This window comes from Sorex fumeus, unplaced genomic scaffold (genome assembly GCF_029834395.1).
Source record: "Sorex fumeus unplaced genomic scaffold, SorFum_2.1 ptg000007l, whole genome shotgun sequence".
NCBI classification, from domain to species: Eukaryota; Metazoa; Chordata; class Mammalia; order Eulipotyphla; family Soricidae; genus Sorex; species Sorex fumeus.
In genome coordinates, this window is record NW_026606064.1 from 5,472,167 (window position 1) to 5,544,255 (window position 72,089).

The following is a 72,089-nucleotide window of genomic DNA, read 5'->3' on the forward strand; positions in this document are numbered from 1 at the left end:
TTCATCTGTACCTTGAAAGGATCCCAATAAGCATGTGCTATGCTGATTTTATGCACTCTACAGTTATTCATTTTAATTTCTTTCCAATGATTGGAATATTTATTGCAAAATATAATCCAGTGGTAACAAAGGAATTTAATTTAATTCATTTTATTGAATAGTTAGTAACTCTAGTTAAGAACTTAAGGGCTAAAATATTTTTGTGATTGCAGTGAACTTAGTCTCCAATTGCTGCTTAGTCAGATTATTACTATTGAGAATAAATATAGGAGTACTACTTAGAATTCACTATTAATTTCTGCAACTATTACTATCTGTAATAAAGTAGTTCATGATAAATTTCTCCAGTAACAACAACCTTCTGTATTCATAGACAACGGCCATGCTAAAATAGAGCAGTTTCCTTTGTCATGGTAAGTCTGCACCAAGCTACATTATGAAAAAATTTAATACGTGATGGAAACAATCAATTAACTACTAAATATTATGTTTATGGGTATTTAGCTTAAGCCAAAGCATGCATTATTTTTATTCAGAACTATTAAAGAAATGAATTGACAAAATTTTACAGTAAAAACCAATCAGTCCTGTTATTAGTATTTAGAACTGCATTAAGGTAATCTATCACCAAACTAACAAATTTTTCACTGCTAGATTGCTGAAATTGAATTTATCTTATTGCAAGTATAAATCTATTATATTAATGTTATTGTCTTTTCAATTTTCCATCGGACAGAAATGTATTGTGTATGACAGTGTTTGAAGTTAAATCTGACATTCAAATAGAAAGATCATCAGAAGAGTGTGACAGTTATTCAATGGTGAAATTTCATATAATTTATCTATTTTTATTCTTAAACATATATATTATTTTAAACTATATAATTTCTAAATTATATTATATTCTTAAATAAGTTGAAGTGAAATTGAGACATTAGGTGATTAAGCAATTAGTTTAAGCAACAAGTTGGTCAGTATATTTAATAGTAGCTAGATGGTTTAATTTTTTCTCTGCTGCCCCTGTTCTTCATACAGATCTTGTCAGTCCGTTATTTACAAATAATATTTTAACAAAGTCATTTTGTGTTTTAGCAATAGGAATTCTGGCTTCACATTTAATTGTCATTTCAAAATCGGATTGAGGTAAACAGGACAGTAGATTTTGCAAGCACAATGGCCAGGTATAATTTCTCATTGGTGGGTGAAATGACATGTGGATGCTAATTCTCTTCCTACACATATGGGTAAATATTACTTTAAGCATCCTGCTGTTGTGCTTCAAAGCATTTACATTTTTAGTGATTATTTCCTAGACAATCTAGATATTTATACATAATAATTTTATGTATGATAAAATATTAGGGATAAAACACTCAAATGCCTGAATTTTGTTTTTATTCATTGCAGTAATTAACACCAATGCATACTAATTACTACAAAATTGTTCTTTTTTCCGGTAATTTATGTTCAGATTAATTCTTTGGATAGTAGCAAAACATAAATTTTTGACAAATGATGTGTTATATGAACACAGCACTTGTGAAATTTTGTGATCTCACAGTTCCCTAACTATTTCAACATAAATTTCATAGTATTGTTATTTTAACTTGTTCAGTCTTGAAGTGTAAATATGAATATTGAATATACTTTGCAAATCACTTTTAACAACTTTAGCTATTTGCTATAGAGTTGCCAAACAACCTTTTCTTTTCAACATAATAGCAATTAAATTAATTTAGTGTGGGCAATGATGATGTTTGATCCAGAAGTGCAAAATAATATGAAAATTATGTTTATACAAAGTTAATTAATTACTTCCTGTTGGGCTGCATCAAAAATTTGCAATTTTGGGGGGTTTGGTCATGCCCTCCCTGCTATACTACAGTTCTAGACAACAAATTAGCATTTCTTAGTAAATAATTCTAGATAATCAGTACTTATAAATGATATTTTCAAAAAGGAAAATTACCTTATTTAAAGGGCATAATAGGGGCTGGAGGGATAGCACAGCAAGTAAGGCGTTTGCCTTGCACGCAACCAACATGGCCAAAACAGGTTCGATTCCCAGCATCCCATATGGTCCCCCAAGCAACGCCAGGAGCAATTCCTGAGTGCATGAGCCAGGAGTAACCCCCGAGCATCGCCGGGTGTGACCCAAAAAGCAAAAAAAAAAAGGCATAGTAATTGAAAAATAAGAAACAAAAATTTTTCTTAAATTTGGTGTTTTATATTTGACAATATAATTTTAAAGATAAAATGTTTTAGCAATTAAATTTTAAAAATCTTTTGAGTTTTATTTAGTAAACAATTATAGTTTCTTTTTTCAATTATAGCTTCTTTTAACATTACTTAACTCTTATATATAGTTTATTATATATAATTAAATGAGATATGGTCATACTTATAGTAAATTAACTATAATTAACTATTATTTATAGTTAATTTAAAGTAGCATTGAATTAGTTAATATGTAAATTAAATTAACTATACTTTAAGTTAACTATGCATATAGTTGAATTTTAATTTATTCTGCAAGCACTGTGTAAATTCATTCACAGAACATAATAGAAAACTTAAATAAGTCAAGCTGATTAGCACTATTTAAGCAATTGTATTTAATGAAAGCTTTTCATATTATTGTGCATACTATTAAGGGTATATCTAATAAATGTTCTATTTTTTTCAGATATATACCTCATGTATACATAATATAAGTCAATTCAAATGGAAAGCCATAGAAACATCTCAGAATTCATTCTTCTAGGACTTTCTTATGGACACAAAACGCAAATATTTTGCTTTGTGTTCTTCCTGTTCTGCTATGTTGCCTTGCTGGGAGGAAACCTTCTGATCATTATCTCCGTCAAATGCAGCCCGCTTTTAAACCAACCAATGTACTATTTTCTTGTCCATTTATCCTCAGTAGACATCTGCTATACATCGACTATGACACCCAAATTAATTGCTGATTTGCTCGTGGAAAGAAAGACCATTTCCTATGAGATCTGCATGTTACAGGTCTTTTCCTCACACTTCTTAGGAGGTATTGAGATCTTCATTCTTACTGCCATGGCTTTTGATCGCTATGTTGCCATCTGCAAACCCCTCCACTACATGATTATCATGAGCAGGACCAGGTGCAATGCCCTTGTATTGGCTTCCTGGCTCGGTGGGGCTGCTCATGCCATTCCTCTTTTCGCTATAGCAATCAATTTGCCCTTCTGTGGTTCTAATGAAATTGATCACTATGTTTGCGATGTCTTCCCTTTGCTTAAAGTTGCTTGTACTGATAACTACATCAGTGGTATACTCATAGTTGCTTTTTCGGGTATGGTGATCTTAGGTGTCTTTATTGCCTTACTGATTTCTTATGGGGTTATCTTATTCACCTTAAGAAATCAGTCAGCTGAGGGAAAACAAAAAGCTCTCTCTACCTGTGGGTCTCATATTGCTGTGGTCTTTTTGTGGTTTGTTCCTGCCATTTTTATCTACCTTAGACCTCCGACTACTTTCCCAGGAGATGCGATTTTTACACTCTTTTACACTATAATTGCTGCTATGTTCAATCCCTTAATTTACTCTCTGAGAAATCGAGAGATGAAAAACACAATGAGAAAAGTTTGGTGTCAAACATTACTTTCAAAAGAACCACTCAATTAATTTAAAGAGCTTATTGAATATTAAATTTTTAAGAATAAAAATATTTGTGAGTAAAATAGCCAGGAAATGTAATTCTATATAACTGCAGTTGTTTAATACTGGTAATAGCTACAAAAACTGCCAATTCACCAAAAATAATTTGAAGTAGATTAATTTTGTGTGGCATTATTGTTTATATATCTATGTTTACCTGCATGATAAAATTTATGTATACTCTTGTACAAAAATTAATTTTATTAATATAACAATATAAATGCAAAGCTCTATTGATCTCTTATTTGTAAATGATCTCTACTTTAAGAGTTGTTTTAAAATTCTAGACTTAATGGCAGAGCAAACAGAAACATATATTTCTTGATTGTAAAGAAGTTACTATCTAAAACAAAAACAGTACAATAACTTCTGATGGTATGTCTATGCACATAGATCGGGTGTGAGTTAAGAAACAGTGTGTGTAATCAAAATATATAAATTTGAAGTAGTTCTGTGGATTTCCCATCTTGATTTGTAATAATCATAATAATTTCTCTCAAATTTAATAATAATTAGACATCGAAGCCAATATTTTAATTTGATATTCAGAATTTTATTCCAATTTAAAAATAAATCCAATTGATTTGTGTGAAAAAATTGAATAGCATCTTCCATCAAACTTATGGAGCTACATAATAAAATATTAGAGTTAACCCACAATATTTACCTAAAACTGATAAGTAAAATTGTAGCTATTAGTTATATTAGCAAAACCCTTTTCTACCCAATTTACTGGGGAGAAGTAAAAAACTAACTTAAATAAAGTACTGTAGCACTGTTGTCCCATTGTTCATTGATTTTCTCGAGATGGCACCAATAATGTCTCCTGTGAGACTTTTTGTTACTGTTTTGGCATATGAAATACACCACGGGGAACTTGCCAGGCTCTGCCATGTGGGTGGCATACTCTCAGTAGCTTGCTGGGCTGTCCAAGAGAAACAGAGGAATTGAACCTGGGACGGCTATGTACAAGGCAAATGCCTTACCCACTGTGCTATCCCTCCAGCCCTAACTTAAATAACCAAAATAATAAAAAGAGTAATAGCACAGCAGGTAGGGTATCTGCCTTACATGCGGCAGACCCGGGTTTGATTTCTCCGCCCCTCCAGAGAGTCCAGCAAACTACGAATAATATCTCGTTTGCATGGCAAAGCCTGGCAAGCTACCCATCATGTATTCATTATGCCAAAAATAGTAACAAGTGTCACAATTTGTTGTGAGGTGTTACTGGTACCCACTCGAGCAAAACAATGAACAATGGGAGGACAGTGACAACGAAAAGACAAATTTATTGCAATGTTTAGAAAATTTGTAACAGCTTTCCTCACAGTTGTCAAATATTGGAATAAATAAGCATATTCTTCAGTTGGCTAAGAAAATAGTACTTTCTATAGATTAAAACAATTGCATTCTATTCTGTGATAAAAGGCAAGAGATATAAACTTAAGAAAAATAATAGCATACTGTAAAGTAAAAGATACAAATCTGAAATGTCACCCTACTGGACTATTTCAAGCAGAATATTCTGTAAAGATTCAAAACATGAAAATAACAAAATCAGTAGATGTTAGGGCTGAGTACATGGAGAACACGGAATTTGTGGAACAGTGATACTGTTTTGGTTTGGGGGAAAATTTTGGATACTGTCATTATAAATTCAAAAATATCAATTGTAAAAGTATGGACCTTCATATCAAGAATGCGGTTTTATTAGAAGACACATCAACATCTATTACTTTAGATTTTAACTAATATTTAACTCTATAGATGCATTTGTTTTCTTTCTTTCTGTGTTTTCATGAAGATCAATGAGTAGGTGGGGATTGTTTTACATCCCATATAATTTTACTGTGTGTTAAAAACAGTCCTCAAATAAAGTCTCTTAATGTAAAGAACACTGTGGTACATTTAACAAAGTTTTTGTAATATTAATGAGGAAAAGACACCTGAGATTTTTTTGAAAACCAGAATAAAATTTTAGAAATAGAATTTCACTCATTTACAACAGGATTCGGGTCAGCCATGTTGGCTGCATGCAAGGCAAACGCCCTTGCCACATGCATATACTAAAGTGATATGTCTGTTATCTGAGGCTAACTAACTACTTGCTCCTAAAAAATTTTTTTTTGGCTGGGTGGTCATATTTTTGGTGGTACTCAGGGATTACTCCTGGTGGTGCTCAGAGACAATACAGGATGCTGAAAATCAAACCTGGGTTGGTGACATTCAAGGCAAGCACTCAATCTGCTTTACTATCACTCCAACAAAGATCCCATTAAAGAATTTAAGAAACAGAATTTTAATAATATAGATGTAGATCTATCTATTGCCATCTGAGCTGTGTGCGATTTGCTTTCTTAAAATGTGGGATTAAAACAATAAATATTTCATTTATGTCCATAACATGAAATCTTTGATAATATATAATTTTATGCAAGCATCGATGTATTTTTTAATCATTGTTATTATCTCCACTTTATTATAAAAGTGCCTGTCATGGAGGCAGCCTGGCAAGAGGCATGGCAGGAGGGATATAGGGGGGTGTTGGTGGTGTAAAATGTACACTCGTGGATGAGTGGGTTGGAACATTGTATGACTTAAACTCAATAGGAAAGGTCTGTAACTGTATATCATGGCGATTCAATTTACAAAAAGTTAAATATGCTATCATCGATAGGATATTCATAAGGTATCATCAGAAATTGAAATGAACATAGAAATCACAGTAAAGCTTAGATGAACCTTGTGAGGATCCATCAGGATCAGGTGCCATGAACTAAGGCCCACAATTTATTTAACCAGAATTTATATATTTTCCTTTTAGATTTCTCTCTCTCTTCCTCTTTCTCTTCCTCTTTCTCTTTCTCTCTCTCGGCATTGTGGTTTTCAATACAGAAACTGAACAGTTATAGTGTATATCCCTTTAACGTCCTTCAACACTCAGTTTTTGTCCAACTGTAATAGTCATACTAGCATCACTGTATCACTGTCTGTCATCCCATTATTCATTGATTTGCTTGAGCAGTCACCTCCCAGCCCTGAGATTTGAGCAGCTGCTCCTTACTCGTCCTTCCCAACAGTGCCACATTGAAGGCTCTTTCATAATAGCATACTGGTCCCTTTTCTAACCTTTTCTATCCTATCTACCCTTGACTGCACAAACACTTGTGGTAGATTCCAATGATTGACCATTTTTTCTTTTATAGTTTTTAATTGTTCCCCCAATTTTATTTTAGTTAAGCACTGTAATTTACAAAGATGCTCAATTGCTGGATTTTAGGCAATAAAATATTCCACCAGGGTCAGCTTCCCTCTACCAGAGTTCCCAGACTTCATATCCTACCCCTCCCCAGTTTGTCACCTCAACAGACATCTTCTAAAGTTTGGCTATTAAAGCTTGGGTAGCATGATTTCAATGTTGATGAGTCTGTTATTTTGATATTTAGTTCCATCGTTTATTAACACCACTGATGTACTTTGACCCTTTCACCTGTTACTTCTTATCTGTCATTCTTCTCTCCACTATATATGTATATTTTAAAAGTAAATACATTTGGAACTCCATATTCACACTTTTCACGTTCATGTGTTCAATGAAATCCATATGTGTGTTGGTTGAAGGAGCATATGTGTAACCCATTTAATCAATGGGATAACTCACAGAATCACAGGGAAGTGAGCATAGAAGAATTTTGGTATTAGTGAGTATACTTAAGTTAAACCTTCATGTAGCACTGTAGCACTGTCCTCCTGTTCTTCATCGATTTGCTCGAGGGGCACCAGTAATGTCTCCATTGTGAGACTTGTTGTTACTTTTTGTGGCATATCGAATACATCACAGGTAGCTTGCCAGGCTTTGCTGTGTGAGTGGGATACTCTCGGTAGCTTGTCAGGTTCTCCAAGAGGGACAGAGGAATCGAACTCTGGTTGACCACATGCAAGGTAAACGCCCTACCCGCTGTGCTATCACTGTAGCCCCAGAATGTCAAGTAAGTTTTAAAAGAGTAGATCTACTAAATTCATTTTATAATTCACACAAAATCAGCACTTACATTCAAAATTTAGAATCCAGCATCCATTGAGAATCCCAAGCATATATTTCAGAGTTCTTTGAACTGTGTCACCAGGAACAGTGACATGTGTTACTGTACTATCAAACCTTGACAGAAACTTTTATGAATACAAAGAAATTGTTGACACTAATATTTCTAGAGTAATGCATTTTACATAAATTTTAAACTTTGTGAGGACAACCAGAATAATCTTTGGATGTCTTGTCACTCTATGTACATGTCTGTTATATATACGCGTATGTATATTCATGTGAACTCTGGAAAACAAAATGAGTTATGTATAAATGAATATCTATTTTTAGAATATTCAATGAAATAATTGTAGAAAACATGAACATAACTTTTTCAATTAAATGAAAATATGAACTATGTCTGTATCGTTCCAATTTTAGTATATGTGCTGCCGAAGCAAGCACCTATACTAAAATTGGAACGATACAGACATGATACAGGCTGGAGCGATAGCACAGCGGGTAGGGCGTTTGCCTTACACGCAGCCAACATGGCTGACCCGAGTTCGATTCCTCCGCCCCTCTCGGAGAGCCCGGCAAGCTACCGAGAGTATTCGATATGCCAGACACAGTAACAACAAAGTCTCCAATGGAGACGTTACTGGGCCCACTCCAGCAAATTGATGATCAACGGGAGGGCCTTTACCTTTACCTTTACCTTATGAAGTATGTCAAATATGAGGCAAAATTTTATGGCAGAGCCTGGCAAGGTACCCGTGTCATATTCCATATGCCAAAAACAGTAACAGTAACAAGTCTTATTCACCTGACCCTAAAAGAACCTCCAATATGGCAGCATTGGGAAAGACAAGTAAAGAGAGGCTGCTAAAATCTCAAGACTGGAACGAATGGAGACGTTACTGGCGCCCGCTCCAGTCAATCAATGAACAATGTAATGATAGTGATACGGTGACACAGAGCTGAGACAAAATGAGTAAGGAGAAATAAAGACATAAAGTATGCAGACCTCAATTCACCACACAGTTTTTAATCATTGTAGATAAAGGGCCAATACACATACACACACACACATACAGACACACAAAGTATATTAAAAAAACTTGAGAAAATATTGAAGAATATCAGAGTAGTATTATAAAGGTCTGGGCAAGCTTACAGCTCTGCAGTAGTCCCCATGCCTTGTGTTTCTGAGATCATACATTCTGTCTCTGGTTTCATAGAGCAAATCAAATCAAACTCATTGTATTTTGTTGCTTACTGCCTATTTTAGCTAGTTGGCTAGGAGTGCTTTCTGCATTTTTCTCTGAATCATTAACCCAAAAATGCCTACACCAACGTGCTTTATGATAAGTACACTAAAACTGTAATAAACAATGATATCTTAATGATTTCATTAGATACAATAATCAGACAAAATTTTTGACTTCCAATGTTTTGATATTATAAAACCTGAGTTACTAATCCATTCAGTGCTTAAGAAAACTTGCTATGGATTTGAAAATGATAGAGAGAGAAATTGAACTTTTACTGTGTATGACGTTGAATATAAACAGCCTGTGAATAGTCAGTGACAAGAAAGAACCAAATAGTAGGTCAAATAAAGACTCTGCTATACGTTAAGTTCCATTCACTGATTTTCTATATTCTATTCAATTTTTACCTGCCAAATTTCTAAATTAAAAAAGATATTTATTGGCTTGCTCCTGCTCCTTTCTTGGTCTCCTAATGCCAGATCCAATGACCTAGAAATGTTCATCTATAGCCTCAAATCACCTTGCACCACGAGTCAGTAACTCATATTATTGACCCATCTATTTTACACACCAAGAGTTTTGAATGTGGTATGCAGAATGTTATTATTAGTTCTCTTTATCCTATTTCATCTCACATTTTCTGAATGCTAAACTGAAAATACTATGCACTAAATCAATACTCTTCAAAATTACATTAGTTTCAAATTCAGAAAATTAGAAAAATGCAGCTGAGATTTCTTTGAATTCTGACTGACTAAACTTTTAAGGCTCCAAGGAAATAGTGCTTTAGGCATCATCATATAGAAGTGCAAAGTAACCAGGGACAATACCAAGGGCAATAGTTTAACAACAGTTGGCCTAGGTTTTAGAAATCCAATAGGGATATAATTACTGGAACTCCAAATTAGTGTTTGTATTATCATGTAAATTTATATTCTGTTTTTTGGACCCAAATTGTCTCAGACAAAGACATAAAAAGGTGACTTCTAGGACGCAAAATTTGTTTGTGCTACCTTTCAGGAGAGGTCCACAAATTCTTTTTTCATTATACTTTATGCAGAGTTAGTAGAAAGATGCTGATATACTTTAGAAAATTGTAGCTCACTTCCTGATATTGATGGAGATACATAGACATCTTTTAATAATTATAACTTTGATAGAATATTGAAGTTATTTTCTCTTTAAATTAGAGTAGTTTTAAGACAGATTGAGATTTCCAAAACATTTTAAGATGACTAATTTGAACATGCTTAGATGACTGTGTTTGAATCCTATTTTTATTTGACATACTGACACTGGAAGCAAATTAGCAGAATGAGTGTGTGAATGTCTAGGATAGAGAATGGCCTGGTGCAGCCGACAAAACTGATAGTGGATAAGATCTCACAGTTGGTAAGTGATTCAGATGATTTTGAGCTGGGATGTATCCCACTGACCATATTCTAGACTGGTAAAATGCATTCTATATTTACTCATTATAACTTCATTATAAAGATTACAATATTTCTTACAATGTATAGGTGGATTCCTGTAAAGTAACTTCTCATAATTCACTTTTCATTGTATTTTATCTAAGCAACTATAGTTAACTATAGTAGAGTTAAACTAATATTCATACTCGGCCCAAACTTAAATGCATTCTACCCTTTTAGTATCTGGAATAAATCATATCATGCATAAACATCTACCCTATGATTGACTTGCCTTTACTTCAAAACACAAGTCATCTTAATAGAGAAAATTCATCTAACAGCTAAAGGTAAGTTTACAGCATGCTCTTTTTGAGAAAAAAAAAATGTGTATGTGTGTTTGTGTGTGTCTGTGTGTCTGTATGTCTGTGTGTCTGTGTGTGTATGTGTTGGAAACATTTAATTAAGGATAAAACCCTTTATATGCACCCAGCATAAACCAGAATGTGCATTCTTTTTTTTTTTTTTTGCTTTTTTGGGTCACACCTGGTGATGCTCAGGGGTTACTCCTGGATTTGCATGCAGGAATTACTCCTGGCAGTGCTCAGGGGACCATATGTGATGCTGGGAATCAAACTTGGGTTGGCTGCATGCAAGGCAAACGCCCTACCCACTGTGCTATCACTCCGGCCCCAAAATGTGCATTCTTTTATTCATTAGTGTTAAAGAAAGTTCTGCAGTAAAAGGTAATGAGTTCATTGATTAGCATTTAGAAAGCTATAAGATCATTGGTCTATCATCAAACTAACAGGTTTCCAATAAAATCTGTTCACCTGAATACACTTGTTAAGTCTTTCCTATAACTGTATCCATTCCTTCTTTACTTATCAACTGGATGTAGATGTAGATATGTGTATGACAAATTTTTAAGAATTTGTTAAAAAGTTATTTGTGAAGAACATGAAAGAATAATAACTAGTTTGGACAACATATGTTAGAGTGGAAATCTCAGATCGACTCATCTTTTCCTCATTAACTTTTAGTTTAAGTAGATATATCTTTAATGTGTGGATAAAGATGAGACATATATAAATGACATGATTAGCTAAAGGTCACCTTTCTTAGTTTATATAAATCTCCCCCAATTCTGTTTTTTTTTTAAAAATCTCTCTGTGTCTTCCTACAAAAACCACAAGCTCTGGAAACAGCTCCTATATAATTTATTTTTCAATTGAGACTTCATGTTGAATGCAAGATTTCACTTATATAAGAATGCTGTTTCATTTTAAACTAATTTTCCTTTACCTCTGTTTTAAGTACACAAATAATATTACATGCTTTAAAACAGGAAGGGGTACTTAGTGCTATTGAGAATAAATGCAATGATTATCTAGCAAAAACCTTGAGGAGTTTATATTTTTGTTAGACTTTCAGATATTGAATCCAGTGCTTTTTTTAAATCTGAGAATTTTAAACATAGTTTTATATTTATACTTCTAATTTTTCACATATGCAAATGATCTGAAAACGAAGTGTCTGGTAATACATCATGTTGCATGATCTTTTCACAGGGTTCAAATAAGTTTTCAGAGAGAGGGATATCAGGAGAATTTTCTCCCTAAGTGTGGCAGTTTACTATGGTAAAGCCAAATGGATTGGCACATTCCGTCCAGTGGGAGACAGTCTCATAGAATGAGACAAACAAACACTCAAGGAAGTTCAAATCTGATTAGAGATGGGAAGGCTGACAAACCAGCCATTTATAAAGAAACAGTGTGCTCTCAAACTCTGGTTCTCATCATGTGAGCCACTGTTTGACAAAGAGATTAAGAACAGTTAGCAAACACATGAAAAATGAATGGGTATATGCAGAGGTTGGGATGTTTTGCATAGATAATCAATAGCCAACCTTAAAGAATAAAGATGTGATGATGTTTCTTTTCTGTTCTTGCCTAATGTCCTTTCCTGTATCTTAGAGACCCTGAACTATTTTGTTCCATTCTTTTCTGGGCACACACTTTTTGCTGCCCTGCTATAGTTATTCTAAAAAGACTTAACTAGTTTTACCCAGAACTATCCTGATCTGGATTTTTGCTAGGAGGACAATTTTCCACATCTAAGTGTAATGTTTTTCAGTAATGAGAAGTTACTTAGCCTAGTTTGTCTGAGATCTTCTATTTCAAAAATATATGTTTGGGCCTAAGGGTCAGATAAATTATTTGTTCCATTCCTTGCATAATTCAGACTAGAATTTAATCCCTAGCACCCCATGACTCCAAAGCACTGCTGAGAGAGACCTGAAGCACAGAGATAGAAGTAGTTTCCTAACAGGATATGGAAATTTTCATTTTACATATGTTCTATACATAAGTTATATATATCCTTTTATATAAAAATAAAATCATGGTGGATTATACCAGTGGTTTTCACCTAACTATTTCACAGTCTATACCGCAATTGTGTCATCAAGTATTTTACTAAAATTACATATCTTGAAAAATAACATTTGTTATACATTATAAGGGAACTGTTATTATCTATATAATAACAAAAGAGAGACCAGTAATCACTACCTCTCTGAATGGGTCCAAACATTCCTAGTTACTGTTTACTGCAGAACATCCTAGAGCTGACAATTATTTTGTTATGTTTCATAAATGGATTGGGAGTCTTGTTGTGATACTAAAACAATGTAATAACAAAATGAAATATTTCTGTTTAATTGACTTAAACTTTTGTTACCCTTTAAAATCAAAAAGTATGCTAGTTCATTTGATTTTTGTGTTCTATTTAATTTTAGATTTGGAGCCACATACTCAGAATTTACCCCTGTTTCCATGTTCAGTGTTCAGGAGATCATATGTGTTGCTGGGGATAGAACCAGGGTCAGCCATGAGTAAGACCAGAGCCTTTAACTCTGTACTACCTTTTAGCCCCACAGATAAAGTTTAAATTATATAACTGTTAACTATTTCCATCAAAACCTCTAGGGGTTATAAATAAGAAATTAAATCTGTAAGACACTGTAATGAATAGCTTACAATTAATATTTTAACAGAAGTATTCATTTGTTTTTTTTTTTTTAAATAGAAACTCTGGGCTGAGATTTGGCTGTCATTTGAGACTCAGACTAAGGTAAATAAAGAGCTAAATTAAAAAACCCATTGAACAGAGATAGTTTCTCTACAGTGTGTAATGATTCCCTTAAGACATTTATTTTACTCTTTCTGTTGTTTAGGTTTGTTTTTGAGCCACACCCTGCAATACTTAAGGCTCAGTGCTCATTGAGCACTTCTACTAAGACTCCAGGGATCATATGGGTGCCAGAGATCGTACCTGGATAGGGCATGTGCAAGACAAAAGCCCTCCCTCTGGACTATAACTCTGGTCCAAATTTTAGATAATATTGAAATAAAAATTTTAGCAACTGAAGTGCCATATATACAAATACAGTTGGAAAATTTTATGATCTCATAGTTCCCTTACTACTTAGCACAAATTTCAAAGTGATCCCATTATTTTTAAATCGTATTAAAATCATAAAGTATATATATATGAACACTGACATCATTACTCATCATTTTAAAAAACATATCATTCTTTATCTTTTTCAACATTCTTTATTTTTCAGTATAATAGCATTGAATTACTTTAACATGGGTAATGCTTGTTGATCATATTGCATAAAATAGCAAGAAAATTATATTAGTAAAATTTAATTCAGTCAGAACTGCTGGGAAGATTAAAACCAATCACATATTTTTTCTGATTATTTCCAAGTTAATGTAGAATATTTTCTATGATAAATTTTGAAAGAAAAATTTTGTATGACTTAGTCATAGTAATTGAAAAAATAATGCAAAGAAATTTCTACTTGCTTGCAATTACTTCAAATTGACTGATTATTTTTAAAGGAAAGAATGATATTATTATTATTTTGGCAGGACTCAGTGGCAGTGCTCACAGATAACTCTTGAGTGTGCTCAAGAGTCACTTTTAGTGGTGCTAGGTCTATCTTATACTGTTTCTAAGACCTAAGCTAGGTCAGCTGTATGCAAGGCAAGCATCTTAAACCTAAGCATCCTGCTTTACACACAAGACAGAATCAATTAAAAACCCAGTGTAAATACTCTTTGTTTATATCAGTTTCAGTGCTGGCCCCCAAAATACAAACCAGTATCAACAGTTTGAAATTACTGAGTTAACATTTTCTGTTTCTAAGTTAAGCTAAACAACGGAGAAAACTGTATTGCAACACGGATTTGTTTTTAATTTTAACACAACTGATCTTTTTATCTAAGATGTCAAAATTGTTTTCGTAGTTACTCATTTAGTGTTGGACTAAAGTAAATGGAGTATTTTGGATTATAAAAAAAAAACCTAAGCATCTTAACCCCTGCCCTATATTTCTTACTTGAAAAATATTATTAAACAAATAATATGCAAGTATTTAAAATTCTTATGATTTATATTCAGTTAAATAGACAAAATATTTATTATTGTCATTACAATTACATGATAGAGGTATATCAATTATGAAATGCTATGTTACCAAAAGATTAATTAAATTTAGCTTAACTAATACTATTTCGTTCAAGTCGATGTATCCTAAAAGTGATTTTTATTTTATTGTGTCATAATATTAATTTACGTTTTTATTTTTGTATCTTCAGCTACATCACTTATTTATGCATAATATGCAGCAAAATCAAATGGAAAACCATAGAAACATCTCAGAATTTGTTCTTCTTGGACTTTCTTATGGCCAAAAACTGCAAATATTTTGCTTTGTGTTCTTCCTATTCTGTTACGCTGCCTTGCTGGGAGGAAACATTCTGATCATCATCTCCGTCCAATTTAGCCCTCTACTTAACCAACCAATGTACTATTTCCTTGTCCATTTATCCTCAATAGACATCTTCTATACTTCCACTGTTACGCCTAAATTAATCGCTGACCTGCTAGTGGAGAAAAAGACGATTTCCTATGGTAACTGCATGTTCCAGGTCTTTGTCTTGCACTTCTTTGGGGGTATTGAGATCTTCATTCTTACTGCCATGGCTTACGATCGCTATGTAGCCATCTGCAAACCCCTCCACTACATGCTCATCATGAACAGGACAAGATACCACCTCCTAGTCCTTGCGACCTGGATTGGTGGGGCTGCCCATGCCTTTCCACTTTTCTCTATAGTCTTCAGTTTGCCCTTCTGTGATGTAAATGAAATTGATCACTTTTTTTGTGATGTCTTCCCTTTAATTGACATTGCCTGTACTGATACTTTTATTCATGGTGTCCTAGTCATTGCATTTTCTGGTCTGGTCATCTCAGGCACTTTTGTTGCCCTTTTGATTTCCTATGGGGTTATATTATTCACTTTAAGAAATCAGTCAGCTGAGGGAAGACAAAAAGCCCTCTCTACTTGTGGAACGCATATCACAGTGGTCACCTTATGGTTTGTACCTGCAATCTTTATCTACCTTAGACCTCCGACTACTTTCCCAGAGGACAAAATATTCTCACTCTTTTATACCATCATTGCTCCGTTGTTCAATCCCTTAATCTACTCTCTGAGAAACCAAGAGATGAAAAACACAATGAGAAAAGTTTGGTGTCAGACATTTCTTTTGAAAGGAATACACAATTAGATTGCGTTTACTCAATATCAATTCTTTGAGAGAAAGGAATGGATGTAAATATAATAGCCCGGAGATAGAGATTTTATGTACAGTCAATGTATTAAAAGGAGACATATAGGAAAACAGGTTTGTGGCAACAGATTAAAAATGCTACTTCTTGCATACCAAATATGTTTGGAACTAAATTAACATTAGGAATATTTATATAGTTAAGCTTTTCTGTTTGAAATCTTAATACTATACCAATAAGTCTTTTTAAATTAGTAGATACAATGCTATATTCATCACTGATTCATGACACTTCTAAATATCAAGGAGAATTTTATTTTAAAATTTAGACTAATAGAACACATAGAAAAACATGTTTCTTCATTTTGAAGAATCTGATATATAAAAATAAAATAGTTCAATAAAATATCAGGTAAAATTTTCATGTATATAGTCATCAGTGTCATAACACTGTAACAGTTGTAAAGCAAAAATTATATAATTTAAATTTATTTTGTAGTAATTTCTGAGGTTCTCCCACATTAATCTCCCTTTAAAATGATGAGAGTGATTATTATTAGTGCTTTTGATAATAATATACAATTGATCATGAAGTGAGAACTTTTTATTCAAAATGCACCCAAAACATGTACTGGGAGTGAACTAAGAAGAAACTTCTAATATCGTCCATGAATTGTAAAGAATTATGTTTAAAAATGTTATCTTTTATCCATTCTTTCTTATCTGAAACTGATAGATTGCTAGTTATTTTACTCATATAAAAACCAATTTATTACTCCAACAAGAAAAATTAAGACAAAAAAATTTAAAATAAACAAGATAATGAATCAAAGAACAAAAAATATTTGACTTCCCAATATTTTTGTAGTATCTTTATTTATAATTGTCAAATAAGCAATGTGTTTACTAGTATATTTAAGAGAACATAAATTATGTTACATTCAGATATTACGTTCTATTCAGTACTAAAAGAAGCACATGACAAAAGTATAACATGGCAAGGAAGTGAAAGCATTTTGCAAAAAAAAAATTCATGGAAAGTGAAAGAATTTTGTAAAGTAAATGTAGTTAACTCAAGTGTTTAATCTACTCAGGTTTTTTTTTTTATCAAAAGGTATAGTAAATGTCCATTACATGAAGAGAGAATGAAAAACATGTATAATAAATGAAATTAAATAAACATTTTTTAATTAAAGAGCCATGATATGCAAAGCTACTGATATTTGAGTGTTAGACAAAAAATTACAAATAATTATTGCCTCTTTGTAATTTTTTAATTGCCTCTTTGTCATTTTTTAAATTCTTCTCTATAAACCACATTGCCTCTATCCCACTGGTTTTGAAATATAGTATTTTTCCACATCATTTTCTATTTCTTTTTATTTCTACTAACTCTATTATTTTCGTGTGAAAAAAACCTCAGATACACAGCAACGGAAGAAAAGAGACTTCTTGTTAATTTCTCATTTTATTGCTTGTGATTGTACTATTATGGTACTAACAGTTGGAATTTGTTGAGATGCCTTGTGTGTCTACAATAGTCTTTGTAAAGGTTTTTTATATATTTGAAAGAATATACTTTCCCTGAATTGGGATGTAAAGTTCTCTACAAATTTGTTACATCAAAAATCAAACTTGTTCATTGTGTTGTTGAAATCTACCACGTCCTTGATCACTTGTATACTTGATCTATCAGTATCTGAAAGATAAATGTCTTGATTATTGGGATAAACATCTATAATTAATGATAAAGTTAGGATATATAGAATGATATGGATATATGGGGCACAGAAGAATGATTCTCTTTAGAGAGCAATGATGCTTTAAATGTCAAAACACATCAGTTTTTTTTTTGATAGACAGTATCAAGATAGACTTTCATGTCTAGTTCTCGTATAATTGTAGACAATTGTAATCTCAAGTCAAGTGTACAATTATTTGACAATAAAACTAGATCCTTTCAAAAGTGGACCTTGTTGGTAATATAAATTTTACAAAAAAGGACACAGGAAACAATGCTCAAAGATCCTACTTCCTACCGCTCTTCAATATTCTTTAGATCCTGTCTGCTGCTAAATATTCTGTGACTGATATTATTTTTTGGTTAAGAATTCTTTCAGTGACATTAAAAATAATGTGACAACAAATTTCAGTGAATTTGTAGTTTTGAAACAAAGATTGGATGCTTGGGGCCCACTTAATATATTAATATCAAGGTGGCATGTGGTAGTGCGGAAAGAACATGGGGTTTCCTGAAACACGTCATTCTGTTTACCCTTAACATTTTCTGCTCTGAGGCTGGAGCTATAGTACAGCAGGTAGGGAGTTTGCCTTGTACGAGGACAATTTCTAGCATCCCATATGGTCCCCTGAACACCGTCAGGAGACACCTGAGTGCAAAGTCATGAGTAACTCTTGTGCATTGCTGGGTGTGAACCAAAAAGCAATAAAATAAAATAATAAAATTTTCTACTCAGGCCATGATCATAACATGAAATATAACTGAGTTGATAAAAATTGACCTTATTAAAAATGCTAGAGCTGTCATATTGTTCCTTCTAAATATTAAAAGACTACAGATAACATATTGATTGAATTTTTGGAGTCACTGCAAATGCAAAGATGTCATTCTGCTACCAAGAAGAAGATGGACTGGCAACTTGACACATGTTGGAAAATGTCAAACTAATTTCCTCAAAGTTGCCATCTCGCCTGCATGTTCAGAACAGATTATTTTTAGAAAACTGATTTACTTTAATTTTATTATAATTGATGTAAATGCTGCAATTTTTTAAAGTTTATAGCATTGATATACAAAGTGACTTCACACCACCACCACCATTGTGTCCATGATCCTCCATCACTGAAGAGATTTTTATAGAGAAAGAGAACATGGAGGCCTCATTTTAAAGTGGGAGGATTATAGATGAGTGAGTGCCAAGATTGTACCCTAAGACACACATCTTATTATCTGAAAAACTAAACAAAGTAAAGGTAAACTTTTATTTCTTCTAATTTTTATTTGGAATTTACTGACACTGTCCTCCCATTGTTTATCGATTTGCTTGAGTGGGTCCAGTAAAATTGTGAGACTTGTTACTGTTATTTGGCATATCGAGTAATCACGAGTAGCTTGCCAGGCTCTGCTGTGCAGGCGAGATATTCTCAGTAGCTTGCCGGACACTCCAGAGGGGCAGAGGAATCAAACTCGGGTTGGCCACGTTGGCTGCATGCAAGGCAAACACCCTACCTGCTGTGCTATCACTCCAGCCCTTGTGGTTTATAATATTGCTAATAACAAATATTCAGGCAGACAGTGCTCCAGCACCACATAAACAGAAGCATAGAGCTTCCTCCACCCAACAACATTAGCCATTTCCCTTGGTAAACTCAGTTCTTGTAGAGCAGCTTTCAGAGTCTTTTACTATTGGCCATTTGTTATTCCCATATTTTGTCCTTACATAGAATGAAAATTCCATATATATTATCTCATTCTAATGACATGTGCAATCTGATGATATGTATAATCTATTTTCTCTAATGCTGAATTCTATAATTTCAGGTTTTGTAATAGCTGAGTTGTATTCATTATATACACATATATTTATGTTATGTAAACCACATCTTTTATCTACTCATTGTGAGCACTTAAATTACTTCTATTGTAAAGGACCTGTACAAAGTAAACTACAAAACGCTACTTCAGGAAATAAAAGAGGACATGAGGAAATGGAAAGATATCCCCTGCTCATGGGTCGGGAGACTTAACATTGTCAAAATGGCAACACTACCGAAAGCATTGTATAAATTCAATGCAATCCCTATAAGGATACCCATGACATTCTTCAAAGAAATGGAGCAAACACTCCTGAACTTTATATGGAACAATAAGCCCCCACGAATAGCTAAAGCAATTCTTGGGAAAAAGAAAATGGGAGGAATCAACCTCCCGAACTTCAAACTGTACTACAAATCAGTAATAATTAAAACAGCATGGTACTGGAACAAAGGCAGAACTGCAGACCAATGGAACAGGGTTGAATACACTGACATCTCCCCTCAATCATATGATCATCTAATCTTTGATAAAGGTGCAAGTAATGTGAAGTGGAGTAAGGAAAGCCTCTTTAATAAATTGTGTTGGCATCACTGGACGGCTACATGCAAAAAAATAGGCTCAGAACTCTGCCTAACACCATGTACAAAAGTAAGATCAAAATGGATTAAAGACCTCAACATCAGACTGGAATCCATAAGGTACATTGAAGATAAAGTTGGCAAAACCCTCCATGATATTGAAGCTAATGGTATCTTCAAAGATGCCACGCCACTGGCCAAGCAAGTGAAAACAGAGATAGATAAAAGGGACTACCTTAAACTAAGAAGCTTCTGCACCTCCAAAGAAACAGTGACCAAAATACAAAGACAGTCTACAGAATGGGAAAGGATATTCGCCGAATACACATCTGACAAGGGGTTGATATCCAGGATATACAAAATACTGGTTAAACTCCACAAGAAGAAAACATCCAACCCCATCCAAAAATGGGGCAATGAAATGAACAGAAACTTTCTCAAAGAAGAAATCCGAATGGCAAAAAAGCACATGAGAAAATGCTCTACATCATTAATCATCAGAGTGATGCAGATCAAAACCACAATGAGATACCATCTCACACCTCAGAGACTGGCCCACATTCAAAAGAACAAAAGCAACCAATGCTGGCGTGGATGTGGCGAGAAAGGGACACTCCTTCACTGTTGGTGGGAATGTCCACTGGTTCAGCCCTTCTGGACAACAGTATGGACGATTCTCAAAAAATTAGAAATTGAGCTCCCATTTGACCCAGCAATACCACTCCTGGGAATATACCCCAGAGAAGCAAAAATGTATAGTCGAAGTGACATCTGCACTTGTTTGTTCATTGCAGCACTCTTTACAATAGCCAGAAACTGGAAGAAACCTGAATGCCCAAGAACAGATGACTGGTTAAAGAAACTTTGGTACATCTACACAATGGAGTACTATGTAGCTGTTAGAAAAGATGAAGTCATGAAATTTACATACAAGTGGTACAATATGGAAAGTATCATGCTAAGCGAAATGAGTCAGAAAGAGAGGGATAGACATAGAAAGATTGCATTCATCTGGGGGATATAAAGTAACAAAATATGAGATTAATACCCAAGAATAGCTGAGATCAGCACCAGGAGGATTATTCCATAACTTAGAGGCCAGCCGGGTATCCTAGAGGAAAGGGCAGTTCAGATAGAGAAGGGAGCACCAAATAAAGGATGTTTGGAGGATCCTCCCAGGAGGGGAGATGCATGTCGAAAGTAGACTATGGACTGAACATGTTTGCCACTCAATGCCTCTTTTGCAGACCACAACACCCAAACGGAGAGAGAGAACACAGGGGATTGCCCTGCCACAGAGGCAGGGGGGAATGGGGGAATGGGGGTGGGAGGGATATTATCCATGGTGGTGAAAAACGGGCACTGGTGGAGGGATGGGTATCTGATCATTGTATAATTGAAACCCAAGCACAAAAAAAATTGTAAATCTACAACTGTAAAAAAATAAATAAATAAAAAAGAATAATTATTTTCATTCTTAAAAAAAATTACTTCTATTGTGTTTTAATAAACTTAGGAGTGCAGATATCTTTTTAAAATTTTTTTGGGGGGGTAGAGCTCGAGCAATAGCACAGCAGATAGGGCATTTGCCTTGCATGGGGCCCACCCGGGTTTGATTCCCAGTGTTCCATATGATTTTTGAGCACCACCAGGACCAATTCCTGGGTGCAGAGCCAGGAGTAACCCTGGTGCATCACTGGGTGTTACCCAAAGAGAATAAAACAAGTTTTGGGGGGAGGACTTCAAGATAGATATTAAGTAGTTGTATTATAAAAAATATTAAATCTTGGGGATATTTTCATGCTATTTTCCAACGAAACTAAACTAGACAACATTTTCACCAATGGAATGAGATTTCCTATTACATCATGCCCTCGTCTGAATGATCATTAATATACCTTTTGATATATTCCAGTCTCGTTGATCAGAGGTAATATTTCATATTTGTTTTAATTTACATTTTATTGATGATCAGTAATAAAGACTACCTTTGCATATACCTATTGGCCATGTCTATGTCTTCGTTGATGAAATAACTATTTAATTCTTCTTCCCAGTTTTTATAAATAAAACGTGTTGGTGGTTTTCATCATTGAGTTTTGTAAGTGCTTTATATAACTTAGATATTGATCATTTTTTTCAGATGTATGATTAGAAAATATAGAATAATAAATATTCCCAAATAACCAAAGCAACCCTGGGGAATAGATATAAGTGTTTTCCCCTTACCATTAAATTATACTATAAAGCTGTAGAAACTAAAAAAGCATGGTACCATAATAGACTCAGATGAGTGTAAAAGAACTACGAATACAAAGACAGAGCTTCCGGTATTTGGAAAGTTAATCTTTGTTGATATATATATATATATATATATATATATATATATATAATGGATAAATGGAAAATCCCTTTAACAAATGGTTAAATAATACTGCTTAGCCACATATAGAACAGCCACACATATTGAATAGTCACAAGAATACTGGTTAGCCACATATAGAAAAAATAACTCCACTTCCTAACTCACACTATGCATAGAAATAAATTAAGAATGAATTAAAGATCTTGTTGTTTCTACTGAATCCCTAAATTATATGGAGGAAAATCAGAACTCTGCATGATACTATTTTGAGAGGAATATTTAATGACAGTGCCATTAACCAAGCAACAGAGGCAAAAATAAACATATGGGGTTATATCAAATTGCGATGTGTCTGCACTAGATAAATGATCACTACTAGTTTAACTTAACTTATCATGGTTAAGGTTTTTTATTTGGGAGCACACCCCATGGGGTTCCTGCTCTGAGCTCAGAGATCATTCCTGAGGGACTCAGGGGACTATATAGGGTGCAAGGGAGTATATTCAGGTCAGCCATGCTCTACCCTACACTATTCTATCACTCCAGCCTATGAAAGGGTAAAGCTTTTAAAGAAGTATAAGAACTGTTGTTTATTGTTATTTATAATAATTATTATTATTCACTGTCACTGTCCTCCCATTACTTATTGATTTGCTCGAGTGGGACCAATAACATGTGAGACTTATTACTGTGTTTGGCATATCAAATACATCACAGGTAGCTTGCTAGGCTTTGCCATGCGGACAAGATACTCTCAGTAGCTTGTCGGGCTCTCTAAGAGGGGCGCAGGAATCGAACTCGGGTTGGCCATGTTGAATGCATGCAAGGCAAACGGCCTACCCACTGTGCTATTGCTGCAGCCCTATTATTATTAATTATTGTTATCATAAATATTATTATTATTATTACTCTTCAACTCCATCATACTTCCAGCACTAACATATGCCTCAGAGACCTGGGCCGTATGAAAACAAGATGAGAATGCTATTTGGGTCTCCCAAAGAGAAATCGAAAGAACTATGCTTGGACCATCATGCTTCACTCAAGAGAGAGAAGGAATCCGGAGTTCCAACCTCCATCGACCATCGAGAATCAGGGACACTGTCTTGTTTGTCAAGGTGTCAAAAATCAGATGGACTGGACATGTAATGCGATTTGGAGATGACCACAGGACTAGAGCCGTTACTGACTGGATTCCATGGGACATCAAAAGATCGCTTGGCCGCCCACCTACAAGATGGTCAGACTTCTTCGTCAACACCCTGAATGAGGGGGTATTGTACCGCCAGCAGATGAACCTGTACCTGTGAGGTGAGTGCATCAGCAGCCTGATGGCACCTTCAGACTTCCCAATACCCCAAAATTGCTGCTGTGCCTTTGACCAGACCACAAAAACTTGGGGCAAAGTTTACCAAGAAAGTAAATAGCCAAAAGTTAGGTATGTAGGAGACACACACTTGTTCTTTTTAATTTTTCCTAGTGTTTTTTTTCTACATAAATAAGGGAAGTTCGTCTCTGATGGAACACTAGATACCATATGGGAGCCTCTAGTAAAATAGTGAAGCTATTGGTAAGGAAAATGGTACTTGAAATATAATACGTTTTTTTTAAAGTTTAACAGTCTATGCTTATTTAGCAGTCTATGCAGAAGGGTTTTGCCACTAAATTTATTCTTGTCTCTAAGTTATTCATTTCAGACATATCATGCTTGAGCGATAGCACAGTGGGTAAGGCATTTGCCTTGCACGTGACTGACCCGGTCAGCCCAGGGTTGATCCCTCCGTCCCTCTCAAAGAGGCCAGCAAGCTACCGAGAGTATCTTGCCCAAACGGCATAGCCTGGCAATCTATCCATGACGTATTCGATATCCCAAACACAGTAACAAGTCTCACAATGTTACTGGGCCCACTTGAGCAAATTGAACAACAGGAGGACGGTGCTACAGTGCTACATGCTGACATATTTCTAACTATGTTCTATGAAACAGGATCATTATATTGGGAAATAATAAAATAGAATAAAATGATGAGGCACTTGAAATATCTTTTCAAAGAAAAATTATATTCTTTAATCAAGTCTTTCTCATAAGAATTAGTTTACGTGGGGGTATGGTGCTGCCAGCAGGTCAATCTGTACCTGTGAGGTAAGTGCATCAGCAGTCTGACGGCAACGTCAGACTTTCAGACACCCCAAAATTGCTGCTGTGCCTTTGGCCAGACCACAAAAACTTGGGGCAAAGTTTACCAAGAAAGTAAACAGCCCAAAGTTAGGTATGTGGGAGACACACCCACAAACCACCTCTGACTCAGCTATATAATTGGAGGCATGGCCTCTCTGGTTCCTTATTGAACTGCTTAATGGCCATGATCCCAGAACCTCAGAAATGAATCTCGGAACCCAAAGGCTTTTGGCAGAAATGCGTCCTGTTTCTGCAGTAAGTTAGTGGCGCTGGGCCACTCCAGGTGGGAATAGGTTTCGTGCCTTGGCCTGTTCCCCCTGGCGGCCTGGTGACCACCATCCTCCAGAGGACACTGGACAGTCAGGTTTGGGCCTGCAGTGACGAGACACACGGGGCCTCACCAAATGGGTGTGGAGCCAACTCTTTCTCCCCATCAAAAGGAGACCCCGAGTCACCACCTACAAACGGTCTCTCTGGCTCCTGATCAAGCTGATTAATAGCCATGATACTGGAGACTCAGAAATAAATCTTGAAACCCAGCAGCTTTGGGCAGAAATGCATCTGGACTGCATACAAGATGGCCATTGGCTCAGAGCTTATTGGAAAGGCAAGTATGAGCCGGCGGTGATGGGGCAACTGCGCTCTCATGGGAAGGGGTGCAGTACCGGCTCATCCTACCGAGGTCACAAGTTTTCCCCCACAAGTGGCTCTCTGGCATGGCCATGGCTTCAGAGGCAAAAGGACTTAATGCAGAGCCCAGAAGCTTGTAGCAGAAAAGTGAATGGACCATGCATTAAACTACGGCGCCATGCCTCCCCAGGAGGGAAAGGGTATTGCTCCCTTCGGCCTTTCCCCCCCTGGCAGCAAGGTGGCCACCGCCTCAGAGCTTATAGGAAAGCCAGGTATGAGCCAGCGGTGATGGGGCAACTGCAGTCTAGTGGGAATGGGGGTGGTACCGGCACGTCCTTCACGCCCTACCGAGGTCACGAGTTACCCCCCACCAGCGGCTCTCCGGCACAGCCGTAACACCAGACACACAGAAACCAATCTCGTAATCATCTGGCTCTTTGCAGAAATCCAAAATCGTGGCCTCGTGACATTATATGATTCTCATAACCAGCTATAGAAAACAAAATATTTTGCAATGCCTTTTCAGCAATTCTGATTGTTTGGGGGGAAAATTCTAAACAATAATGGGGCATATTTTGTCGAAGTAATGAATGTAATCAATGTAGAGAAGAGTTAAGTGGAAATCATCTGCCTCACAGGCATTTGGAGGGGTGGGAGGTGGGGTATACTGGGGTTCTTGGTGGTGAAAAATGAGTACTGGTGAAGGGAAAGGTGTTTGATCGTTGTATGACCGAGACTTAAACCTGAAAGCTTAGTGACGTTCCCCACAGTGATTCAATAAATAAATATATAAAAAAATATTTTAAAAAATTAAGGTAGAGTTCATGCCCAATTCAATCAGCTAATCAGTGGCTGAATAAATAGCAGTACTCCTACAAAAAAAAAGAAAAGAATTAGTTTACTGACTTTTAGTGCTAATTCATAGATACAACACTGTTTTTTTTTAAAGTTTATTAAATTGTGGCCAGAGCAATAGTACAGCAGGTAAGGCATTTCCCTTACCACAGCTAACCTGGGTTTGATCCTCAGCATCCCCTGTGGTTTCCTGAGCACCACCGCAAGTAATTCTTGATTGCAGTTCCAAGTAAATACCAAATACCACTGGGTTTAACTATAAACAAAAAATCACTGTATCACTGATCATCCCATTGGTCTTTGATTTACTCGAGCAGGCGACAGTAATATCTCTATTCCATCTAGACCTGAGATTTTAGCAGTCTCTTCTTACTTGTCTTTTCCAAATGTTGGAGGCTCTTTCAGGGTCAGAGAATGAGACCTATTGTCACTACTTAATTGGATATATCGAATATGCTACGGGAAGCTTGCCAGGCTCTGCCTGTGTGGGTGCTGGGCTCTCTGAGAGGCAAAAATGGGTTCGAAGTGCCTTAAAATGTGTCGTACGGTCCGGAAAGCTGCTTAGAGCACAGTGGATGGGCAGTGGAGGTTGGTTGCTGGGGTTGGGTACCTTAGAGTGAGGAGGGCTCTCTCTCATCCAAAGCCTGGTGCAAAGTCTGGTGGCATGGTTCTGGGGGCCTTCTTTTTATACTCCCATCTGGGAAGAGCATCCATGATTTCTGGAGGGTGGCTGATGTGAAGATTACCTGGTGCCGCCAGGGTATGGCTTATAGTGTGATCCCTGAGTCACTGGAGATTGGGGGAAGCAGGCAGAGGATCTCTATTCCAGGTCCCTTTGAGTCCAGAGTCCAAGCTCACAAATTTCTGCATTATCTGGGACTTCATTTATGCATGAGACTTGACCTGGGCATCCGAAAAGCAGCCTGGAGCATGGCGGTCAGCTGACTGGTTCCCTTGGGGTGGGAAGAGCTCTCTCCAACCCCACAGCCTGATGTGGAGTCTATAAACAACAAATTAATTAATTAATTAAAACTATTTCAACAATTCAGAAGTTGCCTTGTACAATTATTTCTTAAAACCAGTTTCTCCCTGGCCCACCGGACACGGCTGAAACACAGACCCAATGAGGCTGCACGGCAAAACGTAACCCCCCAGTTTCCTCAACCCTCCATGGTCCATCACAGCCTTCCCCAAAAGGTTATGTAAAAGGGTTTTAATCTATATTTAAAGTATTAAATAGTACATAATTAAAACATATAAAAAAATTTCTCAGTTCTGAGAAAAGTTCATTCCAATTAAGGAGTTGTCAAAATCTTTGATGCAGAATGAGTGATATAAAAGAGAAAAGGAAATTAAAAGGTAAGTAAACTGAAAATCCAGGAAAGAAGGATACAATGTATCAGCCAAACTATCTTCAAATGATGTGTTCCCAGGTTACCAGTATCTCCAATATTGTAATGCTTCTTGAAAATAGTTCTATCACTGTGATAATTAGCTCTGTAAGCTACATTAAGTGCTCCATACTCTACTTTCAGGGTCTTTGAAAAACCACGGAGTCACATCTTACTCAGTGATGATAAAAAGAAGAGAATTCTAGAAATTTTTATGATAATAATTAAGAAACACTATTACATATAAAAAGTGGTTAATTTTCTCACATGTTTGTTATATTTGTTCATCTAGGGAAAATCCTCATTAAAGTAAAAGGATTTGCTAATATAATGCAATCTAAATCTGTAGCACTGTAGCACTGTCCTCGCATTGTTCATGGATTTGCTTGAGTGGGCACCAGTAACATCTCCATTACGAGACTTGTTATTACTGTTTTTGGCATATCGAATACGCCACGGGGAGCTTGCCAGGCTCTGCCATGTGGGCAGGATACTCTCGGTAGCTTGCCGTGCTCTCCAAGATGGATGGAGGAATCAACGGGTCAGCCACATGCAAGGCAAATGCTTTACCTGCTGTGCTATCTCTCTAGCAATCTAACTCTACATTGACATTGATTAATGATCTGCATATAAGGGATATCAATTTTAAGGATAATTTTTTTTGAAATGTAAACAGTGTCAGAGAACATAAGCATATAAACATACATAGTCATAAGTTATATAGAAATTGATTTCTAAAATTAAAATATTGACTTCAATTAATTACCTAAAAAATAGACAATTTTTATTGTCTTTCACAAAATAGTTCTTAAAAAATAAATATTTCATTTCAAATCTGTTTGAAAATGCCTACTGTAAATCCACCATACCAACATCTTGTTAAAATAGTAAAAGTTATCTGTTTTATTATTACTTAAAAAGTAATTGAAGACAAATTGAAAATATGTAATTCAGAATACTTAAAAAGGGTACTGGCATATACTAAGAAGAATTTTATAGTACATCTAATCAAATCTAAGTAACTGAAAGATAAAAATGTTAATCTTGACGTATCCCCAACTCTCTAAAACTTCTAAGTTATTTAGTAACTACTGAATCCATAACCAAAAATCATCCTACTTTAATAATAAAACATCTATTGAGAAAGAGTAAAAGCAGCAATAGATAAAATGGGTCCTAAATTGCAAAGTAATATAAAAGCAAAATAAATTTTGTCACCCCATTGATGTTTGTTTATAATTGATGCTTTATAAATAACTATCAATATTGTAAACAATTAGCCAATCTTTAGTCAGTGAATAATAAATTGTACATTCAAACAGTTTCATAGTTTTCACTGAGAAGTAAAATAACCAATACAGCAAAATTAAAAATTGCATCTTTGTGTTTTTTGGGGGGCCACGCACAGATGTGCTCAGGATTTATTCCTGACTATGAGCTCAGGGATCATTCCTGGTAGGTTGGAGAGAACCTATAGCATTCGGGGGATCAAACCAAGGTCAGACACATGCAAGGCAAATGTCCTACTTGCTGTAATATTTCCTCATCCCTAATAAAACCACATAGTGATGTAAAAGTGATATTAGTTACATAAAGCATGATTCCAATTACAGATAAAAACTATAAGTTTTTAATATGAGACAGCAGCAATAGTGAATGGCAGGAATGGCAGTGAGGTGAGTGTTGTAAGTGGCACAAAACAGATACAATACAGTGCATCATTTCTATATTTAGAAAAATTTTGGATATTGTCTTTATAGATATCAATGTCCATGTGTTGAATAGCATCAAGTGTGGATCTTTGAATATACAGTATAATTTTGGTAGATATATTAATATAGATGAATTTGATTCAAACAAATGGAATAGTCTATAGGATAATTTTCATCTAGTATTGGAAGTCTTTTAGATTCCATACAATTTCATTGTAATTTAACACTGCTCTGAAAATGAAGTTTCTTAAAGGAAAATGAAATTGTGATACTATGTACAAAGCTCACTCAGGTTAAAGATATAATACAATGGGAAGGACCCTTGCCTTGAATATGGCCCACCTTGTTTAACCCCCAGAATTTTATGTAGTTCTCCAAGCACCAGCAGGAGTGATTCATGAGCACAGAACCAGGAATGACCCCTGAGCATTACTAAGTGTAGGCCAAAAATAAAACAAAAACATTTTTTAAATAAAGCATGTTCTTTTGTAACTACAATGAAGAAGAAGCATCTCAGACATTATAGATGAGTAGAATATACTTTTTGAAATAATGTTTCATGCATGCTTAAAAGAATTTAAATTAGAATATCTATTGCACAGGAAGTAACATAATGAACAAAGATAGGCAGTGTGCTATTAGGCAATTTAATAATTCAGATACCTAAAATATATTCGTGAATAAAATTAAAAGCTACAATCAAGTTGGAGTCATGCAGAAAAAAGGAATAAAGAGAAAGAAGAATGTTAATGCTTATTTAAATTAAGAAATTAATTAGTATTTAGTTAAAGAAAAATACTATTGCACTGCACTGTTCTCCCTTTGTTCATTAATTTGCTTGAGCGGGCACCAGTAATGTCTCACAACAAATTATGAGACTCTTACTGTTTTTGGCATATGAAATATGTCATAGGTAGCTTTCCAGGCTTTGCTGTGCGGGTGAAATACTCTTGGTAGCTTGCCGGGCTCTCTGAGAGGGGCAGAGGAATCAAACACGGTTTGGCGGCATGCAAGGTAAATGCCCTACCCGCTGTGCTATCGCTTCAGCCCAAAGAAAAATACATTTAAAAATAAGTTTAGTGCTTATTTTTTAAAAAAATCAAAAAAGGTTAAGCCTTAGAAGGAAATTAAAACGTTTTTCATTGATTTTGTTCATGTGATATCTGAGATTAGCAAGCTACCCATGACGTAAAAAGTCTCACAATTTGTTGTGAGACATTACTGGTGCCTGCTTGAGCAAATTGATGAACAATAGGAGGACAGTGCTACAGTGCTACTGCTAAAATGCATTAAAGGAATATCTTACTCTGCTAGTGCACTGATATTATTCATACTCTTTTTAATCATAGACTGATAAGAAGACATCAAAATTAAAGAATTTTGGAATTTTTAGAGCAGCCTAAAGGAAATCTAAGAGCTATAACTGACCATGGGTGACATTATTCTATTCAAGTTCATGTTCCAAATATGCATGTAAAATCAGATTCCTTCCTTTAGTGCTGTATGTGAGCACTAATTAAGATATCTGCTTTAGAAACTTGCATGGGATTTTAGAAAACTCTTCAATACCTGAAACACAGCTATTATTAGGATATCCTTTGTGTTTTAGAACAACCTAAATTTATTCCTAAGAATTGTTTAGAATTTCTGTACTGGCGATATAGCGATATTGTTTTGTACAGTCAGCATTGCTGCACAAAGTCCACCATGTCTACACTATCCATGTCCACTAACGAGTGTCTGGGTCCCTTGACCTTTATCCCAAGACGGTCTCTCCCACATTTCCCTAAGAAATGCACTGAGAAAAGTTTGGTGTCAATCATTACTTTCAAAAGATATACACAACTATTAAGAGCTTTTGTATTATCAACTTCCTTCCCTCTTTCCTTTCTCTTCCTTCCTTCCTTCCTTCCTTCCTTTCTTCCTTCCTTCCTTCCTTCTTTCCTTACTTCCCTCCTTTCCTTCCTTCCATCCTTCCTTACTTCCACTCCTTCTTTTCTCAGTTCCTCCCTTCATCCTTTCCTTCCTTACTCCCTTCCTCTATCCCGCCCTCTTTTCCTTCCTTTCTCCCTTCCTCCCTCCCTCCTTTTCATCCTTCCTTTCTTCCTCCATCGCTCTCTTCCTCCACTCCTCCCTTCCTCCCTCCCTTCTTCCCTTCCTTCTTTTCTTCCTCCATCCCCCTCTTCCTCTCTTCTTCCACTCCTCCCTTCCTTCCCTCCCTTCCTTCTTCCCTTCCTCCCTCTCTTCTTCCTCCTTCTCTCCCTTCTTCCTTTCTCCCTTCCTCCCTCCCTCCCTTCCTCCCTCCCTCCCTACCTCCTCCCTCCCTCCCTCCCTCCCTCCCTCCCTTCCTTCCTTCCTTCCTTCCTTCCTTCCTTCCTTCCTTCCTTCCTTCCTTCCTCCTTTCCTCCCTCCCTCCCTTCCTCCCTTCCTTTTGTTCTTTTGGAGAGCTATAGCACAGCGGTAGGGCCTTTGCCTTATAAGTGGCCAACATGGCCCACCCAAGTTCGATTACTCCGCCCCTCTCAGAGAGCCTGGCAAGCTACCGAGAGAATCTCGCCCGCACAGCAGAGCCTGGCAAGCTACCGTGACGTATTCGATATGCCAAACACAGTAACAACAAGTTACTCATGATGGAGACATTACTGGGCCCGCTCCAGCAAATCGATGAACAACCTGAGGACCGTGACCGTGACTGGTTTTTGAACCAGATCAGCGATGTTCAGGGGTTACTTCTAGCAGCATTCAGTGGACAGTATAGGATTCTGGGAATTTAATCGGGGCCAGCTGCATGCAAGACAAATCCATTATCTGCTGTACTGCTCAGATCCCCAGATTATCAAACTTCTTAAATAAATCAATATATGTAAATAAAATATAAGGAACGATATCCTCTATCACTGTAGTGGAAAGAGAGATATAGTATTGTAATATCAGAGTCATATATAAACAAACATTAATTATTCCAAACCAGAAGTCAATAGAGAGTAATTAAATATTTTGAGGTATTAAGAAGGTTTATATATCAAGGTTTAATTGCCTGGAAAAAGGCAATTAAACCTAGATATAGAGATAGAGGTAGAACAGTGAGGACTTAAAATTAAAGGGGGCTACATAAAAAAAACAAACAAACCTCCCAAAACCCTGAAGTTATAGAGAATAGGGGTTGCTTTCCAAAGATGGACAGTTGAGCGATGCTTATGACAAAGCTGGGACTTTGCAGGGAGGATGCTATTGCTTGCATTTATCTGGCGCCGCCTGGTGTCAGAAGCCGCTGAGGTATTGGTCAGACTAGACCTGGGGGAGTGGCCCTAAGAGCCAGTCCACATTTCAAAAGCCTGGTCTCCTTTTCAAGAAATCTGCTATCAGAGAACTGGTTTCCATGTAGTCTGTGTGCAGCTGGACAGCCCAGAGGCCGTGAGTGGGTGTGTCTGGAACTCACGGCCTTCGGTGCACTTCCTTTGTCTTGTGCTTGTCTTCACCTCCACCTCTGAGGCCCAGATACTTCCTTGGAGCTTCTGTGTTCCTCGAAGAGCCTATTCAGCAGTTTATCTTACCAGTGCTCTTCAACATAGAGGTTCCTTGGGGCATTTGTCAGACTACTGGCATTCTTTCTTTTCAGGGTCACTCAGAGAATTAGAACATGGGTGTTTAGAAAACAATGGCATGTGAATTGCAAAATAAAATGATTTTGGGTGTGTAGACCAGTGAAATAGATTAGTTATGGACACATGTTAGAGAAAGCACCTTCAATTTTTGTAAATATCGCGCTTTTTCTGTAAACCTTGTGAATACTTCAAGAGAGAGAATAGTGAAAACATAAAATTTAAGAAGGCTGTGTAAAACAAACAAAAAAACCCCTGAAGTCATAGAGAATAGGGGCTTGTTTTCCAAAGATGGACAGTTGAGTGATGGCTATCATCACTATACATTTTCAAATATGAATTATTGAGTCTTATAAATGCATTGGTGACATACAAATTACTGTAATTAATAAAAGTTTTTAATATTTAATAATAAAATTATATCAGATTTCAGATTTGAAGGTCTTTCATATCTGTGTTTAGATTAATTTTCTTGTTAAGAAACTAGTGAAATTTTAAACTACACATTGAGGATGAACTATACTTGTACTGTACTAAATTTTTAATGAAGTTTTCCAGATGTGTAGCCTTATGCTTACCTCCTAATTTATTTTTGTTTATTCATTATTAAAATTTTATCTTTTAAATATATTGAATCTCCATAAGATGCAAAGTTGCTCATGACTGAGTTTAAGACATACAATGTTTGCTCAAACATTCCTACATCTGTGTCCACTGCCTCCACCAATGTCCTGAGTTTTCCTCCAATCTTCCTGTGCCCAAGCATTGCTTTGATAATTTGGATGTGAAGGGCTTCTATTCCCACATGAATTTCAGAACTGTTTGATGTGTTTCTTTGAAAATAGTCCTAACTGGCACTGTATTGGATCTGTATAATTGTTTGAGCAGTATTGCCATTTTGATGATGCTAATACTCCCAATCCAGGAGCAGGGTATGTGTTTTTGTTTCCTCTTGTCCTCTATTATTTCTTTAAGTATGGTTTTGGAATTTCCTCTGAATATGCTTTTCACCATTTGGTTAAGCTGATTCCTAGGTAATTGATTTTCTGTACCATAACTGAGAATGGAGTTGCTTTCTTATTTCTATTTTTCCTATTTCATTATTTAAAGCCATGGGCTTTTGCATGTTAATTTTCTAGCCTGCCACTCTACTATACAAATCTATTTTTTCTAGGAGTGTTTTTGTAGATTCTTAGGGGTTTACAAGTATTGCACTGTAGCACTGTCCTCCCATTGTTCATTGATATGCTCGAGTGAGCACCAGTAACATCTCCATTGTGAGAATTGTTGTTAGTGTTTTTGTCATATTGAATACACCACAGGGAGCACCACAGGCTCTGCCTTGTGTGCGGAATACTCTCGGTAACTTGTCGGGCTCTCTGAGAGAAACAGAGGAATCGAACCCAGGTCGGCTGCATGCAAGGCATATGCCCTACTCTCTGTGCTATCGCTCCAGCCATTTCCAAGTATAGTATTATATAATCTGCAAATAATGAGAGCTTAACTTCTTTCTTTCCTATTTGGATTCCCTTAATATCTTTTTCTTGCTTAATTGCTATGGCAAGTATTTCCAGAACTATATTGAATAGAAGAGGTGAAGTGGGCTAACTTGTCTTGTGACTGATTTTAGAGGAAACATTTTTAGATTTTTCCTATTGAGTCTATTATTTGCTGGGCTTGTGGTAAATGACTTTGACTATGTTAAGGAAAGTCCCTTCAATTCTCATTTTATTAAATATTAAGTATTAAAAATAAAGAATACAAAGTACTTTATCCCATCTTCATCATGTGAAAGAAATACTCCAAGGATTCTTAGCATAGACTATGGATATCTTGTTGGTCCAATTTATTTTAGAATACAGCCAGGTAAATTCTCCCTATGTATGGTGATTAAATGTCATTTTTCCTCTCACTAATGCAATGTTATTGTTCCATTTTTTTCAGCTACAGAAGAGCACAGAGAGTGGGTATTTCTCCCATGGCCTTAAGTCTAGATTTATAGTTGAGATAGATGAATGTAATCTGGTCCCTGTATATGTCTTGGTGTGTTGTTTAAATGTGAGATTGAGCAGGAAGTAAGAGACAGTTATGAGTAGCTACTGATTCAAAATGTTTTGAGTACAGTTTGGCAAAACTCTGGGAATACTATTGAGGGTGACATAAAATGAAACACTTTTCTTTATGTTGAAGCTATCAAAAATTATTCAGTTATTTTGGGTTCTCAAATATTGGAAGCCTGGGATTAAATAATAAATTTAGAATTATCCTTTGTCTTCTATTGTTTGATAGCTTTTTAAACTTAAATAACTAACTCTAAAATCTAGTTTTTCCTACAAAATTAGCTATTTGCATTTATATTAAAAACTGTCATAAGCTAAAACCACCCAGTAACCTCTCCATATATATTGATTTGTATAATTCTTTTTGCTAAGTAGTGTGATTTCAATAAGGCATGAAACAGTGATTTTCATTCCTGATGTTTTAAGTGCTTAAGAAAACTTACTATGAATTTGTATCCAGTGGAGACATAGAGTTCATTTCAGTGTGTGAGTATGAGGCTGTAAAAACAACTGTAAAAATACATTGATAGAAGAAATACAAATGGTAATCAAAATAAAAGCTGTGTATACTTTTCTATTATCTTCCATAACAAATCCCTTTACTGCTTGTCAAAATTTTAAAAGACTAAGTAAATAAGCATTACTCTCTTTCTTTTTTCTTGTCAACCACTCCCCTCAATCTATTCCAGAAATCTATTTACCTAGCAACACATTGATTTTACTGATGCTTCTGTTCTATTGGACTTCAGTGTGGTCTTTATTTGGTTCCATTTATCTTGTCACATCTTATTTTTGTGCTGTATATTAATCTGATTCCATGCCAAAGTGTATTATTTCTCTCCTTAATTTAGAGTTGAAAGAACATAAAATAGTTTCTTCATCTTTGACACTATGATTAAATGTTATGTGTGTGTATGTGTGTGTGTGTGTGTGTGTGTATGTGTGTGTGTGTGCTTGCTGTCTTAGTCTCTAAGGAATCAGTACTTGAAGCATGATAACGTGAAGGAGAAACGTAGGCAAACACTTTACCATGAAAGTGGTTTGCAAATGTCTTTGGGGATATAAATATCAAGAGCTTTCCAAGACCTATTAATGTTGCATTGCCACTTAAACTTATATTCTGTTTGTTGGGACCAAATTGTATCAGACATACATTGGCATAAAAAGCAATTTCTAAGACCTAAATACTTATGGTCATTTTCTGGATAAATTGAAAGATTCATTTTGGTCTGAGTTAATTTTAAAACACTCAAATGCACTTTCAGTTTTACCCTCCTTCCTTGAGATGCAAAAAGGTACATTTTTGGTAACACTAATATTTTTGTAGATAATTGATATGAGGTTTTAAAGCATGAAAGACACACAAAACATTGTCTTAGACGTATTTACAATGTGCTTCAATTACTGTTTTTTAATTCTCTTCTTCTTATTTGTTATTTATTTATTATTGAAGCCAAATTAGAAAGAGTGAGTATCTGACTGTGGAGTGGCTCGCGGACCCACTTGACTAACCTGGCAGTCACTAAGATGTGATAATTTTTTTCCAGTGTTTTGAAAATGGTTCCACCAACCACGTTATGGGCTGATTATATATACTATATTGTTACTTTTCAAAATTTCATTATAAATGGAATAAGCTTTCTTGTTCCATAGAATTTTATCATTAAAATGTTTTAGTATGATTTTCTTTTTTATTTTACACTGCATATATAAATAACTCTAGCTGAGAATAGTTAGAATGCTTTTCTACTTACTCAGAATTTTTTCTCCAATTCATTCTTAACTGCATTCCATTCTGCTATGGCGTGAAATCAAGCATCGAATGCTAAAGCATCTATAGTAACAAAAAATCTTTACATTTTTTAAATTCCCATTTTATTTCATTTTAAATTAATGTTTGTCACAATGTGATACACAGTTACAAGTTAGTTCATGATTTGATTTCAGTCATATACAGTTCCAACTACCATCACTTCACCAGTGTTAGTTTCCCACCACCAATGTCCCAGTTTCCCTCCCGCACCTGCCTCTCCCTGCCTCTGCGGCAAGCACTTTTCTTCTCTCTCTGTCTCTCTCCCACTCCCCCACTCTCTTTCCCTCCTTCTCTCCTTTTCTCTCTCTCACTCTCTCTCTCTTTCATTTTCTGTCTCATTCTTTTTCCCTCCTACTCCCCTGCACCTCTCCTTTTGGGCATTATGATTTGAAGTACAAAAACTGAAAAGTTAGCAAGTATACTGGTCTCTTCTCTATCCTAACTGCCCTTTGCCCGACACCCTTTTTGTAAGGTTCCAACTGTTGAGCAATTCTCCTGGCCCCTGTTTCTTTGGTCTTGGAGTCTACGGCCATACCACCCTGAACGCGCCCGATCTCGTTAATCTCAAATTTTTTCAAAAATATCTCACAAATGTGTGCAGTAATTCTGTATCTGCTCCTCTACTTCTGACTCCTTTCACTTAGCATGTTACTCTACATGACCAAATTTCATGGGTTTATTTTTCCTACGCGGTGTAGTACTCCATTGTGTAGCTGTTTCATAGTTTTATTATCCAGTCACCTATTCTGGGGCACTGGGATTGTTTCCAGATTCTGGCTACTGTGAATAGTGCTGCAATGAACATAGAAGTGCAAATCTGGCATTTCTATTGTGTGTTTTTGAGTCCCCTTGTGTATTCTCTGGAGTGGTATTGACGGATCAAAAGGGAGCTCGATTGCCTCGAGCAGGCCCCAGTAACGTCTCTTTTCATCCTATCCCTGAGACTATATTCAAGGCTCTTTAGGAGAATGAGATCCATCATTGTTACTGGTATTTGGCATATTTGGTACGCCACGGGGAGTTTGCCAGACTCTGCCCTGTGGGCAGGCTACATTCGATAGCCTGCAAGTTTGTCCAAAGTAGGAATGAGACAATAAGATGTCATAAAAAAAAGTTCTAATAAGATGTCCGGGATCTGGATTTTATAGTCTCTGAGTCTTGGCCGCTGATGGGATTGCACGGCGCCAGGGGTCCAGGTGGTGGGTGTGACCCCCGCCTACTGGAATTTGGAGGATCTGGGTGGAAGATGCTGGACTCCAATTCGAGTAGGCTTGGAGGTCTTGGCCCCGGAACCCGCGTGGCTTTGTCCCTCTGCCAGTACCTTCATGTGTGCGGAGAGTGGTCTCAGCATGGTGGTGGCTGGTCCTGGAGGTCTTCGGCTGCCGGAGCCCTGGTCGGGGCAGGGAGGAAAGCTCAACCCGCTCCCCTTCAAGGGAGCTCAATTTCTAATTTTTTGAGGAATATCCGTATTGTTTTCCCAAAAGGCTGGACTAGCCAACATTTCCACCAACAATGAATAAGACTCTGTTTCTCTCTGTAGTTCATGCCAGCGTTGGTTGTTCTTGTTCTTTTGGACGTGTGCCAGTGTCTGAGCACCAGCCATTTTAAATACAATAGGTTGTATCTGAGGAAGCTAAAGTAAGTTATGACGTGCTGCTACATGATGAGAAAATAATGTAGGATGAAAGCTGTGGATTAAACATAAAAAAAAATTTCCAGGGCTGAAGAAAAAAAGCATAGAAATTACATTCTACCTTGTACATAGCTGACTCAACACTGCATATAATCTCCTAAACACTGCCTGGAATGATTCCTGAACACAGTAAATACTGAGCACAGGGTGACAAAAAGAAAAACAAAAATCATAACGTTTTTAATAAAATATCTATTTCTATGTAGTAAGAATATGCACATTCTTATGTATTCTTATTACTGGTAATGAAAAAAATGTAGTTGTTTGACTACAATTTTGTGATAAAGGAATTTAGTTCCATAATTAATTCATCATATAAGAAAAATTTTCACTTGCATATTGTTGAAGTTTAATTTGAGTTGAAAGTACTTGATACACTCATTAAAGTCATACTGCCACCTCCTTCCTTCCTCCCTCCCTCCCTTTTTTATCCTTCTTTCCTTCCTTCCTTCCTTCCTTCCTTCCTTTCTTCCTTCCCTCCTCTCTTTCTGTCTCCTTTCTTCCTTCATTTATTCCTCCCTCCCTCTGTTCTTTCTAATTCTTTATTTCCTTCCATTCTCTCAACTTCTTTCTTTGTTTGTTTGTTTCTTTCTTTCTTTCTTTCTTTCTTTCTTTCTTTCTTTCTTTCTTTCTTCTTTTCTTTCTTTAATGGTATTAAATTTAAATCTTTGTTTCTCTTTCTGTCTCTTTTTTCTTCTTTTCTTTTCTTTTCTATTCTTTCTTTCTCCATTGAAATTAGCTATGTAAGTGTTCATGACAATATAACAGGTGAGCCACGCATTCAAAGTGGAAAGACCATGAAAAAATTAAAAACCACATAACCATATATATTATGGGGTCTTGTCCATTAATTCATACTTCTCATTAATGTATAAATTATGTACGATCTTAAATATATTGAGGAAGAAGAAGATGCACAAAGAGTTTAAACTATTTACTTAGGAATCGCAGTGGTCATTTAGTATTTCCTAGCATTAGAAAAAAACTCTCCCTGTGATGTCTATTTTCTAACCACTTTAGTAAGTAGATCCCCTAATTCTTTATTAGTCTTACATGGGCTGGAGCGATAGCACAATGATGAACAACAGGAGGAGAGTGCTAGAGTGCTAGTCTTACATGGAAGGTTTCCACAATCTCATGACACTATGTTGCCTTAGGATCTAATTGCCATTACTCATATTTCCCTTTCTTCTAGTTCTGTTTCGAATGCACGTATCACTGGGAATATTTTTAAAGCAGTATTATCATCTTTATTACATTTTTAATAGATTTATTATTTTTTAAATTTTTTTTAATTTATTTATTTATTTTTTAATAGTGAGGCACCATGAGGTACAGTTGTAGACTTACACATTTTTGTGCTTGGGTTTCCATTATACAATGATCAAACACCCATCCCTCCACCAGTGCGCATTTCCCACCACCATGGATCCCAGCATCACCTCCCCCTCCCCCAGCCCCCATCCCACCCTGCCTCTGTGGCAGGGCATTTCCCTCTCTCTCCTTTTGAGTGCCATGGTCTGGAAAAGAGGCATTGAGTGGCAATCATGCTTGGTCGACAGTCTACCCTCAGCATTCTCTCCCATCGTGGGCGGATCCTCCCAACACCCTTTATTTGGTGTTCCCTTCTCTTTCTGAGCTTCCCCTTCCCCTAACATGTGTGGTTGTCCTCCGGGTCATTGAGTAAAATTTCTAGTACTAATCTCTGCCATACTTGGGTGTTAGTTTCCTATTTTGTTACTTTATGTTCCCCAGATGAATGCAATCTTTCTATGTCTATCCCTTTCTTTCTGAGTCATTTCGCTTAACATGATACTTTCCATGTAGTACCGCTTGTATGTAAACTTCATGACTTCGTCTTTTCTAACAGCTACATAGTACTCCATTGTGTAAATGTGCCAGAGTTTCTTCAACCAGTCATCTGTTCTCGGGCACTCAGGTTTTTTCCAGATTCTGGCTATTGTAAAGAGTGCTGCAATAAACAGACAATTGCAGATGTCACCTGGGCTATACTCTTTTGCCTCTCTGGGATATATTCCCAGGAGTGCTATTGCTGGGTCAAATGGGAGCTCAATTTCTAGTTTTTTGAGAATCATCCATACTGTTTTCCAGAAGGGCTGAACTAGTCGGCATTCCCACCAACAGTGAAGGAGTGTGCCTTTCTCACCACATCCGCACCAGCACCGGTTGCTTTTGTTCTTGTGGATATGGGCCAGTCTCTGTGGTGTGAGGTGATACCTCATTGTGGTTTTGATCTGCATCTCCCTGATGATTAATGATGTGGAACATTTTGTCATGTGTCTTTTAGCCATTCGGATTTCTTCTTTGTCGAAGTTTCTATTCATTTCATCTCCCCATTTTTTGATAGGGTTGAATGTTTTCTTTTTGTGGAGTTGAACCAGTATTTTGTATATCCTTGAAATTAACCCCTTATCAGATGTGTAGTTGGTGAATATCCTTTTCACTGGGAATTTTTGCCATGAAAACAGAATAGGACTTTAAGAAGTATTGTAGACCAAATTCCAATGACCATCTAGAAACAAGTAAGAATCCTAATTTCATAAAATTATGTTTTCATTAAAGAAGGGAAATGATAGCAAGTGTAACAAAATCCAAGAATTTAAAATTTCTTTTTAAGTTTCTACTATTAGTATCTTCACACATGTATAGTGTGATAACGTATGACCTGAAATATACTTTTCTACTCAAAAGAGGACTCAAGTTTTATTTGCTTCTTTTATTCAAGACTCCTCATTCCATCTTCATTTGTCATGAAGTAAATGACATCTCAGAGGAGGGAAGGATAGGAGGAAGAACAGTCTGTGTTTTCAGCTGAGAAATTCTTAGATTCTCTTTATCAAAATGTATTACATGAGAGATCATGTTAGACAAGTTCTTCCATCTTGAGATTGGTTCCAGGCAGCTAGTGTAACAGTTTTCTCTCATCAATGTTTTTATTCATTTATTCATTTGTTGGGCTGGAGCGATAGCACAACAGGTAGTGCATTTGCCTTGCACAGGCTGACCGGGTTTGATTCCTCTGCCCCTCTCGGAGAGCCTGACCAGCTACCGAGAGTATCCTGTCCTCACAGCAGAGCCTGGCAAGCTCCCCGTGGCATATTCGATATGCCAAAAAACAGTAACAACAAGTCTCACAATGGAGACGTTACTGGTGCCTGCTCAAATAAATCCATGAACAACAGGAGGACAGTGCTCTGGCGCTATTCATATTTTTTTATTGGGTTTGGGCCATACCAAGGAGTTCTCAGTGCTTTCTACCATCAATTTTATTTTATATAAAAAAAGTGCCTTAAAAAATACTATTTGGCACAAACTATACTCAGTAATCAGTGTCAATAAGTAGAAGGCAGTCCATTGATGCTTGCCTCTCTCTCTAATTGGGTTCAGTTCTCTTTAATTATTATGTTAAATGCAGAACTACTACCGGAAATCAAACTTATTGTCTTTTCTAAAGTAGATTTACTAGTATAATGGAATAGTGTAAAAATCTGTAATAATAATAACAACATGTTTTCATTTTATGGACCAAGAAACATCCTTAAATTGTAATAATGGAGATACTAGATTATGAATAATTGTAAATAGTTCAGTCAAAATTTCTGAAAGATTATAAATAAAATAAATACTGACTATGAAACACAATTAATATTTTATAAATAAGTTTAAAATTTTTTTTACAATAGAATTTCTCTTCATAGATATGATTATCACCTTATACCCAACTAGACAAAAAGTTGAGCCAGTGTTTTGTGACTGTCTGGGGTGAGCTAATACCTTGTCAGGAGATAAAGTGACTTCTGGAATTTAATTTTATTTATTGTACACCTGCTTTATACTAATTAAGTAATGTCTAAATATTAAAAATAAAGGATTCAAATTCTAAATTTCTTATTTGTTCATGAATATAATAAATACCACTGATTATTAACTACTATAGAATCCTCTAAGTTTTCTTCCAAGTTTGTGTTTCACTTTTATTAACATTTGTTCTTTAGCTTGTGATAAAATATAAAATTTTGTAAAAACCATGTCATTGCACAAATATTCTTGGGAAATTTAATGATCTTAAATTTATTACAAATTGTACATTTCATATCAATAGCTCTGAAAGCATGAAGTTTAGTGCCAGAGAGATTGTATAGTTTATAGATAATTACTTGGCTTCCATGCAATCTATTGGGGTTTGATTCATGGCACCCAGTATGGCTCCCTGATCCCCTGCAGGAGTGAGCCCTCAGCAAAAGTAAGGTAAGAGTAAGCCCTGGAACTTTCATGTATGTGGTCCCAAAATAAATAAAATAAAACAAAAATGCAATATAAACAAGGACAATGAATATACTTTTGATTATTTTCAAGAACTTCACTCATTAATTGGGATTTTTTAATTTTGTTATTTATAAACTTCTCTTTAATTTTAAATATATCAAGAATTCCATTGGTTTAAATAGATATTGACAATGTTTTATAACATAGTATAGAATAATATACAAATCAGTTTACAATTCCTGTTCATTAATTTAAAAGCTGATGTGTTCATGATTTCAAAACAGCTCAGACAATTTGCTCTGAAACAATCTTATAAGAGAAAATATCATGTAGAAGACACTATTATTGTAATACAAAAAAACATTTCTTGCTTTCTGTTACTTTGACTTACTATGCTTTAGGAAAACTCTTATTATCTAAATATAAATATTTTGAATACTTATAAGTAAGATACTTATTTATTTTTATCTCCACTAATACAATAGTTTGCAATAGTTGTATTAACTCAGGCATGAAAAATAAAAAGAGACTTAAGTAAAACTAAATACTATGATATTATTTAACTAATGTATTTTTTCTAATATGATTTATTAGAATATATTATAATATGATTTATGTTTTAGTTCTTTCAGGTATCTAACTCATTTTGTATGATATTCTTCGAAGTTAAATGGAAAGCTATAGAAATGTCTCAGAATTCATTCTTCTTGGACTTTCTTACGGCCACAATCTACAAATATTCTGCTTTGTGCTCTTCTTACTCTGCTATATTACCATGTTGGCAGGAAACTTTCTGATTCTTATCTCCATCCAGTGCAGCCCTCTTTTTAACTAACCAATGTATTATTTCCTCATCCACTTGTCCTTAATAGACGTATGCTACACTTGCACAGTCACACCTAAATTTATTGGTGACTTACTAGTGGAGAGAAAGACCATTTCCTACGGTAACTGCATATCACAGGTCTTTACCATGCACTTCTTTGGAGGTATCGAAATCTTCATTCTTACAGTCATGGCTTATGATCGCTACGTTGCCATTTGCAAACCCCTCCACTATATGCTTATCATGAACAGGACAAGGTGCAACCTCCTGGTCCTCACGACCTGGGTTGGTGCTGCTGTTCATGCCTTTCCTCTCTTAATAATAGCAATCAATTTACCCTTCTGTGGTCCAAATGAAATTGATCATTATTTTTGTGATATCTTTCCTTTACTCAAGCTTGCCTGCACTGATACCTACATCAGTGGCATCCTCATAATTGCCTTTGCTGGGATACTCTCCATAGGAACCTTCGTTGTATTATTTTTGTCTTATGGGATTATATTATTCACTTTAAGAAATCAGTCAGCTGAAGGAAAACGCAAAGCATTATCTACCTGTGGGTCTCATATAACGGTGGTTATCTTATGTTTTGGACCTGTGATCTTTATCTACCTTAGGCCTCCTACTACTTTTCATGAGGACAAAATTTTGGCTTATTTTACACCATTATTACTCCTATGTTCAACCCTCTATACTTTGAGAAATACTGAAATGAAAAATACACTGAGTAAAGTTTGGTGTCAAACATTGCTTTCGAAAGAATCTCCCAATTAGTTTGAAATAGCTTATTAGATAGTCAAATTAATAAGGAAAATAATAAATGTGAATCCCTGGGCTAAACCTATAGATTTTATTTATCATTACTTTATTGAAAAGAAAGCTGTAGGTCCGTAACTTTATGATAATTACAAAAGAATTTCCAAATCTTGACTATGAAAAGTGATTGAAAATTAAATTATTTTTTGTGATGTACAAAAATATTTATAAATTCAAGATAATCTGCAAGGAAAAAATAAATACAGAAGCAAGTTTTTTTCTTCAAGACTGTTTTCAATATCCTCATACTATATTTCAGGATAAGTAAGAATGATAGTTCTGTAAGAATTTTAATCTCCCAGAAAATATGAGAAAATAAAGTTATTTTTTTGTTGAAAGATCATCAGAATTATCCTACAAGACCTTAATGGAACTAGTTGTGTACCTAACTTAATTGTTGATACATAGCACATATTGTTATTGTTCTTGGTGTGTATGTGTTGAGGAACTCATAAAATGCATGTATTTTTTTCTCCAGTGAAACTCTGTGAGTAATAAGATATCTAGGCATACTCTGAGGTTGTTAATTGAAGATTTTAAGAAGTGTGTTTGGCTTTCAATTAGAAACAAAATCCCTCCATATTGTTTTGATATGTTAATGAAGTCCCTCTCCATCTGAGGCCACCTCTTGATGAGCAGAGAGAAAGGGGGTGTGGGTGGTTTTCTCTTTGAAAGAAATCATGAGTAAGCCTGGACCTCTTTTGTGAGAAAGGAATCTCTGCCCAGAAAGTTTCTCCAAGAAGAGCCTGAGATTACAAAGATTTATAAGAACTCATATTCAAATTTAAAAGAATTAAATTACATATATGTACTAAAGTTTCTTTAACCAGTCATTTGCGAGCTTTTTCCAGACCATGGCTATAGTAAATAGTGCTGCAATAAACATACAAGTGCAGTATCATTTCTACTGTATTTTTTTTGCATCTCAGGGATATATTCCCAGAAGTGGTATTACTGGGTCAAATAGGAGCTTAATTTCTATTTTTTTTGAGAAATGTTCATACATGAAACTTGTATATACACGGATCAACATGGAGAGTCTCATGCTAAGTGAAATGAGTCAGAGAGAGAGGGACAGGCATAGAATGACTGCACTCGTTTGTGGAATATAAAGTAACAGAATGGGAGACTAACACTCAAGGATAAAAGAGATAAGGGCCAGGTGGCTCGTTTCATGGCTTGGAAGACGACCTCACATGCTGGGGGAAAAGACAGCTGGGATAGAGAAGGGACCACTAAGTGAATGATGCTTAGATGGCTCACTCGAGATGGGAGATGTGTGCAAAATGTAGACTGTAGGTCAAACACGTTGACCACTTACTACTTGAATTGCAAACCATAACACCCAAAAGGAGTGAGAGAGAGAGAGTAAAAGGGAATGTGCCTTCCACAGAGGCTGCTGGAGGGAATGTGGTGGAGGTAGCAGGAAGGATACTGGGAAAATTGGTAGTGGAAAATGTGCAGTGGAGGAGGGATGGATACTCAATCATTTTATGACTGAAACGTAATCATGAAAGTTTATAAGTCTGTAACTGCACATCATGGTGATTCATTAAAAAATTGAAACAAAAATAGAATTAAATTTCATGGAAAAAGTCACCAAGATAGTCTCATTACGGTGTTTATGTTTTCAGTTTGGACCTTAGAAATTCCAGAGTAGCTTATGCAGTGCTAGGGATCAAATAAGCTTTATGCAGGGTGATCCCATTTTTTTTAATTGAATCCCCATGAGAACAGTTACAAAGCTTTCAGGTTTAAGTCTCGGTCATACAATGATCAAACACCCATCCCTTCACCAGTGCACATTTTCTACCACCAAGAACCCCAGTATATCCCCATCCAGCCTCCCCACCCTCCAGTGGGGCAGATGTTTCCCACTTTACTTTCTCTCTCTACTTTTATTACATTCAATTTTTTGACAGAAGACCTACCATTATTATTTGGAATTTCCCCTCAACATTCAGACCTGCCAAGAAAGCATCATTAGATAATTTGTTTTCTATTGCTGATAATGAAGAACATATGATGTCATGCGCCCGCAACAGTGGCCGCACAATTTTGGATTTCTGATATTTCAGTAATTAAATCTGGAGGTATTTCTGCCAGAAGCCCCTGAGCTCTGAAATTGGTTTGTGTGCCTCTGGGATCATGTCAATTCAGGAGCCAGAGGAGCCATTTGTCAGCGGCAACTTGGGGACATGTTGGGGCAGGGAGAAGGACTGGTTCCAGTCCACATCCAATGAGGCCCCACGTGTCTTGTTACTGCAGGCGTGTACCTCTTATTTCATAGTCTCTGAAAGATGTCAGTCACCATGGTGCAGGGGGGAAGAAGGCTGAAGGGACAGAGCCCTTTCTCCCTGGGGTGGCATGAGGATGTAGCTTAATTCACAGTCCAGAAGCATTTCTGGCAGAAGCCACTGGGTTCTGAGATTGATTTGTGTGCCTATGGGATCATGGCCATTCAGGAACCAGAGGAGCCATTTGTGGGTGGCAACTCAGGGTTTCATAAAGGCAAGGAGATGTGCCACTTCCAATACCCATCCCTTGAGGCCCCACATGCAGGTGCATACCTTTCCGTCCAATAGTCTCTAAAAGATGGCAGTCACAATGCTACCGAGGAGAAGAAGGCAGAAGGGACAATACCCTCTTCCCCCTGGAGTGGCACAGGGCCATAGCTTAATTCACAGTCTAGAAGCTTGAGCCACCGTGAGATACAGTTACAAAGCTTTCATGTTTGATTTTCAGCTATACAATGATTAATCACCCACCCCTTCACCAGTGCAAGCTTTCCAATATCCCCATTATCCCCTCCATTTCCATCTCAGTCCTTACTCTGCCTCTATGGCAGACAATTGTTCAGATACTCTCTATAGTTTTGGGCATTATACTTTGCTTGGATTTTCCCACCACCATTCAAGCCTTCATTATAGGGGCAGATGATAGATCATCTATTTTCTATTGCTCACTTCGTATATCAGGAACATGGCCACGGCCTTTGGAGAAATAGTCTTGGTCCCCACATACTGGATACATGCTTGTAGATGCTCATGGTTGTCGTAATTCCATCTGGAGAAGGTGAGAAGACCGTACCTGCTCCATCTGGAACACACCAGTGATATTAGCTTGGCTTGGGACCCAGAAAATTCTCCGGTGTTGTGATGCTTGCCAGGATTCTTCACTGCTGAGTGCCGCAAGATGACTCCAGGGGGCGGGTTGAGGGTGTGACTTCCTGGATCAGGGGTGGACTGGAAGCTGAGATGGAACCGCCTGGTTCCAGAGCCCTTCAGCAGTTTGGAGAAATAATCCTGGTCCCCATATACCGGAGCCATTCTTGTAGAAGCTCATGGTCACTGGGAATCCATCTGGAGAAGGCGGGGAGACCGCACCTGCTCCATCTGGGGCACACTGGTGATATCAACTCAGCTTGGGGACCAGAGAATTCTCTGTGACCCCGTCTTTGATCCCAAGCACTGTATATGGTCTCCTGACCCAGGACAGGAGTGAAGCCTGAGGGCAGAGCAAGAAGTAGGAAAAGCACAGCTGGGTTTGGCCTCCAAACAAAACAAAATAAACTTTGAGTATGAGTAAAAGAAGCACTGTAGCACTGTCCTCCCTTTGTTCAATGATTGGCTCTAGCAGGCACCATTAATGTCTCCATTGTCAGACTTGTTGTTACTGTTTTTGGTTCATCAAATACACCATGGGGAGCTTGCCAGGCTCTGCCCATTGGGCAGGATACTCTTCGAGATTGCTAGGTTCTCTGAGAGGAGCAGAAAAATCAAACCCGGGTCAGCCACGTGCAAGGAAAATGCTCAATCCAAAGTGCTATCGCTCCAACACCCATAAATAAAAGAAATAAGATTTAATTAAGACATATTATATATCACTTGTATAACTTATCCCATTGACAATCAATTTCCTGGAGCAGGTGCCAGTAATGTTTCTATTCGTCCCTGCTGCATGCTAGTATAGTCCAATGGTGTCTGCTCAATTCAAAAACACAGAGCTTCAGACCATTTGTTCAGAATCTTAATGAAGAAGTTGGACCATCTCGTAGGTGGGTGGCCAGGCTTTCTTTTAACATCCCATGAAATCCAGTCAATAATAGTTCTAGTCCAGTGGTAATCTCAAAACCGCATTATGTGTCTGGCCCATATGATATTTGACATCTTGGAAAGTGAGGTAGCGTCCCTGCTCCTCAATCATCAATGGAGGTTGGAACTCCAGAATCCTTCTCCCACCTGAGTGAAGCGTGATATTCCAAGCACAGCTCTTTTGATTTCTCGTTGGGAGACCTGAATAGCATTCTCATCCTGTTTTTGTAGGGCCCAGGAAGAAAGGTGGAGTCAAAATGATATTCCCAAAGCCAGGGTTCTTTATCTTCTTAACAAATTTTTCTATGCTATTAAAAGCATTTTACGTCACTCTCTTCCTCTTGCACAGTTTTGGCACCAAGTCGTTTGTCATGTTGAGTTATTGACCCAGGTGCACATAACTGCTGCATTCAGAGATGTTCATTTTGTTGAGAGCAAATGGAAAGTCAGTTTGTTTCTCATGAACTCAGTCTTTGTGAACTTCACCTGCAGTCCAACCTTTCCATACTGAATGTCAAAGTTGACCAGCATTTGTGCCAAGTGGCTAATGTTTGGTGTTACTAGAATGATGTCATGAGCAAAGTGGAGGTGGTGTAGTTGCCGACCCTCTATCTTCACTCCCATTCCTTCCTATTCCAGTTGTCACATGATGTTCTCCAGGGTGGCACTGAAGCATTTCGGTGGAATGATATTGCCTTATCAAACTACTCTCTTTACATTGATGGTCATTTCCTTTGGAATGATGAGATCCTGGTGGTGAAACTGTAATACAGCTCACGGAGAATTCTGATGTACTGAGTTTGAATGCCCTGTTTGGGTAGGGCTTTGATTACCACTTCAGTATCAACAGAATCAAAGTCCTTCTTTAAATCAATGAACATTAGACAGAGCGGCATCTTAAACTCTCACAAAACCTCAATGAGCTTTATCACTGTGTTGATATGGTCGATCATGCTGAATCCTTTTTAGGATCCGGCTTGCTCTCATGGTTGTCCTACATCTAGTGTTCTGCCAATCCTATTCAGGATGACTCAAGTGAACAGCTTGTAGATGACAGACAACAGGCAAATTGGGCAATGTCGATGGATGTTTCCCATCTTGTATAACAGAATGATCTTGCTGGTTTTCCATTGGGATGGAACCTTGCATTCAGACAGGTAGTGTGTGAAGAGCAAAACCAATGTATTGATGAGTACTGGCAAGAGATTCTTCAGATGTTCGGGTCTGAATTTGTCTGGACTTAGTGCTGTATGCTTTTTACCAATGAAAGGTCAAATCGGATATCTGAAGGGAGAATGCTGGGAACAAGATATCCATCTTGTGGAATTTGGTATGTGGGTAGGTGGATGTGGCTATCAAATATATCCAAGTAGAAGTTGTGGATATCCTTCTCCATAGCCCTTCTGCAAAATGTGATAGATACATCAGGACACCATAGTGCAGTCATCTTGTTCCTATAGTTTGTGAAGGACAGGCAGGCATTGCAAATATTTTTCCTGGCTTCTGCCACATCGATCAACATTGCTGCTCTTCTATCTTTGAGGTCTTCCTTTATTGCTTCTCTGCATAGTTTTGTGAGCTCAGACATTAACTTGTGTTTGCCTGAAGCTCACACCAAAGCACATTGGTGAATGAGCTTAAGTGTTTCAGAAGACAGGCATCTTTTTGTGACTTTCTCACTCGCGGCATTCCTCGCACAGTCATGAAGGTGCTGAACTAGTCAATCGTATTCTTCATTGATGTCAATGACAGCATCTTCCCATATTGCCATAATAGTTCCAAAGAGCTTGTAGTTGGTGGTCGTTCTGGGAATTCTCTTCTTAAACTTTGCAGTCCTTTCTCCCTGCACCGTGGAGTAAAATTTCTCACAAAGGAGATGGTGGTCTTATCCCATTTGGAATTTTAGGACAACAGAAACATTGGTCAGGGAAACCATTGATTGAATATGATGTGGTAAATTTCATTGTGGAACTCTACACTAAGATATTCCCATGTCTAGCCTTTAGATTCGGCCTTCTGGAACTGCAAGTCACCATGGATGTTCTTGGTCAAAATGATGTGCTCAGAGAGTCTCTTATCCTTTTTGTTCCATTCAGGATGGAATCCGATGTGGGTCCGACGTGGGGTTCTTTGGGTGACCTTCTCAGTCCTATCTTGGCATTAAAATCACTGACAATGATCTTGTAGAAGGTGTGGTCTTTTTTATAGAACTTCTCCAATTCTTTGTAGAACTTCTCAATTTCTTTTTCGTAGTAGTTGGTTCTTTATGTGTAGATGACAAAGATAGGATTTGCCAACAATAAGCTATATCTATTCAAATGTAACTGTCGATTCAGTTTGTTGGGAATTTAAATTAATTGATGTTCATGGCCAAGTTCGTGTTGATGCGGACACCAACACCACCAATGCCTCCACTGTCGCATTTTCTGAGAAATAGTTCTTCTCCAGTGTCTAAAACAGCGCAAAAATGACGAAAATGAGATGATGTTTTCTCATCTCAGTCAGTTCAATGATGTCATACTTGATCTTCTACAGTTGCACCATCAAGTTCTCGATGGATGCTTCTCCTTGACGGTTCACCACCTCATCATGGCGGGGGGTTGCAATGGTGCCAACCAGCAAAGAGTGAACCAACAAGTGCTGCCCAGAGATGAGGGTATACTGGGAGCACCTGTAATGATGCTTTGAGGCCACCGTAAAAGCCTCTGTCCTTCTCAGAGAGCCCAGCAATCTACCAAGGATATCATAACTGCATAGCAGAGCCTGGCAAGCTACCAATGGCATATTCAATATGCCAAAAATAGTAACAATAATGGGTATCATTCTCCTGACCCTGAAATAGCCCCCAATATAGCAGTGTTAGGAAGGATGAGCAAAGGGAGGATAATAAAATCTCAGGGCCAAACTTGGCTGCCAAAACAAAGAAGTACTAAAATGATTGTTTATACTTTCAATGCACATACTCTGGCATCGGAAGCTTATATATATATATATATATATATAATTATATATATATATATATATATATATTCCTCAGCCCCTCTCAGAGGCTTGCAAGCTACCGAGAGTATCTTGCTCACACGGTAAAGACTGGCAACCTCCCCATGGTGTATTTGATATGCCAAACACAGTAACAAAGGTCACAATAGAGATGTTACTGGGCCCGCTTGAACAAATCGATGAACAATGGGAGGACAGTGACAGTGGTATATACATACATATATATATATATATATATATAATACATATATATGTGTGTGTGTGTGTCTGTGTGTTTATTCTTATATATATGTGTTACATTGGCGGTGTGAAATCATGTATTTTATCTCATTAACAGTTAAGTAAATGTGCAATATTTGGATTCAAAGAAATTTTGATCTTGATTAATATTCAGCAACAGAGCCAGACTACTGAGTTTAGCAGATTAGCAGACAGGGGTCTTCAGTGTTTTAACTTCAAGGAAGAAATTCCATCTCAACAACTCATTGCCAGGGTACATGCTGATCTATCTGCTTACTTCAATTTGCATTTCTGATGGTTTAAATAATTCAATCAATACTTGTGTATGGTAGGAAAATAAATGGATATTTGCATATGTGAGGTTCAATGTAGACAATTTGTGACTGATCAGTGAGAGAAAAATAGATACAAATATGGAAGAATAAAAGCTATGAATTTTGAGCTTTTTTCCTCTAATTTTTCTATAATATTCATTTGTTCCAGACAAATGTATAAAGAACTAAGAACATGTATATTGTTTATCTTTTCTTTTGTCTTCCATTCCTCAATATCTATTCTAGATATGTTAGTTCTTTGCTATAAGAAATCTCCTATTATATCTTCCACAAAACTGATTTTTTAAATTGAATCATCACAAGATACACAGTTATAAGACTGTTGATGATTGTCTTTTAGTCATACAATGCTTTAACACCCATCCCTTCATCAGTGTACTTTTCCCATAACCAGTGTCCCCAGTTTCACCCTCTGCCCCACCTGTCTCTGATGCAGGTACTTTCTCTCTCTCTGAATCTCTGTCTCTGTCTGTCTCTGTCTCTGTCTCTCTCTGTCTCTCTCTGTCTCTCTCTCTCTCTCTCTCTCTCTCTCTTCCTCTCTCTCTCTGTCTCTCTCCTTTTGGGCATTATGGTTTGCAGTACAGTTACTGAGAGGTTATATTTGTTCCTTCACCTACTTTCAGCATGCAGTTCTTACCCAGAGTGATCATTTCCAACTATCTTTGTCATTGTGGTCCCTGCTCTATCCCAACTGCCTTCTCTCTCACCATTCAAAGCAGGCTTTCAACTATGAACCAATCTTCCTGGCCCTTGTTTCTAGTGTCCTTGAGTACTCCACTTGTATTATGCTTTTTTCCATCCACAAATTAATGCAATATATCCATGTCTGTCCCTCTCCTGACTCATTTTGTTCAGTATACTTTCATGTCCATCCATTTATAAACTTTCATGACTTCATTTTTCCTAAAAGCTGTATAGTATTTTATTATGTAGATGTTTTAGAGTTTCTTTAACCAGTCACTTGATTTTCACACTCAGTTAATATACAAGATTTATAAGGCACTGGTAGAATTTTATAAGAAAAAAATCCAAGCCCATCAAAAAATTGTGAGAAGTAATGAACAAAAAATTTCCTCAAAAAAGAAATACAAACGGCTAAAAGACACATGAAAAATATTCTGGGAGAAAGGGACTCTCCTTCATTGTTGATGGGAATCCTAACTGGCCCAGTCTTTTTAGATAACAATATGAGATTTCATATGATTCAGCAATAGCACTTCTGGAAATATACCCTGAAGACCCAAATCCATGAAATCAAATTTATGATGTTTCTCTTCTACCAATTGAGAATCATGCAAGTGGTTCACACTGGATTAACATTATCCATATTTGGTTCCATTCACCTTACTGTATCTCATTTTTTAAACTCTAACCCAATGCTATTATGGACTACATCCACAATGTTGTACAACACAATTGGGAGAATTTTTTCAAAACTAACACTAAATTAACTTGTTTTGGTCTCCAAGAGAGTTTGGTCTCCAAGACAAGTGTCTGAGGCATAATGTAATGGGCCAAAGTAATCAGGAACATTACTGGACAGTGGTTTAACAGCATTTGGCCAGGATTGTTTAGAAATGATTTTGGAGTTTAATTACAGAATTTCAAAGATCCATTTATTAATATTTGTGTTATCATTGAGTTTATATTTTGTTCTTTGAACCAAATTTGCTCAGACAGGTATAAACAGATGATTCCTAGGACTTAAAAACTTGTGCCATTTTTCCAGAGAAATTCAGAATTTTATTTCGATCACTTTTTCATCTGCATTCTTCTTAAGGAACTACCATGCATTTATATTTAACCTGCAGTCTAAAATTTGAAAAAGAAACACTTTTGCATAACCCGTATTTTCAGAGAAGTTAGAATCTCATTCTTTATAAACCTGCAGAAGTTTGAAGATTTGTTAAGATTTCCAAGATTTTTCCAAATCATTATTCAGAATGTAGCTGGAATGATAGCTTATAATTCTCTGTTTTTGTTTACATTTGGCATAGGTGGCAAATTAGCAAGAGGTAAATGTCTGACTGTATGATAGAATTGGGTCCTTGTGCAACCTGAGTAAGCTGACAGTCACTAAGATCTCTTGATAAATGAGTTACTCAGGTCACCATGATTAGGAAATGCTCCCACTAACCATGTTCTAAGCTGATTATATATTATTCTATATAATTCCATGTAGAACACAAGTTAATACTACAAAAGATTTAGCATGATTCATGTTTTATTGTACACTATTCGTAAGCATCTCTCGTTTAAAAAATGATAATATTTTTACATTTGCTATGAACTTTATCTCCAATATTATTTATAACTTCATTACACACTATTATTATCTTGAATAAAGCTGATAATGCTTAAGCATCTACAATAAAAAAGATTTGCCCATATTTCAAAACACATATTCCTAAAATAGAATAGTATCATCTGGGTCAACTGTGGTCATTTTAAAGCATTCTATGTTATGGGGAAATATTATAAATAATATCAATTCTTGATTAAATATAATATTTGTAATGTATTTGCAGTCAGCATAGCTCGAATGAATATATAGCTTTCATTCATCAATGGTTATGAAATAATGCAGCTTTTTGACTATACATTTGAAGGAAAAAATGAGTCTCATAACTAATCTATGATACAACAGATTTCTGGAGATATATTTTATTTGAGCAGTTTCTAATTTCATGCTTATTCTTTATTTTTATTTTTTTCCTTGGTCTTAGATATATGGGCCATAGAGATAGCATAGTGGGTAGGGCGTTTGCCTTGCATGCAGCTGACCTGAGTTCAATTCCTCCACCTCTCTCAGAGAGCCTTGCAAGCTGCATTGTACTGAGTACTGTCCTCCCGTTGTTCATTGATTTACTCGAACATGCCCAGGAACGTCTCAATTGTGAGACTTGTTGTTACTGTGTTTGACATATCAAATACATCACCGATAGCTTGCCAGGTTTTGCCGTGCAGGCGAGATACTTTCGGTAGCTTGTCATTTGCCAAGGCATAGAAAATCAGATGGGCTGCACATGTAATGAGATTTGGAGATGATCGCTGGACTAGAGCTATTACCGACTGGATTCCACAGGACATCAAATGATCACGTGGCCACCCACCTATTGGATGGTCAGATTTCTTCATCAAGACTCTGAATAATCGATTTGAGGCTCTTCCTGTTCCTAGACTGAGCAGATGCCATTGAACTACATTAGCACGCGACAGGGATGAATGCAGACGTGTTGGGAGGATCCTCCAAGGATGGGAGAAGCATGCTGAAAGTAGACTATAGACCAAAGATGGTTGCCACTCATTGTCTCTTTTGCCAACCACAACACCCAATAGGAGAGAGAGAACAAAAGGGAATGCCCTGCCACAGAGGCAGGGTGAGATGGGGGAATGAGGGGTGGGGGGGATACTGGGATCTGTGGTGGTGGGAAATGGGCACTGGTGGAGGGATGGGTACATGATCATTGTATAATTGAAACCCAAGCACAAAAATTTATAAGTCTACAACTGTACCTCATGGTGTCTCACTAATAAAAAAAAAAAAAAGTAGAGACAGTTATTTTTGTCCTTGTTCGTTTTGGCAGCCTAGGTCGGCCCTGAGATTTTATGAGCCTCTCCTTCCTCATCTTTCTTAATGCTGCCATATTGGTGGCTCTTTCAGGGTCAGGAGAATGTGATCCATTGTATTTACTGGTTTTGGCATATCGAATACACCACAGGTAGCTTGCTAGCTTGCTACCCTCTTGGTAGCTTGACAGGCTCTCTTAGTGGGATATAGGCTTTTACTGAGACCTCTAATCACCCTTATAGGTGTTCCCATGCTTCAAACCATATTTCAATGCATTCAAATATGGTGCGGTAATCTTGTATTAAGTGTTTTATGATGTCCGGAAAGCATTCTGGAGGGAGTTCGTGGCTGGCTAGCAGAGGTAGTGGAGGTAATGGAGGTCTGCCGGGCTGCTGGGAGCACGAAGAGGATCTCTGCTCCCGGGTTCATTGAGCCTGGAGTCCGAAGTCACAGAGTCTCGTGTCCCTGGCTCTCTGGGGCTTCACCCCTCCATGAGTCCTGGCCTATTGTCCGGAAAGTGTCTTTGAAGGCGTCCACGACTGGGTAGTAGAGGTAGTGGAGGTAATGGAGGTCTCCATTAATCCTTCATACTTAATTTTTCAATATGTGTCATGGGCCTTGTCGTAAATATTCCCTTTCCTAAAAATTTATATCCCAACTAATGCTTATTTACTCTGATGATCTGTCTCATCTTTGATTTCTCTTTCTTCCAGTTCATTTTTATACATGTACATGTATACTTCCATGTATAAAGAAATGCTACAGAGGGGCCTGAGAGTAGGATAGGGAGTTTTCCTTGCATGTGGCCTACCAAGGTTTGATCTATGGAATGCCATATTGTCCTTTGAACCTCCCAGTAGTCGTCCCTGAGTGTAGAGCCAAGAGGAAGCTCTGACGACCACTGGGTGTACATGCTCCCAGCCACCAAAGCAAATGAACAAAAAAAGTCACAGATTTTAAATTTACTGGTTTGTAGCTTACTACATTGGCTACTGGTCTATTGTTTCTAAGAGGTTTTCTGCTGGCTGAATACACCTGAGTATGTGTCTTCTATTTATCTTATCATGCCATATGCAAACAATGATAAATTTCTTTGCTTATTTGAATGAATGTCGCTTGATTTCCCTTGCCTGATTTCCAGTATTATATTTAAATAATGGTTTTAGTATAATCCTCCTATTCTAGGGCATTTGCCTTGCACATGACTGAGATAGCTGACCCGAGTTCTATTTCTCCGCCTCTCTCGGAGAGCTCAACAAGCTACTGAGAGTATCTGGCCTGTAGGGCATAGCCTGGCAAGCTACCCATGATGTATTAGATATGCCAAATACAGTAACAAGTGTCACAATAGAGACATTACTGGGCCTGCTCAAGCAAATCGATGAACAACAGGGGGACAGTGACAGTCATTGAATTTATTGAAATTTACTTATAAGTGAATGGTGATGGAGAGTTTCATGCTAAGTGAAATATGTCAGAAATATAGGGACAGATATAGAGTGACTGCTCTCATTTGTGGAATATAAATAGCATAATATGAGACTGAAACCCAAGGACAGTGGACACAAGGGCCAGGAATATTGCTTCATAGTTGGAAGCCAGTCTCATGAGCTGAGGGAAGACGTATCTAGAATAGAGAAGGGATCACTAAGTCAATGATGGTTGGAAGAATTGTTTGGGATTGAGATGTTGCTGAAAGTAGATAAAGAACCAAATGTGATAGCCTTTCAATATCTATATTGCAAAGCATAATGCCCAAAAGTAGAGAGAGAGTATGGGACAAATTTCCATAGAAGCAAGGGGAGAGTTGGAAAGGTGGGGGCATGCTGGGGACATTGGTGGTGGAGAATGTTCACTGATGAAGGGTTGGGTGTTTAATCCCTGTATGACTGGAACTCAAACAAGAAACCTTTGCTAGCTGTATCTCACAGTTATTCAATAAAAAAAAGAAAAACTATTAAACTTATTAAACTTATTCTACCAGGATCTCACCACTCTACAAGAAAGTGATCATTCATGTCAAGAGATGGACTCAGCACAGCGATACCATTTCAACGAAACTTTTCAGTACCAACCTTGAGAAAATCCTTGACTGGAATGGGAAGGAATGGGAGTGAAGATAGATAGTCGGCAACTGTACCACCTCTGCCTCGCTGATGACATCATTCTAATGACATTAAACATTAGCCAAGCAGCACAAATGCTGGCCGACTTTGACCATAAGTGTGGAAAAGTCGGACTAGAGTTGAATCTCACAAAGACAAAGTTTATGAGAAACAGTCTCGTTCCTGTTGTTCCATTCACTCTCAACAGAATGAGCATCTCCGAATGCAAGAGTTATGTGTACCTAGATTGAGAAGTCAACCTGACAAATACCTGGCACCTAAGTTGCACAGGAGGAAGAGAGTGGCTTGGAACCCCTTCAAGATCGTCAAAGAAATAGCTAAGATAATGAAGAACCTCCAGCTCCAGGCACATCTCTTTGAATACACTGTTCTTCCTGCATTAACACATGCATCAGAGTTCTGGGCCCTATGAAAACAGGATCAGAACACTATTCAGTCTCCCAAAGAGGAATTGGAATTGAAAGAGCTATGCTTGGAGTATCATGCTTCACTCAAATGATAGAAAGAATCTAGTGTTCTGACCACCATCAATGGTCAAGAATCAGGGACACTGTCTCGTTTACCAAGGTGACGAAAACCAAATGGGATGGACATGTAATGAGATTTGGAGATGACTGCTGGACTAGAGCCATTACCAACTGGATTCCACGGGATGTCAAAAGATTGTGTGGCCACCCACCTTCGAGATAGTCAGACTTCTTTGTCAAGACCCTGAACGATCAGTTTGAGGCTCTTCGTGTTCCTAGAATGAGCAGATGTCATTGTACTACATTAGCACACAACATGGACAAATGGAAATATTACTGGCTCCAGCTTGAGCAAATTGATGAGTAACAGGATGTCAAGTGATCAAGGGATCAAGTGAATATTTTAAATCCGCATACCTGTAAAAAAGAAATATATGCAGTTTTTTTTAAAAAAAATTTCACTTTGTTACCTTATTTATAATTGTGTGGAGTCACCACCTCAAATTAAGTTTCTTAAATAATCTTTCCTATATGTAGGATAAAAGATAAATATAGTAAGGGAACAACAAATGGTCAGTCATCAGAATAGAAGATTTTGTGTATAGAACTAAATTTACATTGGAGGGAAAGCTGGAACACTGGTGGTGGGAGTAAGGCTCTATTGATACAGGGTGGTACTGGAATGACATATACATGAAAATATAACTAACAGTATTGTAAATCCCAGTACCTCAATAAATAGTTTTAAAAATTAATAAAAAAACATAAACATTGGGTCAGCTAGCCTTACTTGTAGCTGACATCAGTTTGAATCCCCACACCTACATAAGGGCCCCTGAAAACCAATAGGGCTCACAGAGTTGGCAATAGCCCCGAAGCACTACTGTGTTGCCCTCCAAAACCAAAACAAAATACCAAAAAAGAACATTAATGCTATTATAACCTTGTTACCTAAATTATGAACTGGAGTGATAGCACCACAGGTAGGGCATTTGCCTTTAACAGGGCACACCCAGGTTCAATTCCTCAGCCCCCTTGGAGAACCTGGCAATCTACAAGAGTATCCTGCCTTCACAGCAGAGCCTGGCAAGCTCCTTGTGGCATATTTGATATGCCCAAAACAGTAACAACAAGTCTCACAATTAGTTGTCAGATGTTATTGGTGCCTGCTCGAAAAAGTCAGTGAATAATAGGAAGATAGTGCTATAATTAAACCTATTCATTATAATTAGTATGAAAGTATACATTTTAGCCATTCCTCCTGGAAAATACTGTATGATTAGAGACATTATTCTTTTGCAAACAATTAAGGAGCAGATAATATAAATCTGAGGACACATAATGATGACAGAAGTCTAATATTCTAACAGAAAATACTAGGTATGCACATGGTGGAGGCTAGTCAGAAATGAGAAGTAGAATATAGATTTGAAAAAAAAAGATGTCACTTTGACTATACTTTTTTGCCTCTCTGGGATACATTGCTGGGTCAAATGGAGCTCAATTTCTAATTTTTTGAGAATTGTCCATACTGTTTTCCAAAAGGGCGGAACCAGTTGGCATTCCCACAAGCAGCGAAGGAGGCTCCCTTTCTCTCCACATCCATGCCAGCACCGGTTGCTTTTTCTCTTGTGGATGTGGGCCTGTCTCTGTGGTGTGAAATGATATCTTATTGTGGTTTTGATCTGCATCTTCCTGATAATTAATGATGTGCAGCATTTTCTCATGTACTTTTAAACATTCAGATTTCTTCTTTGAGAAAGTTTCTGTTCATTTTGTCACCCCATTTTTTGATGGGGCTGGATGTTTTCTTTCTGTGGAGTTCAACCAGTACCTTGTATATCCTTGATATCAACCCCTTGTCAGATGTGTATTTGGCGACTGTCCTTTCCCATTCTGTAGACTGTCTTTGTATTTTGGTCACTGTTTCTTTGGAGGTGCAGAAGCTTCTTAGTTTAGGATAGCCCCATGTGTCTATCTCTGTTTTCACTTACTTGGTCAGTGGTGTGACATCGTTGAAGATACCATTAGCTTCAATGTCATGGAGGTTTTTGCCAACATTGTCTTCAATGAACCTTGTTTATTCCGGTATGATGCTGAGGTCTTTAATCCATTTTGATCTTACTTTTGTACATGGCGTTAGGCAGAGATCTGAGCCCACTTTTTTGCATGTGGCCATCCAGTTTTGCCAGCACAATTTGTTAGAGGCTTTCCTTGCTCCACTTCACTTTTATTGCCCCCTTATCGAAGATTAAATGATCATATGCTTGGGGGGGAGATGTCAGTATATTCAACCCTATTCCCTTGGTCTACATCTCTGCCTTTGTTCCAGTACCATGCTGTTTTAATTATTACTGCTTTGTAGTAGAATTTGAAGTTAGGGAGGTTGATTCCTCCCGTTTCCTTTTTCCCAAGAATTGTTTTATCTATTCGTGGGGGCTTATTGTTCCATATAAATTTCAGAAGTGTTTGCTCCATTTCTTTCAAGAATGTCATGGGTATCATAATAGGGATCACATTGAATTTTTACAGTGCTTTGGGAAGTATTTCCATTTTGAAAATGTTAATTCTCAGGATCCATGTACAGGGGATATAGTCGAAGTGACATCTGCACTTGTTTGTTGATTGCAGCACCCTTTACAATAGCCAGAATCTGGAAAAAAACTGAGGGCCTGAGAACAGATGACTGGTTAAAGAAACTTTGGTACATTTACACAATGGAGTACTATGTAGCTGTTGGAAAAGATGAAGTGATGAAATTTACATACAAGTGGTACATCATGGAAAGTATTATGTTAAGTGAAATGAGTCAGAAAGAGAGGGATAGACATAGAAAAGTTGCATTCATCTGGGGAATGTAAAGTAACAAAATAGGAGAGTAACACCCAAGAGTGGCTGAGATTAGTACCAGGAATTATGCTCCATGGCTTGGAGGCCAGCCACACATGCTAGGGGAAAAGGGAGCTCAGATAGAGAAGGGCGCACCAAATAAAGAGTGTTGGGAGGATCCTCCCAGGATGGGAGATGCATGCTGAAAGTAGATTATAGACCAAACATGATTGCCACTCAATGCCTCTTTTGCAAACCACAACACCCAATAAGAGAGAGAGAACAAAAGGGAATACCCTGCCACAGAGGCAGGGTGGGATGGGGGGATGGGGGATGGGAGGGATACTGGAAGCCGTGGTGGTGGAAAATGGGCACTGGTGGAGGGATGGGTATTTGATCATTGTATAACTGAAACCCAAGCACAAAAATGTGTAAGTCTAAACTGTACCTCATGGTGTTTCTCTAATAAAAGTTAATTTAAAAAAATGACTGTCAATATCTATCCAAGATTTTTTTTTACCTTTTCTTTAAGTAATGGGAATTTGTTGCTGTGATTTATAAGATGATTGGAAGGATGAAGATTTTCTTGAGGAAGGAATTGTATATCAATGCGTGACTTTATTGAAATTGTCAGCGTCGGAAGCAGAGAACTTTAAGAGATGTTTTATAATATACATGAGGAATTAGCATGCAGTGGTGAGGTGACTGTCAAACACTGTCACTGTCCTCCCGTGTTTCATTGATTTGCTCAAGCTGGCCCAGTAATGTCTCCGTTTTAAGACTTATTGTTACTGTGTTTGGCATATTGAATACATCATGGTAACTTGCCATGCTTTGTCGTGTGGGTGAGATACTCTCGGTAGCATGACAGCCTCTCCAAGAGGGGTGGAGGAATCGAACTGGCTTGGCCAGGCTGGGTGCACGCAAGGAAAATGCCCTACCGCTGTGCTATCGCTCTGTAATAAAATTGTTAGGAATGTCTATAAAAAATTGCCAATGCATGTTGCTACATCTAAAAATATAAAGACATATAGGGGCTAGAGCAATAGCACAGAGAAGATGACATTTGCCTGGCAATTGACAGAAAGGCCTTGACCACCAGAACTCCATACAGCCCCCCTGTCTTACACAGGTGGTATCCCTGAGAGTAGTGGCAGGAGTAAGCCTTAAGCACTGCTGGGTGTGCTCCTGATTTTTTTAAATGTACCTAATAAATTGAATTTTAAATTATTGCTTGCTCTGTACAAGACAAAGAAATCAAGTGATTTTCACCTATGCTCCGAATTGATGATATCTTAATGAAATTCTAATTCACTATATATATGAGAAAATAGGTTCAGAAATGTATGTTAATAGTAATAAATATAATATCAGTACAAAAGAAAACAGTACTTGGTACATTTAAAATGACTGTCAGTGGTGGGGTATTTTAGATTGAAAATAAAAAAGTTCAGAATAAAATTCAGATTCTTTATTATATATTTCTTGATCAAAGGTAATATTTCACATATATGGTAATAATGAATCAAGATTCACTGTATCACTGTCATCCCATTTTTCATTGATTTACTCGAGCAGGCACCAGTAATGTCATTTGTTGCAGATTTTGGCAGCCTCTCCTTACTCGTTTTTCCCCAATGCTGCCGTATTGGAGGCTCTTTCAGAGTCAGGGGAATGAATCGAGATTAATATTCTATAAAGCAAGATTAATCATATTCATCATGACTGATTTATGGAATAGATACATACCTGGTCGATATCAGGGCTGACTCCTTGGTATGTATCTAGGAATAAGTCTTCTTGCTGTTAAACCCACCATATACAGTTTCGGGGATCAAACTGGGGTTGGCCAAGAACTAGGCCTATAAACCCTGAGCTGTTTTTCTGTCCCCTGTTTGAAGTTTTTAAAGGTAAAGGCCCTCCCGTTGATCGTCGATTTGTTCGAGCAGGCCCAGTAATGTCTCCATTGGAGACTTTGTTGTTACTGTGTTTGGCATATCGAATACTCTCGGTAGCTTGCCGGGCTCTCTGAGAGGGGCGGAGGAATCGAACTCGGGTCGGCCATGTTGGCCGCTTGTAAGGCGAACACCCTACCCGCTGTGCTATTTTTTTTTTTTTGTTTCTTATTGGTATCAAAAACCATTAGTTTTTAGTTCTACATTACTAAAAGTCTGTCTCCATCTGGTACCTACTCCCAGTTAGGTCAAGATACAGGGGTGATGTTGAAGTTTCTATCTAAAGATAAACCTGGATTTTCCTGCATCTGTTTCATAAGCAAGAAGACTGTGCGCCCTGATAACTTCCTAGAACTAAGAATGTTGACAATCTTTATTTCCCTTTCCACAGAGTCACCTGGCTCTGTTTGCTGAATATTCATCTAGGTCAAATTGGCTTTGACCTTAAATATTGCACATTCCATATTAGTTGTACACATACAATTTCACTCTAATATCATAACATAAATACAAAAAACATAGAAAAACAGTTTTACGTAAACGTTTTTATCATCATCAACCACATTTTTTATTATAATTAAGAATTTCTAAAGATTTTCTAAAAGGTGATGTCTTTCTTATAATTATTTCTTTGAATTTCAATTCTCATGGATATTTGCTTCCTTGGGCTCTTCCAATACTTCACTAAATTAATGAAACTCTTTCATTGAAATTTCATTCTATCAAACTGGCAATGATTCTTAGAGCCAATTTTGGCCCAACATAATTAGGTTTCTGTATCTCCAGTTTGCTAATATTTTATATTGTTTTGTTTTATTTGGGGGCACACCTGGAGATATTGAGGGGTTACTTCTGGCTCAGAACTCAGGAAAACTTGTAGCAGTTCATGGGGGATCATATAGGATGCGAAAGATTGAACCCTGGTCAGATATTTACAAGGCATATTTCATACCTGCTGCACTATTGCTCTGGACCCATGTTTGCAAAGATTTTTGTCCAGTGTATTCTATCCAGATGGGCACATGTTATAAGACTAGTCTTTTAATCATTTATTTTTTGACTCTAACACAGCTACATCATCAACTGAGATTTATCTCTCACAAAAGATTTCAATACAGCCTTTCTAAGATATCCACAGCATACATTTTTCAACACTCATGATCTTGGCATGTAAATCAGAGAGAGAAAGAAGGGTAGGGGTGTGGGGGAGAGTGGGAGAGAGAGGGAGGGAAGGAGGGAGGGAGAGAGAGGGAAAGAGAGAGAGAAACTAGCTAGTTGCAGTGTTTAGATATGAGGTTTAATCTAAAGAGCTTGCAGATATCCTTAATATAGGAAAAAGTCAAGTTGTAAACAGAGCAAAATCACATCACTTGATTTGACTTCCCGTTAATCATCGATTTGCTCAAGCAGGCGCCAGTAACTTCTCCATTCGTCCCTGTTGCGTGCTAGTGTAGCCCAATAGTGTCTCTTTGTTCTAGGAATACAAAGAACCTCAAACCATCGTTAAAGGTTTTGACAAAGAAATCTGACCATCTTGTAGGTAGGCGGCCACACGGTCTATTGATGACCTGTGGAATCCAGTCGATAATGGCTCTAGTCCAGCGGTCGTCTCCAAATCTCATTACATATCCAGCCCCTCTGATTTTCGACGCCTTGGCAAACAATAGAGCATCCCTGATTATTTATTTATTTATTTATTTATTTATTTTATTAGTGAAGCACCATGAGGTATAGTTATAGACTTAAAAATTTTTGTGCTTGGGTTTCAATTATACAATGATCAAAAATCCATCCCTCCACCAGCGCCCATCTTCCACCACCATGGGTCCCAGCATCCCTCCCATTCCCCCACACCCCCCTTCCCACCCTGCCTCTGTGGCAGGGCATTCCCTTTTGTTCTCTCTCTCTCCTTTTGGGTCCTGTGGTTTGCAAGAGAGGTATTGAGTGGCAATCATGTTTGGTCTATAGTCTACTTTCTATATCCTTGATTCTTGAACGCTGATGGAGGTCGGAACTCCGGATTCTTTCTCTTATTTGAGTGAAATGTGATACTCCAAGCATAGCTCTTTCAATTCCTCTTTAGGAGACCTGAATAGTGTTCTCATCCTGTTTGCCTAGGGCCCAGGTCTCTGAGGCATATGTTAATGCAGGAAGAACAGTGGAATTGAAGAGATGTTCCCAGAGCTGGAGGTTCTTCATCCTCTTAGCTATTTCTCCGACGCTCTTGAAGGTGTTCCAAGCAGCTCTCTTTCTCTGGGAAACCCAGGTGCCAGGTCATTCGTCATGTTGACTTCTCGACTTAGGTACACATAACTGTTGTATTCAGAGTTGATCGTTCCGTTGAGAGTGAATGGAACGTCAGGAATGAGACTGTTTCTCATAAACATTGCCTCCTGAGATTCAGCTGTAGTCCGACCTTTCCATACTCACGGTCGAAGTTGGCCAGCATTTGTGATGCTTGGTTAATGTTTTCTGTTTTTAGAACAATGTCATCAGCAAAGCGGAGGTGGTATAGTTGCCGACTATCTATCTTCACTCCCATTCCTTCCAACTCAAGTCATCGCATGATGTTCTTGACTGGTGGCACTGAAGAGATTTGGTGAAATGGCATCACCCTGCCGGACACCTCTCTTGACATTGATCATCAGTTCTCTGTAGGATGGTGATATCATGATAGTCAATCCATAATACAGCTCACAGAGGATCCTGAAGTATTGAGTTTGAATGCCCTGATTGGCTAGGGCTTCAATGACTACTTCTGTCTCAACAGAATTTTAAATATTTTGCCAACTTCCTTTGTCTGATTTTTTATATCCATTATTTCCATAATAAACTTTCAGAGAAACGAATAACAGATATAGGTTTGGGGACTGGAGCAATAGCACAGCGGGTAGGGTGTTTGCCTTGCACGCAGCCAACATGGCTGACACAGGTTCGATTCCTAGCATCCCATATGGTCCCCCGAGCACCGGCAGGAGCAATTCCTGAGTGCATGAGCCAGTAGTAACCCCTGAGCATCATCGGGTGTGACCAAAAAAGCAAAAAAAAAAAAACATTTACTTTTATCTTACCTTCTCTTTGTCTTCTATTGCCCAGTATCTATTACAATCATGCTAATGAATAGCTACAAATAATACTGTGCTAATAATATATTCTAGGTAAGTGATTTTTCTTGATTTTTTTGTTGTTCTATGTTGAGAATCTTGATAATATTGCACACTTGGTTTATAAACGCCTATGATGGTTGCCTATGCTTACAGCATCCTTTTAAATTCAGAGTTTGAAAAGTACATCACAGAGTTTCATGAACTGTAATCTGACTAAGCTTCTGGGGTACCAAGGGAAAATGTTTGCATTAAAAAAAACATGTACACCATTCTGCATACAGCACTAACATGGTAGGTAATAGGAATCACTTAAGTGTTCAGTGGCAGATGAGTAGAAAATGAAGGCCTATATACCCAATGTAATACTATAAAGCTACAGATGAAGAAATTATGCAATTTTCTACAACTTGGTTGGAACTAAAGAATATAAAGTAAAGTAAGTCAGAAAAGGGCAAACAACAGATAATTCCATTTTTCTGTGGCAAATCAAATCACAGCATGAGGGAATGCAAGATATCAAAGGGGATATACCTAGATGATCCTTGACCCTTAATTATAGAAATGAAAAGGCCAGGGAAATGAAGTAGAAGAAACATATGGAAAGTAACAGGATAGAGTCAAGGGGTGTCAGGCACTTGGTGGCATTTGATACAATATTGTGTTTTTTTACAGAGACAACAACACTGAACATGAGATACAAACTATGGCAACTAAACTTTAAAATGTGCCTGACAAGGAGGTTGTCTCTGATTGGGAGAGGACCTGAGATATTGATGGATGGCAGTTGATAGTGGTGGTGGAACTGGAGCTGGAACATTATATGACAGAAATACACAATTAATAACTTTGTAAGTGGTTACTTAGCAAAAAAATAAATTTGTTGACATGTGATAATACAAAACTGGGAAGTGGTCCAGGGCCATTACCATAGTCAGAATTCTAATGAAATTTATCTGGGTGCATTTAGAAGTGCCTTTAGGGATATAAATTATCAAGAGCTTTCAATATCCTATTAATGCAAGCATTGCCACATTACTTTATCTCCATTCTTCTGAACAAACTTGTAGGATACCTCGCTTTGAAAGATGATTCCTAGGAGCTAAATATTTGAGTTCCATTTGCAGAGAAATTTTAGAAATACTTTTTGATCATTTTTAACGTAAGTTAATAGTAAGTTGCCTAAGTGGATTAAAAATGATTACTCTGCTTCATTGATGGTAATAAAGTAACATTTCTGGTATCACTGATAATTTGTGTGTATATAATTTGTGTGTATATAAACACTCCTTCCTTTATATGCATTTTACGAGTTTTAAGACATGTTGACTATTCCTAAATAGTTTCATATATAATTGACTTAGATGTATTTCGACTACTGCTTGTAATTCTCTTCTTCTACTCACTATTTTTACTTATTTAGAGAGTAGTATCTGATTCTTTAGGGTGTAGTGCATACTGTTGCAGCTTAACAGAATTGTCATTAAATTCTAACGGTAAGTGCACTACTCAGGACAATTTATACGAGAAAAGTCTTCTTAACCATGTGTGAAATTAAATTTAAATATGTCATAGATATAATGTATAACTTAATAAAATACAAGTTTTCATGAAGCAGATTATTTGGCAATTATAAAATAATTGGAAATAATTTACATGCCATTGTGCATTGCTTAGGCTAAACAGTTGCTTATAAAAACTCTGGTTTTTGCTGCCTGGGATAAATAATTTATACACAAAAATCTCCAAAGCAAAGACTCCTGTAGTAAAAAGATCTTTGCTCCTCATAGTCTAATTTCACCTGAGTCTACTAATATTATTGTATAGCATGTTACTCTATGGAAAAAATTATTATGTGATAGAAACATTCAATCATATATATCTATATATATAACATGAACATATGCACAGACTCATATTCAACATGTCAAAAGAGATCAAATTATTGTTTGGTTGTATTTTCATTAAAAATACTTAGCCTTTTGATGCTGTTACCAACCTACCCAGTATAATCAATGTATTTAGTTAAAAACTTCAAAATATAACATGGAAATTTAAGTTTACCTGATCCCAGTTATTAAACCCATGCTATGATTGTTCTTTCCACCTTTATTTTTCCTTCTGGTATATACATATTTGAACGGTATGTAGTTTACATACCATTCATTCAATGCAAAGACCATGAAAGAAAAAAATGACAGCTTTTAATCAACATATATTATGGAGTTATTTTGTATAAACACATATAATTCTCATTATTTCCAAAGTATATTAGATATTTTACATATATAGCAAAGGAAGAAGATGCATAAAGATCAGAAAAATTACCTTTACGGCCACAATAGTCAGTCTATGTAAGATCTCTGCTTGATCTTACATCTTTCTCTGTTGCCTCTGCTCTAAGAACATAATACAGCTCATAAATGCAAAATATTCTTTATTATTTAACTACAACTTCATTTTTACTTTCAAGGTCTTATAAATATCATATACTGTTTTATGAAAATATGACATTTTTTTCTTTTTTTATTATTATAGTGAAAAACCATGAGGTACAGTTGTAGATTTACAATTTTTTGTGCTTGGGTTTTGATTATACAATGATCAATTACCCATCCCTCCACCAGTGCCCATTTTCCACCACCATGGATAATATCCCTCCCACCCCCATCCCCCCATCCCAACCTGCCTCTGTGGCAGGGCAATCCCTTGTGTTCTCTCTCTCCTTTTGGGTTTTGTGGCCTGCAAAAGAGTCATTGTTGATTAAAAGTCACCATATCAAAAACAAGCAATAATCCTCATTTGGGGGAAATAATTATTATAAAATATGTTATAATATTCTCTGTTTTAATTTTAAGAAAACATTTTAATGTATATTATATGATGAGAATTCCTATATCTTTACATAAGTAATAACTCAAATAATAAATAGTGTGGCAATATATCATATTTCATATTACTTTTACTGGGATAAAGACTAAAATTTATTGTTTGTATTAAGGACAACATTCTCTCATCCTCAATTGTCATGAATGAAATGACATTTCTCACAGAGGAAGAATCAGGGGAAAGAATATTTTACCAAAGTGCATTATTCTTCATTCCTGATAAATTACTTAATTTCTTCTTATGTGACTATCTTCTATACAAAAAGAAACATTTGGATTGACAATTGATATCCAACCTCAGGTAAATGGCTATGTTATAAATTTTCCATCCTTTTATTAGCATAAATAAAACTAGAAAATGCAATTACATTTAATAAACAAAGATTCAATATAAGTTGCATTAGTAGATGTTATCCATTTTCCAAGTTTTAACCCCTTCTAAGTTTTAACCATCTTATTTAGTTATTATAAAGTGTTTATAATATTTATTTAAATTTAGTTATTATAAAGTGGTGAATACTCTCTTGACTAATATTTTTTTGTTTTCTTTTGTAAAGGATAACAGAAGCCTTATTGTGACACTGACAACGAAGTGTCAACAAATAATTTTTTTATTGACTTTGAGTTTTGAATTTTATTTCAAAATACTGCACATTGATCATTTTAAATGTCACAGCTGTCAAACATATTTCTATCAGAATTCTTGAAACATGATAATAACATAAATACTACATCCCTGAGACAGTACAGTAGCTAATTTATACATGATATTTTAAGAAAATATTTTTGCTTTTTTGTATTTAATATAAATCCTGTACTCATATTTGATTGTCATTTCAGATCAGAACGCAGGTAAACAGTGAATAGATTTGCCAAAATTTAGGGAGGGGTAATTCATCAAAACAGGGTAAAATGATGCTTGATGGTTGGTTCTGTTTATCCTAAATCATTGTTCATTAGTCTATTAATAGCTGAAGATATATCTAGATAGAAAAATATTCAGATTTTTGAAATTTTCATTTTTTAATGATTTTAATAGCTACTTCTAGTAGTAATGGTCACACAACCTCTTTGTGATTCTTCTATGTTAATTATTTTCTTCCATGTTTATACTTTTAACTCTAGTAAAATGATCAAATGATGAGCATAGAAGAAAATAAATAACAACTTTCTAGCAAAACTCTTGGCATGTGCAGTAAGAAAGTTTGAGGATGTTATGATGTATTTAAATTCTCACACAAATATTCTTAATTGTATCTTTATTTTAAACTGACTTTAAACATTAAGCATAAATAAAAACAATGAAAAAATTGATCAATTTTAGCAGCATCAATTAATAATTGGGATTTGTAAACAATTTAGTGGTCAACAATTCTGTAACTTTAATATAGCACCAACAAAACTAAATTAAAATGAGTGATTTACAATGTTTCATTCCATGGCAGAGCATATTAAAAAGATTTATAGCCAAAGAATAGAGGCTGGAGCGATAGCACAGCGGTAGGGCTTTTGCCTTGCACGCAGCCAACATGGCTGACCCGAGTTCGATTCCTCCGCCCCTCTCAGAGAGCCCAGCAAGCTACCGAGAGTATTCGATATGCCAGACACAGTAACAACAAAGTCTCCAATGGAGACGTTACTGGGTCGGCTCGAGCAAATCGACGATCAACGGGAGGGCCTTTACCTTTACCTTTATGTGTGGAACTGTAACTAAAGGTAACTGAGGGTTTGAGCGATAGCACAGCGGTAGGGCGTTTGCCTTGCACGCAGCCAACATGGCCGACCCAAGTTTGATTCCTCTGCCCCTCTCGGAAAGCCTGGCAAGCTACCGAGAGTATCTCGCCCACACGGCAGAGCCTGGCAAGCTACCTGTGATGTATTCAATATGCCAAACACAATAACAACAAAGTCTCCAATGGAGATGTTACTGGGTCTGCTCAAGCAAATCGATGAAGAACAGGAGGATTTTGAACAGTGATCAGGTAACTAAAGACACTAAAAATCTTTTTCTTATGGAATTAAATATAATATCTAACATAAATGCTAAATCTAAACATTTACATATTTTAATTTCCAATCAGCAATATTAAGGAAAGAACTTGATTGTTCTCATATTGCCATTCGTAAGTTAGTTCACAGTAGCTGTTAAAACTCAGAAACGGGCCAGAGCAATAGTACAGTAGATATGGTATTTGCATTGCACAGAGCTGAGCCAGGTTCAATCCAGATCCCCCAAGCACCACCAATAGTAATTCCTGGGGGCTGAGCAAACAGTAATCCCTGAGAATCACTGGGTGTCACCCAAAAAGCAAAAACATTAAATACATAAACTACCTGCTGAGATTCTTTAAAAAACCAAACAAAACAAAAATATCTGACATATGACAGTGAAGAGACAGCTAAATTAGAATTAATCAAGTTAATTTTTACCTAATATATGCATTATTTCTTTCAGGTATATAATACATTTGTTCATGATATACATCAGAGTCAAATGGAAAACCACAGAAACATCTCAGAATTTATTCTTCTAGGACTTTCCTATGGTTACAACACAAAGATATTTTGCTTTGTGTTCTTTTTATTCTGCTACATAGTCCTGTTGGGAGGAAACCTTCTGATCATTATCTCTGTTCACTGCAGCCCTCTGTTTAATCAACCAATGTACTATTTCCTTATTTACTTATCTACTATGGACATCTGCTATACTTCCACTGTTACTCCCAAATTAATTGGCGACTTGCTAGTGGAAAGAAAGACCATTTCCTATAGCAGCTGCATGTTACAGATCTTTACCGTGCACTTCTTTGGAGGTATTGAGATCTTCATTCTTGTTGCCATGGCTTATGATCGCTGTATTGCCATCTGCAAACCCCTCCACTACATGCTCATCATGAGCAGGACAAGGTGCAATCTCCTCATCTTAGCCTCCTGTGCTGGAGCGTCGATCCACGCCATTCCTCTTTTCAGTATAGCAATGAGTTTGCCCTTCTGCGGGCCTAATGAAATTGATCATTATTTCTGTGATGTTTTCCCTTTGCTTAAAGTTGCTTGCACTGATACCCA

At 36.8% G+C, this 72,089-nt stretch overlaps 3 protein-coding genes and 1 pseudogene across 3 annotated transcripts in view; all 4 read left to right on the forward strand.

Annotated features, from left to right (window-relative positions):
- Positions 1–2,724: 2,724 nt before the first annotated feature.
- LOC130045530 (olfactory receptor 4P4-like) lies at positions 2,725–3,660 on the forward strand. Its single transcript, XM_056138453.1, has one exon. The coding sequence runs from the start codon at positions 2,725–2,727 to the stop codon at positions 3,658–3,660; it is 936 nt and encodes a 311-aa protein (XP_055994428.1).
- An 11,452-nt stretch (positions 3,661–15,112) lies between these two features.
- Positions 15,113–16,048, forward strand: LOC130042535 (olfactory receptor 4P4-like). Its single transcript, XM_056134720.1, has one exon. It carries the CDS (start codon positions 15,113–15,115, stop codon positions 16,046–16,048), a length of 936 nt encoding a protein of 311 aa, XP_055990695.1.
- A 27,394-nt stretch (positions 16,049–43,442) lies between these two features.
- On the forward strand, positions 43,443–44,372 carry LOC130045461 (olfactory receptor 4P4-like; annotated as a pseudogene).
- A 27,145-nt stretch (positions 44,373–71,517) lies between these two features.
- Positions 71,518–72,089, forward strand: part of LOC130044726 (olfactory receptor 4P4-like) — a 936-nt gene continuing 364 nt past the window's right edge. The window contains exon 1 of the mRNA XM_056137360.1: positions 71,518–72,089. This exon is cut by the window's right edge and continues 364 nt beyond it. Within this exon, the coding sequence (XP_055993335.1) occupies positions 71,518–72,089 (572 nt within the window).

What these genes read in the sequence shown, in the direction of transcription:
- LOC130045530 (XM_056138453.1), top strand. Translation starts at nt 2,725, where the DNA reads ATGGAAAGCCATAGAAACATCTCAGAATTCATTCTTCTAGGACTTTCT.
- LOC130042535 (XM_056134720.1), top strand. Translation starts at nt 15,113, where the DNA reads ATGGAAAACCATAGAAACATCTCAGAATTTGTTCTTCTTGGACTTTCT.